General features: G+C 44.1%; 1 protein-coding gene across 1 annotated transcript; it reads right to left on the reverse strand.

Annotated features, from left to right (window-relative positions):
* Positions 1-26561: 26561 nt before the first annotated feature.
* On the reverse strand, positions 26562-57960 carry RBFA (ribosome binding factor A). The gene is made up of 7 exons (XM_077270020.1): positions 57727-57960; positions 57570-57609; positions 53167-53340; positions 39939-40051; positions 34696-34780; positions 32353-32426; positions 26562-28656 (listed from the first exon to the last, which is right to left on the reverse strand). Exons 1-7 carry the CDS (start codon positions 57897-57899, stop codon positions 28302-28304), a joined length of 1014 nt encoding a protein of 337 aa, XP_077126135.1. The 5' UTR covers positions 57900-57960; the 3' UTR covers positions 26562-28301.
* Positions 57961-69567: the final 11607 nt, after the last annotated feature.

Raw genomic sequence — 69567 nt, forward strand, 5'->3', positions numbered from 1 at the left:
CAAACATTTTAGGATTGCTTCAAATTGTGTCCTTGTCACGGCTATATGGAAATCTGGTTTGCTTTATAAAATATCAGTACACCAGCAATGCCAAATTTCAGGTTTTTTTCAACTATGCAAATATGCAGCACAATGCCCCAAAATTTCATAGTTTATGTTGCATTTACAGGGGTCCATCTTGCAAATGATGATGTGGGATTTTGGGTGAAAACTTAATGGGCATACAGCTCTGGCAAAAATTAAGAGACCACTGCAACATTTTCAGAATGTCTGATTTTTCTCTTTATAGGTATATTTTTGAGTGAAATGTAAATTGTTCTTTTATTCTGTAAATTTTTTATTTATTTTTGGAAAATGAGAAATGGTCAAAATAACAAAAAAATGCATTGCTTGCAGACCTCAAATAATGCAAAAAAACAAGTTCATAATAACTTAGAAACAACAATACTAATGTGTTAACTCAGGAAGAGTTCAGAAATCAATATTTTGTGGAATTACCAAGATTTTTAATCACAGCTTTCATGGGTCTTGGCATGCTTTCCACCAGTCTTTCACACTGCTTTTGGGTGACCTTATGCCACTCTGGTACAAAAAATTAAGCAGTTCTTCTTTGATGTCTTGTGACTGTCCATCTTCCTCTTGATTACATTCCAGAGGTTTTCAATGGGGTTCAGGTCTGGAGATTGGGCTGACAATGGCGCAATGCATGGCGCATTGTCCTGCTGGAAAAACCAGTCCTCAGAGTTGGGGAACATTGCCTGAGCAGAAGGAAACAACCTGCCCAATTCCAGCCTTGCTGAAGCATCCCCAGATCATCGCCGATCCTCCACCAAATTTCACAGTGGGTGCAAGACACTGAGGCTTGTATGCCTCTACAGGTCTCCATCTAATCATTAGATGACCAGGTGTCGGGCAAAGCTGAAAATTAGACTAATCAGAGAAGATTAGAATGTAAGTCCGCAAGGACAGGGTCCTCTCCCCTCTGTACCAGTCTGTCACTGTAAACTTGTTTACTGTAAACGATATCTATAACTCCGTATGTAACCCCTTTCTCATGTACAGCACCATGGAATTAATGGTGCTATATAAATAAATAATAATAATAATAATTACCTTACTCCAGTCCTCTATGGTCCAATCCTTATGGTCTTTGGCAAACTTCAGCCTGGCTCTCCTTTGCTTCTCATTGAAGCACTGAGAAAAACTGTTGATTTCTTCTGATCAGGCAATAATCCCCAACTCTGCGGACTGGTTATTCGAACAGGACAATGCACCATGCCACATAGCTAGGTCAATCAAAGTGTGGATGAAGGACCACCACATCAAATCCCTGTCATGGCCATCCCAATGTCCAGACCTGAACCCCACTGAAAACCCCTGGATTGTAATCAAGCGGAAGAAGGATAGTCACAAGCCATCAAACAAAGAAGAACTGCTTAAATTTTTGTACCAAGAGTGGCATAAAATCACACAAAGGCCGGTTTCACACGTCAGTGGCTCCGGTACGTGAGGTGACAGTTTCCTCACGTACCGGAGCCACTGACACACGTAGACACATTGAAATCAATGCATCTGTGTAGATGCCATTGATTTTTTGCCAAACACGGAGACATGTCAGTGTTCGTGGGAGCTCACGGATTACACGGACCCATTAAAGTCAATGGGTCCGTGTAAAACACGTACCGCACACGGACGTTGTCCGTGGGCAGTCCGTGTGCCGTGCAGGAGACAGCGCTACAGTAAGCGCTGTCCCCCCACATGGTGCTGAAGCCGACATTCATATCTTCTCTGCAGCAGCGTTTGCTGTAGAGAAGATATGAAAAATCCTTTTTTTTTTGTTTCTCGTGTTTAACATAAAGATCCATGTCCCCACCCCCCTCCCACCCCCTGTGCGCCCGCCCGCTGTTATTAAAATATTCACCCACCTCCCTCGCAGTGTCCTGTCCTGGCCGCAGCTTCTCCTGTATGCGGTCACGTGGGGCCGCCCATTACAGAAATGAATATGCGGCTCCACCCTTATGGGAGGTGGAGCCGCATATTCATGACTGTAATCGGCGGCCCCACGTGACCGCTCATACAGTAGAAGGTGCGGCCAGGAAAGGAAGCAGCGCCAGCGAGGGAGCCGGGTGAGTATTTTAATAACAGCGGGTGGGCGCACAGGGGGTGGGGACATGGATCTTTATGTTAAACACGAGAAACAAAAAAAAAAAAAAAGGATTATTCATATTTTCTCTACAGCAAACGCTGCTGCAGAGAATATACTATAGATCACTCCGGCACACCAAATATTTCCAACAGTTAGTATATTTTTATTATTAACGTTTCGGCACTTAATTGCCTTTCTCAGGGGGTATTAGTCTATTTGTAATGTGACCAGCAAGGTATGTGGCTCCCTCTTATAGTAGCAGTCTTGACGGCGTCCGGAACAGGGCTCCAGGTGAGGACAGGTTGCCGTGTGCAACAGAGAAGATATGAATGGCGGCTTCAGCACCACGTGGGGGGAACAGCGCTTATCTCTAGCGCTGTCTCCTGCACGGTGCGTGTGGCACCCAGTCGGCACACGTGTGCCGCACGTGTGCCACACTGATGTGCCACAGAAGCGCACGGGCACATGGACAGGGATAATTCCGGTACCGGAATTATCTGGACGTGTGGGACTGCCCAAAAGCAGTGTGAAAGACTGGTGGAAAGCATGCCAAGACACATGAAAGCTGTGATTAAAAATCATGGTAATTCCACAAAATATTATTTATTTATATAGCACCATTGATTCCATAGTGCTGTACATGAGAAGGGGTTACATCAAAATACAAATATCACTTACAGTAAAAAAAACTGACAATGACAGACTGGTACAGAGGGGGAGAGGACCCTGCCCTTGCGAGCTTACATTCTGCAGGATGGTGGGGAAGGAGACAATAGGTTGAGGGTTGCAGGAGCTCCGGTGTTGGTGAGGCGGTAGCTTCGGTAGTGGTGAGGAGGCAGCCGGGTCAGTGCAGGCTGTAGGCTTTCCTGAAGAGATGGGTTTTCAGGTTCCGTTTGAAGGATCCGAATGTGGTTGATAGTCGGACGTGTTGGGGCCAAGAATTCAAGAGGATGGGGGATATTCGGGAAAAGTCTTTGGAGGCGGTTGGGTGAGGAGCGAATAAGTGTGGATGAGAGAAGGAGGTCTTGGGAGGACAGGAGATTACGTGAGGGAAGATATATATGGAGGAGACAGGTTATGGATGGCTTTTTAGGTTAGTATAAGTAATTTGAACTGTATACGCTGATAGAATGGGAGCCAGTGAAGAGATTTGCAGAGGGAGAAGCGGAGGAGTAGCGAGGAGAGAGATGAATTAGTCGGGTAGCAGAGTTAAGGATGGACTGGAGAGGTGCAAGGATGTTAGCAGGTGTTAGCAATATTGATTTCGGATTAGTGTAGCGCACGCTCCGATGACCTTCGAGTATTTGTTAGTTTTCATCGCGGCAGCTGAATGATTTACAGCTATTAGCCTGCTTGATTACATGTGGGGATTAACTAGCAACCAGGCAACCCCCACATGTACTCAGGCTGGCTACTAGCTGTAAATGATTCAGCTGCCGCGATGAAAGCTAAATCTCCGAACACTAACAAATACTTGGAGGTCATCGGAGCACGCTCTGGAAATCCCGAGCAACGAGTACACTCGCTCATCACTATTTCTGATCTCTTCCAGAGTTAAAACATTAGTATTGTTGTTTCTAAATGATTATGAACTCTTTTTGCATTATTTGAGGTCTGCAAGCAATGCATTATTTTGTTATTTTGACAATTTCTCATTTTCTGAAAATAAATACAAAATTTATTGCATGGAACTTCGGAGACATGTTGTCAGTAGTTTACAGAATAAAAGAACAATTTACATTTTACTCAAAACTATACCTATAAAGAGAAAAATTAGGCAAACTGAACATTTTGCAGTGGTCTCTTAATTTTTGCCAGAGCTGTATAGTTTTGCCTGGACTAGCATAACATTTATTATATTCTCACTAAAGACTTTGAAAAAGTCAATTTCAGTGAGGCCTGCAGTGTCAAATTGGATTCCTGAGCTGCCCATGAAATCCGTATAATTTTTGGAGGGTGGAGTCCATATGGAATCAATTGAAGAGGTAGCTGCTGTCCTAGGGCACCTTTCCTGGATCCCTTCTAACTACATGAGGAGGAAGAAAAAAAAAAATGGGAAAGTAGGGAGCGGGAAATGGAAAGTCAGCTCACCACATTCAGATGCACCTTGTCTGATAGAAGTTCACCGCTCGCAGCCATCCTAGTCTGGGATGCAATCAGATGCAAACAGGGAGATTCCTCCAGCAATGAACACCTCATGTTTTTTACATTGGATAAATAAAAGTTAGAATTAAAAAAATGGAATGTTTGATCTTCCTGTCTGAATCTGTATCGGAGGCAAGGAAAGCATATGCCTTGGCTCTGGCTCTGGTGAATAGCGCCTTTATAACAACTGGGACATTTTTATTTTATTTTTCTAAACACTGGGGATTTGTGGGTAAGTGGTGCACTTACACATGTATTGTGTGGGGCGTGTATAAAAGGTACTATTTAACATGAAATTTACTATAAAGAAAGAGAAATTTTAGAAGAAACACTTAGAAAAAAAAAAAAGGAAAATCGGCACTTATAAATTATGTATATCAAAAATCAGTAACGTTTGCTACACTGTTGCCCTACCTATAAAGCTACTAGGTACTGTTACTTCATTTCTGAAAAAAAATCCAATGTCACTAATACTGCGATGTCCGCTCCCCTAATGTCCTACCTATAGATCTATAGATCTACTTGGTATTATTATTATTTTTTTTTTTTACTGCAAAAGAAAAACTGACACCATAGCTTCTGATTCACTAATGTTCCTTGACCAGCTGGTCGAGGGTGCATACTGCTGTGCGAGATGTGAGCACATTGTGCATTTGGAAACCCAGATACTGGATCTAAATGTGCAGCTGGCAACACTGAGATCCATAGACAATATGGAGAGGAGTCTTCTGCTCACAGAGCAGACGCTCAATGGGATAGATGAGGAGGGGGATGGTAGGATGGAGCTGCAGGACAGTGAGGCAGTTAGCTGGGTGACAGATAGAAGGCGGGGAAGAGGGAAGAGTGCCAGGGAGGCTAGTCCTGATCTGGCACACCCCAATAAGTTTGCTAAGTTGGCAGATGAGGGGGGTGCCAGTACAGGGGTAGCACTGCTGCAGCCAGGCATGTCCTCTGAAAGCCGGAGGAGTGACTGCTCCAGTAAGGAGGGAAATAGGAGAGCAGGGCAGGCCAGACAGGTGCTGGTAGTGGGGGACTCAATTATTAGGGGAACAGATAGGGCAATCTGTCACAAAGACAGGGATCGTCGGACGGTGTGCTGCCTACCTGGCGCTCGAGTCCGACACATCGCTGATCGGGTGGACAGATTACTGGGAGGGGCTGGTGAGGACCCAGCGGTCATGGTGCACATTGGCACAAATGACAAAGTTAGAGGTAGGTGGAAGGTCCTTAAAGATGATTTCAGGGAATTAGGCTGCAAGCTGAAAGCAAGGACCTCCAACGTGGTATTTTCCGAAATACTGCCTGTACCACGTGCCACGCCAGAGAGGCAACGGGAGATTAGGGAGGTTAATAAGTGGCTCAAGAATTGGTGTAGGAAGGAGGGGTTTGGGTTCCTGCAGAACTGGGCCGACTTCTCAGTTGGCTACAGGCTCTACGCTAGGGACGGGCTGCACCTCAATGGGGAAGGGGCAGCTGTGCTGGGGGAGAAAATGGTTAGAAGGTTGGAGGAGTGTTTAAACTAGGGATTGGGGGGGAGGGTATTCATTTTATAGGAGGGGAAGATAGTGCAGATAGAGACCTGGGCACAAATAAGGAAGTTGGGGGTGGCGGTGGCATGGGGGGTGGGGTTAGAACAGTTAGTAATTTAAGAAAGAATAGAGGTACAGAGAGTAACATCAAGTGCATGTATACTAATGCCAGAAGCCTCGCCAACAAAATGGATGAATTAGAACTAATGTTGTTGGAGCATAATTATGACATGGTGGGGATATCTGAGACGTGGCTGGATGAGAGCCATGACTGGGCTGTTAACTTGCAGGGCTATAGCCTGTTCAGAAATGACCGTACAGATAAGCGAGGGGGAGGGGTGTGTCTATATGTAAAATCTTCCTTAAAACCCATCCTGCGTGATAATATAGGTGAATTTAATGAAAATGTAGAGTCCCTGTGGGTGGAGATAAGGGGAGGGGGAAAAAATAATAAATTACTGATAGGGATTTGTTATAAATCTCCAAAAATAATGGAAGCAATGGAGAATATCCTCGTAAAGCAAATAGATGAAGCTGCGACTCAAGGAGAAGTCATTATTATGGGGGACTTCAACTACCCTGAAATAGATTGGGGAACAGAAACCTGCAGTTCCAGCAAAGGTAATCGGTTTTTGACAACTATGAGAGACAATTACCTTTCACAACTGGTTCAGGACCCAACAAGGAGGGGGGCACTGCTAGACCTAATATTAACCAACAGGCCAGACCACATATCAAATATAAGGGTTGGGGGTCACTTGGGGAATAGTGATCACAAAATAATAAGTTTTCATGTAACCTTTAATAAGATGGGTAGTAGGGGGGTGACAAGGACACTAAACTTCAGGAGGGCAAATTTCCAATATCCTGAGACACAAAAATACACAAAGCAAATGGGAGACGTTTATTAGCATCCTGGATAGGACCTGTGCACAGTATATACCGTATGGGAATAAGCATACTAGAAATAGGAGGAAACCAACATGGCTAAATAGAGCTGTAAGGGGCGCAATAAGGGACAAAAAGAAAGCATTTAGAGAATTAAAGGAAGTAGGTAGTGAGGAGGCATTAAATAAATACAGAAAATTAAATAAATTCTGTAAAAAGCAAATCAAGGCAGCAAAGATTGAGACAGAGAGACTCATTGCCAGAGAGAGTAAAAATAATCCCAAAATATTATTTAACTATATAAATAGTAAGAAACTAAAAAATGACAGTGTTGGCCCCCTTAAAAATAATCTGGGGGAAATGGTGGATGAGGATGAGGAAAAAGCCAATATGCTAAATGACTTTTTTTCATCAGTATTTACAAAAGAAAATCCCATGGCAGACAAAATGACTAGTGATAAAAATTCCCCATTAAATGTCACCTGCTTAACCCAGCAGGAAGTACAGCGGCGTCTAAAAATAACTAAAATTGACAAATCTCCGGGCCCGGATGGGATACACCCCCGAGTACTGCAGGAACTAAATACAGTCATTGATAGACCATTATTTTTAATCTTTAAAGACTCCATAATAACAGGGTCTGTACCACAGGACTGGCGTATAGCAAATGTGGTGCCAATATTCAAAAAAGGGGCAAAAACTGAACTCGGTAATTATAGGCCAGTAAGCTTAACCTCTACTGTGGGTAAAATCCTGGAGGGCATTCTAAGGGATACTATACTGGAGTATCTGAAGAGGAATAACCTTATGACCCAGTATCAGCACGGGTTTACTAGGGACCGTTCATGTCAGACTAATTTGATCAGCTTCTATGAAGAGGTAAGTTCCGGACTGGACCAAGGGAACCCAGTGGACGTAGTGTATATGGACTTTTCCAAAGCTTTTGATACGGTGCCACACAAAAGGTTGTTACATAAAATGAGAGTAATGGGGATAGGGGAAAATATGTGTAGGTGGGTTGAGAGCTGGCTCAGGGATAGGAAACAAAGGGTGGTTATTAATGGAGCACACTCGGACTGGGTTGCGGTTAGCAGTGGGGTACCACAGGGGTCAGTATTGGGCCCTCTTCTTTTTAACATATTTATTAATGACCTTGTAGGGGGCATTCAGAGTAGAATTTCAATATTTGCAGATGACACTAAACTCTGCAGGGTAATCAATACAGGGGAGGACAATTTTATATTACAGGATGATTTATGTAAACTAGAAGCTTGGGCTGATAAATGGCAAATGAGCTTTAATGGGGATAAATGTAAGGTCATGCACTTGGGTAGAAGTAATAAGATGTATAACTATGTGCTTAATTCTAAAACTCTGGGCAAAACCGTCAATGAAAAAGACCTGGGTATATGGGTGGATGACAAACTCATATTCAGTGGCCAGTGTCAGGCAGCTGCTACAAAGGCAAATAAAATAATGGGATGTATTAAAAGAGGCATAGATGCTCATGAGGAGAACATAATTTTACCTCTATACAAGTCACTAGTTCGACCACACTTAGAATACTGTGCACAGTTCTGTCTCCGGTGTATAAGAAAGACATAGCTGAACTGGAGCGGGTGCAGAGAAGAGCGACCAAGGTTATTAGAGGACTGGGGGGTCTGCAATACCAAGATAGGTTATTACACTTGGGGCTATTTAGTTTGGAAAAACGAAGGCTAAGGGGTGATCTTATTTTAATGTATAAATATATGAGGGGACAGTACAAAGACCTTTCTGATGATCTTTTTAATCATAGACCTGAGACAGGGACAAGGGGGCATCCTCTACGTCTGGAGGAAAGAAGGTTTAAGCATAATAACAGACGCGGATTCCTTACTGTAAGAGCAGTGAGACTATGGAACTCTCTGCCGTATGTTGTAATGAGTGATTCATTAATTAAATTTAAGAGGGGACTGGATACCTTTCTGGAAAAGTATAATGTTACAGGGTATATACACTAGATTCCTTGATAAGGCGTTGATCCAGGGAACTAGTCTGATTGCCGTATGTGGAGTCGGGAAGGAATTTTTTTCCCCAAGGTGGAGCTTACTCTTTGCCACATGGTTTTTTTTTGCCTTCCTCTGGATCAACATGTTAGGGCATGTTAGGTTAGGCTATGGGTTGAACTAGATGGACTTACAGTCTTCCTTCAACCTTAATAACTATGTAACTATGTAACTAATGCCCTACCTATAGAAAATCTACTGTGTATTATTATTTTTTTGCTGCAAAATAAAAATGGACGTCACTAACAAAGCGACGTCCGCTCCTGTAATGTCCTATCTATAAAGCTACTTGGTACTATTATTTTATTTCTGCAAAAGAAAAACAGACGTCATTAACAATGCGACGTCCGCTCCACTAATGCCCTGCGACTCTCGCTACTCTAATTATAGAAATAATAAAGAAAAAGTCCTTAGGCACAGACTCCGATCAGCAATACTGATCAGAGCACTGCGGCCGCGGTAATCATTATGTTCAATTAACTCTTTTGGTTCTGATTTGTCAATAACTATTGTTTAAGCCACCGGTGCCAAAAGGGTAAATAAACAGAGGTGATGCCATGATCACCCCATCCCTTTCAACTCCTATGATTGGTGCTCCCTCAGACACTAATCACCACTTGCCTTCAATTTTGTTTCTCTTAACTTTATTGCTCACACTGTGATTGCCTAGTCAGAATTGACCGGCCAATCACAGCGATCACTGATGCAGGGTGGGGGCGTATAGCCCCCTATGACGACATGCAGGGATGGTCTGCTGTCAGAGACAGTAGCCATCATCACCTACAGAGACGCACAAAGACAGTGGTTTTCGGGAACACATTTTCTGCTGCGCTGTTCGTGTATGGCAGATGTTAGTAAGGGGTTAATTAACTAAATTCTATAAACAGAGAAAGGGAAATTAACTAGGTTTGCTCTAACACAAATGTCAAATTCCACATATGCACAATGGCAAAGCTGGCATGCACGAGTGTATTTTCTCACTAGAACGGCTGGAGAATGATGTTACAGAGAATCCTCTTATCTCTAATTATTGTAAATATATAATTCCTGTAGTCAGAATTTCTCAGAGGTCTCGGCTACCGACGGTAGCTGAGACCCCAGAGAACATGATTCAGGTTGCTTTTTACCGAGCGCAAAAAAAAGTCCGATTTCCCATTTAATTTCTCTTTCCTCTGATGTGATCGCACATCAGAGGAGAGAGAAATGGCTCCTCCAAGCCCCCTCCGGTACCTCCGCTGGCGTGTTCTTCCGGGAAGAAAATGGCGGGCACATATGCAATGCTCCCACCAAAATCTGCCAACCGGCACCAATAGGAAATTTTTCCTATTGGTTCATTTTGATCACTGTGATAGACCCCATCACAGTGATCAAAATAAAAAAATAGTAAGTTAACCCCCCCTTTACTTAGGTAAAAATAATGAAATTAAAAAAAATATTTATTTCCATTAGGGTTAGAGTTGGGCTAAAGTGAGCTGGGCTAAAGCTAGGGTTAGAGTTGGGATAAAGCTAGGGTTAGAGTTGTGGCTAAAGTAAGGGTTGTGGTTATGGTTGGGATTATGGTTAGGCTGCTTTCCCACATCAGGTTTTTCGCCGTATTCCGGTCTCGGTGTCACGCCGCAGCGCCGGATCCGGCTTATTTTGTAAAAACCGGATGAGACGGATCCGTTTTTCAGCCGGATCAGGTGTCCGGATCCGGCGAGAAAACAGATCCGTCTCATCCGGTTGTCATCTGTTTCGTCCGGTTTTCCATCCGGTTTTTGACTGATCCGGTTTCTAGAAACGCACCCTGAAAGGCTAAGGGTACGTTCACACAGGACTTTTTTGCTGCTTTTTTTTGCTGCTTTTTTTATGCTAATTTAGGTGCGTTTTTTTGGTGCGTTTTTGGTGCGTTTTTTGGGTACGTTCACACAGGACTTTTTTGCTGCAGATTTTTGCTGCAGATTTTTGCTCCTTTTTTTATGCCAATTTTCAGCTGCTAGGACACCTCACAATGGCTCTTCACACCTTACTACCAGGAACTCCCTCACAATAGATCACAATCAGCACACCTCACAATGGCTCTTCACACCTCACAATGGCTCACAATGGCTCTTCACACCTCACTACCAGGAACTCCCTCACAATAGATCACAATCAGGACACCTCACAATGGCTCTTCACACCTCACTACCAGGAACTCCCTCACAATAGATCACAATCAGGACACCTCCCAATGGCTCTTCACACCTCACAATGGCTCTTCACACCTCACTAACCACACCCCTAAGCTCTTGGCTGTGAGATCCCTTCCTGCTGGCCATGATTTTCTGCACAAAAAACGCAGCAAATAATGCTACATGCGTTTTTTCAGTGTTTTTGCAGCGTTTTTTTCATCACCCATTCAAGTCAATGGGTGAAAAAATGCTGCAAAAACGCAGCAAAAACGCTGAAAGAAGTGACATGCCCTATGTCCAAAAAAAGCAGCAAAGCAGAAAAAACTGATCAAACAAAAAACCAACGTGTGTGCATGAGATTTCTGAAATCTCATAGGCTTTACTGGTACTGTAAAAAGCAGCTGAAAATTAGCATAAAAAAAAGCAGCAAAAAAAAGCAGCAAAAAAGTCCTGTGTGAACGTACCCTAAAAAGGTGATTGGCCCGCTGAAAACTATATATACAGTGTTCCTACAGCCCATCTGTGACAGGTTTGAGAGGAGCAAGATACAGAGCAAGATGGACGGCATTATTGCGAAGATTCTGCAGAACAACGTGGATTTCATCGTGGAGGCGAATCGATTGAAAGCAATTGTTATTGAGAAGGAGCGAGAGAGACCGCGTGTCATGCATCTGCGCCGTTTGTGGATCCACCCCATCACGGCACAGAGAATGACGCGGGGAGTCTTTTCTACTTTATACATGGAGCTATGAGGAGACCCTGACAAGTTTTTCAGCTATGTGCGGATGAAAGCTGAGAACTTTGATGTATTGGTGGAGCGGGTTGAACATCTAATAAGAAGGAGTGATACCTATTGCAGACTCTCCATTACACCAGCTGAGCGTCTGATGGTCACTCTTCGGTAAGCATTCTTTTTGGATCTACTCTTGTAGCGCACTTTCATTGAATGATATTTTGAATTTGCAGTAATTTCTGCCTTGCTTTTGTTCACAGATTCCTAGTAACTGGTGAATCCCTGTCTTCACTACATTTTCATTTCAGACTGGGCATTTCAACCATATCTGGAATAGTGAGGCACACTTGCCGTGCTGTGTGGGACTCTCTGCACAACGAATTCATTCCACATCCCACAATGCAGACATGGTTGGAAGTTGCTGACAGATTCCAGGAAGTGTGTCAGTTTCCCAATTCCTTGGGAGCGGTGGATGGGAAACACATCCGTATCGTGAAACCGGCTGGTTCTGGATCTCAGTTTTTCAACTATAAAAAGTACTTTTCCATCGTGCTGATGGCCATTACCGATGCGGATTACAAATTTGTAGCGGTGGATATTGGGGCATATGGCTGCTCTAATGATTCTCAAGTTTTCAAACTGTCCTCTATGGGACGGCATTTGTATGGACAAACCTTTCAATTCCCCCCCCCCCCCAGACCACTGCCTCAAACCTCTGAGCCACCAATGCCTTTTGTGTTGGAGATGAAGCTTTTCAGCTTTCAGAACATCTTTTGAAACCCTACTCCAGCTGTGGTTTAAACAATACTAAAAGAATTTTCAACTACCGACTCACACGTGCACGGGGAATGGTGGAGTGTGCGTTTGGGATCTTAGCCGCCAAATGGAGAGTTCTACTGACATCCATTAACTTGAAGACAGACACTGTGGATGAGGTAGTGAAAGCGTGTGTTGTCCTACACAATTATGTTATATCCAAGGAACAGCTTTCCATTGAGGACCACTCTGCAGAAACCACCTTGGCTGATTATAGCAACCAAACGTATAGAAGTTCTGCCACTGTTTCCAGAATACGGGATCACTTTGCAGAATATTTTTTCACCCGAAGGAAGAATACACTGGCAGGATGAGAGAGTTTAAACAATTTGTCTTGAACCTAGTAATTTTTTCACCTTTTACCCAAGATGTGTACCTGTTTGGTTTTACCCATTACCCAAGATGTGTACCTGTTTGGTTTTACCTTTTACCCAAGATGTGTTCCTGTTTGGGTTTGTACCCAAAGTATTTTACCTCTGACCAATAAACCTTGTTTAACAAAAGTGTGTTAATCTATACCTTATAAAGAATAAATACAAGATAGCTGTAAACAACAAAGTTATATTTAAAAATTTTTTTTACAATATCCAAACCCAACTTTTATTTGGAAACAAAAATAAATAAATTTTGCAGCATACAAAACAAACTACAGATTGGAATAAGTCGGGGTGGAGATAGTGCTGGAGAGGCTGTCGGATAGGGACACTTCGACAGTGGGAGTGTGGAGAGGGGAATGTGTTGGTGGTGGGGAAGGATCAATAGGTAGTGGTGAAGGAGTGGAGAAGGCAATTGACCGGGTGGGCAAGAAAGTGGGATTGGGGTTAGGAATTTGGTAGGATGGAGGGGTGTAGGTGATGTTTTGGGAGGATTGGGAGGCAGAAGCAGTGATGGGTGGAGAAGAGGGTTGGGAAGGAGGTGAAACAGGCTGGTGGTAGTGGCCAGGGAGAGGAGGCGTGGATGAAGTGGATGGGAAGTGGTATGGGTCAGGATCATCATATTGGTGGGAAGGGGCACGGGCGGGACGCTGGAAGTGTGGCTGGTGTGAAGGGGCACGGGAACGCTGGAAGTGTTGTGGCTGGTGGAACGGGGCACGGGCACGATGTGGGTGATGGTGAGGTTGGTGGGATGTGGCACGGACAGGTTGGTCGTAGGGGTCAGAAGAAGGATGGTAATGGCTGTAGTGATGAACAGTGGAGGAAGGGGGGGGGCAGCTGCAGCATGGGTGGCAAGAGTCTCTGCTCTTGAGGCAATGAGCGCTAGAGTAGACTGGCAGGATTCCATTACTTGCATCTGCTGAGAAGCAGATAGCATCTCCATTTGCTCAAGCACCGACTGGAAAAAAGTATTGTTCGGTGACTGTCTTGCCTCTGAACACATCGTTAACAGAAGTGTATGCATCTCGAGTATAGTTTTATTTATAAAATTAAAACCTGTAGCCATTTGCTCGGACAAAACTTTCAGACAGTTCTGGAATGATGCGTTCAGGTGTAAGAACTCAGGCGCATAACTCTGTACCTGACCCCTCTGCCGAAGTACAGGTGTACTAGAGGTGGCTGCAGCAGAGGGGTGGGGTACAAGAAACGATATATCCTCACCAGCAGATACATGCAATGGAACCGGCCAGGATGCTCCAGCGCTCGTGGATGGGACAGAGGGATCCGATGTGTGGGAAGGTGCATAGTGGGAAGGTGCAGAGGGTTCCTCACTGTCAAAGTGTCCCTCGGTGGCGGCCTCATGAGGGATCGCCGTAGAAGGGTTCAACTGTGCTGCAGGCTCCCGACGGTGCTGTGGAACAAAAGAGAAAAACAAACAATTAATATACTGTCATTGCATGGCCCTGGCTGAAAGAGCAAAAGAGGTTTAGACATTTGTTAGTGCATGTGGTGGGTAATATTTACCTTCGTGTCACCATCGTTGACCTGAGGAACGACAGGGCTCGGGCATACTTGTATTTGCTCCTGCGTCCTCCAGATCCACTCGGGGCCCGCATCTCTTTGTTGAACTCCTTCTTAAAGTGATCCCTGATCGACCGCCACCTTTTCACAATCCTCTCACCTGTTAAAAAAGGAGAAACACAACTTGGTTAGAAGCAATACTTAGAATGCATCAACAAAACTGAACTGTGGATACTTACGTTCTTGATTCTGGGCCTGAACATCAAAGTCCTCCCATCTCGATATAAGTTCTTGGCAGATTTGCTCCCAGACTCGACGGGTCACTGTGATATCAGCATGGCGGCGGTCAGCCATGTTCCACAGCGGCTCCCTGTCTCGGACAAGATCGATGAGGAGGTCAATATCAAGGCCGACCTCCTCACCGTCAGAATCAGGAGCACACTGTGAAACCTATTATCAAAAAGGGAAAAATAAATTAACACAAAATTGTAAACATAGAAAACCTACAAAAAGAAAAAAAATCTTACATGACGACGGCCGCCACGACTCTCACGCCGACGACCCTGGCAGCCAAGGAAGGACCTCTCGATGGAGCACCAGAATCCAAACTCTAGAAGAAAAATAACATAAAAATGTTGTGCTTGTAGGTAGCCTTTCTATGTGTTGTGTGCCATGTGATATCTATAATGATAAGTTTTTTATGTGTTGTGTGATGTCTGAATGTATCAGTTTGTATGTGTTGTGTCTGATTGCCGTATGTGGAGTCGGGAAGGAATTTTTTTCCCCAAGGTGGAGCTTACTCTTTGCCACATGGTTTTTTTTTGCCTTCCTCTGGATCAACATGTTAGGGCATGTTAGGTTAGGCTATGGGTTGAACTAGATGGACTTACAGTCTTCCTTCAACCTTAATAACTATGTAACTATGTAACTAATGCCCTACCTATAGAAAATCTACTGTGTATTATTATTTTTTTGCTGCAAAATAAAAATGGACGTCACTAACAAAGCGACGTCCGCTCCTGTAATGTCCTATCTATAAAGCTACTTGGTACTATTATTTTATTTCTGCAAAAGAAAAACAGACGTCATTAACAATGCGACGTCCGCTCCACTAATGCCCTGCGACTCTCGCTACTCTAATTATAGAAATAATAAAGAAAAAGTCCTTAGGCACAGACTCCGATCAGCAATACTGATCAGAGCACTGCGGCCGCGGTAATCATTATGTTCAATTAACTCTTTTGGTTCTGATTTGTCAATAACTATTGTTTAAGCCACCGGTGCCAAAAGGGTAAATAAACAGAGGTGATGCCATGATCACCCCATCCCTTTCAACTCCTATGATTGGTGCTCCCTCAGACACTAATCACCACTTGCCTTCAATTTTGTTTCTCTTAACTTTATTGCTCACACTGTGATTGCCTAGTCAGAATTGACCGGCCAATCACAGCGATCACTGATGCAGGGTGGGGGCGTATAGCCCCCTATGACGACATGCAGGGATGGTCTGCTGTCAGAGACAGTAGCCATCATCACCTACAGAGACGCACAAAGACAGTGGTTTTCGGGAACACATTTTCTGCTGCGCTGTTCGTGTATGGCAGATGTTAGTAAGGGGTTAATTAACTAAATTCTATAAACAGAGAAAGGGAAATTAACTAGGTTTGCTCTAACACAAATGTCAAATTCCACATATGCACAATGGCAAAGCTGGCATGCACGAGTGTATTTTCTCACTAGAACGGCTGGAGAATGATGTTACAGAGAATCCTCTTATCTCTAATTATTGTAAATATATAATTCCTGTAGTCAGAATTTCTCAGAGGTCTCGGCTACCGACGGTAGCTGAGACCCCAGAGAACATGATTCAGGTTGCTTTTTACCGAGCGCAAAAAAAAGTCCGATTTCCCATTTAATTTCTCTTTCCTCTGATGTGATCGCACATCAGAGGAGAGAGAAATGGCTCCTCCAATCCCCCTCCGGTACCTCCGCTGGCGTGTTCTTCCGGGAAGAAAATGGCGGGCACATATGCAATGCTCCCACCAAAATCTGCCAACCGGCACCAATAGGAAATTTTTCCTATTGGTTCATTTTGATCACTGTGATAGACCCCATCACAGTGATCAAAATAAAAAAATAGTAAGTTAACCCCCCCTTTACTTAGGTAAAAATAATGAAATTAAAAAAAATATTTATTTCCATTAGGGTTAGAGTTGGGCTAAAGTGAGCTGGGCTAAAGCTAGGGTTAGAGTTGGGATAAAGCTAGGGTTAGAGTTGTGGCTAAAGTAAGGGTTGTGGTTATGGTTGGGATTATGGTTAGGCTGCTTTCCCACATCAGGTTTTTCGCCGTATTCCGGTCTCGGTGTCACGCCGCAGCGCCGGATCCGGCTTATTTTGTAAAAACCGGATGAGACGGATCCGTTTTTCAGCCGGATCAGGTGTCCGGATCCGGCGAGAAAACAGATCCGTCTCATCCGGTTGTCATCTGTTTCGTCCGGTTTTCCATCCGGTTTTTGACTGATCCGGTTTCTAGAAACGCACCCTGAAAGGCTAAAAAGGTGATTGGCCCGCTGAAAACTATATATACAGTGTTCCTACAGCCCATCTGTGACAGGTTTGAGAGGAGCAAGATACAGAGCAAGATGGACAGCATTATTGCGAAGATTCTGCAGAACAACGTGGATTTCATCGTGGAGGCGAATCGATTGAAAGCAATTGTTATTGAGAAGGAGCGAGAGAGACCGCGTGTCATGCATCTGCGCCGTTTGTGGATCCACCCCATCACGGCACAGAGAATGACGCGGGGAGTCTTTTCTACTTTATACATGGAGCTATGAGGAGACCCTGACAAGTTTTTCAGCTATGTGCGGATGAAAGCTGAGAACTTTGATGTATTGGTGGAGCGGGTTGAACATCTAATAAGAAGGAGTGATACCTATTGCAGACTCTCCATTACACCAGCTGAGCGTCTGATGGTCACTCTTCGGTAAGCATTCTTTTTGGATCTACTCTTGTAGCGCACTTTCATTGAATGATATTTTGAATTTGCAGTAATTTCTGCCTTGCTTTTGTTCACAGATTCCTAGTAACTGGTGAATCCCTGTCTTCACTACATTTTCATTTCAGACTGGGCATTTCAACCATATCTGGAATAGTGAGGCACACTTGCCGTGCTGTGTGGGACTCTCTGCACAACGAATTCATTCCACATCCCACAATGCAGACATGGTTGGAAGTTGCTGACAGATTCCAGGAAGTGTGTCAGTTTCCCAATTCCTTGGGAGCGGTGGATGGGAAACACATCCGTATCGTGAAACCGGCTGGTTCTGGATCTCAGTTTTTCAACTATAAAAAGTACTTTTCCATCGTGCTGATGGCCATTACCGATGCGGATTACAAATTTGTAGCGGTGGATATTGGGGCATATGGCTGCTCTAATGATTCTCAAGTTTTCAAACTGTCCTCTATGGGACGGCATTTGTATGGACAAACCTTTCAATTCCCCCCCCCCCAGACCACTGCCTCAAACCTCTGAGCCACCAATGCCTTTTGTGTTGGAGATGAAGCTTTTCAGCTTTCAGAACATCTTTTGAAACCCTACTCCAGCTGTGGTTTAAACAATACTAAAAGAATTTTCAACTACCGACTCACACGTGCACGGGGAATGGTGGAGTGTGCGTTTGGGATCTTAGCCGCCAAATGGAGAGTTCTACTGACATCCATTAACTTGAAGACAGACACTGTGGATGAGGTAGTGAAAGCGTGTGTTGTCCTACACAATTATGTTATATCCAAGGAACAGCTTTCCATTGAGGACCACTCTGCAGAAACCACCTTGGCTGATTATAGCAACCAAACGTATAGAAGTTCTGCCACTGTTTCCAGAATACGGGATCACTTTGCAGAATATTTTTTCACCCGAAGGAAGAATACACTGGCAGGATGAGAGAGTTTAAACAATTTGTCTTGAACCTAGTAATTTTTTCACCTTTTACCCAAGATGTGTACCTGTTTGGTTTTACCCATTACCCAAGATGTGTACCTGTTTGGTTTTACCTTTTACCCAAGATGTGTTCCTGTTTGGGTTTGTACCCAAAGTATTTTACCTCTGACCAATAAACCTTGTTTAACAAAAGTGTGTTAATCTATACCTTATAAAGAATAAATACAAGATAGCTGTAAACAACAAAGTTATATTTAAAAAAATTTTTTACAATATCCAAACCCAACTTTTATTTGGAAACAAAAATAAATAAATTTTGCAGCATACAAAACAAACTACAGATTGGAATAAGTCGGGGTGGAGATAGTGCTGGAGAGGCTGTCGGATAGGGACACTTCGACAGTGGGAGTGTGGAGAGGGGAATGTGTTGGTGGTGGGGAAGGATCAATAGGTAGTGGTGAAGGAGTGGAGAAGGCAATTGACCGGGTGGGCAAGAAAGTGGGATTGGGGTTAGGAATTTGGTAGGATGGAGGGGTGTAGGTGATGTTTTGGGAGGATTGGGAGGCAGAAGCAGTGATGGGTGGAGAAGAGGGTTGGGAAGGAGGTGAAACAGGCTGGTGGTAGTGGCCAGGGAGAGGAGGCGTGGATGGGAAGTGGTATGGGTCAGGATCATCATATTGGTGGGAAGGGGCACGGGCGGGATGCTGGAAGTGTGGCTGGTGTGAAGGGGCACGGGAACGCTGGAAGTGTTGTGGCTGGTGGAACGGGGCACGGGCACGATGTGGGTGATGGTGAGGTTGGTGGGATGTGGCACGGACAGGTTGGTCGTAGGGGTCAGAAGAAGGATGGTAATGGCTGTAGTGATGAACAGTGGAGGAAGGGGGGGGGCAGCTGCAGCATGGGTGGCAAGAGTCTCTGCTCTTGAGGCAATGAGCGCTAGAGTAGACTGGCAGGATTCCATTACTTGCATCTGCTGAGAAGCAGATAGCATCTCCATTTGCTCAAGCACCGACTGGAAAAAAGTATTGTTCGGTGACTGTCTTGCCTCTGAACACATCGTTAACAGAAGTGTATGCATCTCGAGTATAGTTTTATTTATAAAATTAAAACCTGTAGCCATTTGCTCGGACAAAACTTTCAGACAGTTCTGGAATGATGCGTTCAGGTGTAAGAACTCAGGCGCATAACTCTGTACCTGACCCCTCTGCCGAAGTACAGGTGTACTAGAGGTGGCTGCAGCAGAGGGGTGGGGTACAGGAAACGATATATCCTCACCAGCAGATACATGCAATGGAACCGGCCAGGATGCTCCAGCGCTCGTGGATGGGACAGAGGGATCCGATGTGTGGGAAGGTGCATAGTGGGAAGGTGCAGAGGGTTCCTCACTGTCAAAGTGTCCCTCGGTGGCGGCCTCATGAGGAATCGCCGTAGAAGGGTTCAACTGTGCTGCAGGCTCCCGACGGTGCTGTGGAACAAAAGAGAAAAACAAACAATTAATATACTGTCATTGCATGGCCCTGGCTGAAAGAGCAAAAGAGGTTTAGACATTTGTTAGTGCATGTGGTGGGTAATATTTACCTTCGTGTCACCATCGTTGACCTGAGGAACGACAGGGCTCGGGCATACTTGTATTTGCTCCTGCGTCCTCCAGATCCACTCGGGGCCCGCATCTCTTTGTTGAACTCCTTCTTAAAGCGATCCCTGATCGACCGCCACCTTTTCACAATCCTCTCACCTGTTAAAAAAGGAGAAACACAACTTGGTTAGAAGCAATACTTAGAATGCATCAACAAAACTGAACTGTGGATACTTACGTTCTTGATTCTGGGCCTGAACATCAAAGTCCTCCCATCTCGATATAAGTTCTTGGCAGATTTGCTCCCAGACTCGACGGGTCACTGTGATATCAGCATGGCGGCGGTCACCCATGTTCCACAGCGGCTCCCTGTCTCGGACAAGATCGATGAGGAGGTCAATATCAAGGCCAACCTCCTCACCGTCAGAATCAGGAGCACACTGTGAAACCTATTATCAAAAAGGGAAAAATAAATTAACACAAAATTGTAAACATAGAAAACCTACAAAAAGAAAAAAAATCTTACATGACGACGGCCGCCACGACTCTCACGCCGACGACCCTGGCAGCCAAGGAAGGACCTCTCGATGGAGCACCAGAATCCAAACTCTAGAAGAAAAATAACATAAAAATGTTGTGCTTGTAGGTAGCCTTTCTATGTGTTGTGTGCCATGTGATATCTATAATGATAAGTTTTTTATGTGTTGTGTGATGTCTGAATGTATCAGTTTGTATGTGTTGTGTTCTATCTGTAAGTATCTAGTATTATGTGTTGTGTGTAGTGTTAGGTTGTGGTTCTGCAATACATGAAAGAAATATACCAATTGTGAACCCTCTCTATGTCTTTCTCCACCCCTTCCCTCTTCTTCGTGGAGCACCTCTTGGACTATGGCAGCAGCTTCAGCAGCTTCCTACAAAGATGCAAAATGACAAAATACATTAATATACACATACATACACAAATACACACACAGACATACATTCACACACACACACACACACACACACATACACAAACAGACACACATACACACACACACGACAGCGAGGGAGCAAGAGAGCAAAATCATGTTAAAAACATATTTACCTCAGTGCGCTGCCGACGGGGAGGAGGGCTCCCAGAAGAAGACATGTCTGCTTTGGTACGGCTTGGCTGGCTGGGCTCTGTGGCAGGTTATAGCTGGCAGACCTCTGGCAGGTAGCTGGCAGGCCTCTGTGGCAGGAGAGCTGGCTGGGCTCTGTGGCAGGTAGCTGGCAGGCCTCTGTGGCAGGTAGCTGGCAGGCCTCTGTGGCAGGAGAGCTGGCTGGGCTCTGTGGCAGGTTATAGCTGGCAGGCCTCTGTGGCAGGTTATAGCTGGCAGGCCTCTGTGACAGGAGAGCTGGCTGGGCTCTGTGGCAGGAGAGCTGGCAGGCCTCTGTGGCAGGTAGCTGGCAAGCCTCTGTGGCAGGAGAGCTGGCTGGACTCTGTGGCAGGTTATAGCTGGCAGGCCTTTGTGGCAGGTAGCTGGCAGACCTCTGTGGCAGGAGAGCTGGCAGGCCTCTGTGGCAGGAGAGCTGGCTGGGCTCTGTGGCAAGTTATAGCTGGCAGGCCTTTGTGGCAGGTAGCTGGCAGGCCTCTGTGGCAGGAGAGCTGGCTGGGCTCTGTGGCAGGTTATGGCTGGCAGGCCTATGTGGCAGGTTATAGCTGGCAGGCCTCTGTGGCAGGAGAGCTGGCTGGGCTCTGTGGCAGGTTATAGCTGGCAGGCCTATGTGGCAGGTTATAGCTGGCAGGCCTCTGTGGCAGGAGAGCTGGCTGGGCTCTGTGGCAGGTTATAGCTGGCAGGCCTTTGTGGCAGGAGCGCTGGCAGGCCTCTGTGGCAGGAGCGCTGGCAGGCCTCTGTGGCAGGAGAGCTGGCTGGGCTCTGTGGCAGGTTTGTAGCTGGCTCCGCTCTCTGGCTCCTTTGTTCTTCTGTCTTGACAGGGTGTGTCTCTTGTGGTCTCTCTGGCTGGCAGTATGGCTGGAAATGAGTGAAGGCCTCAATGGCATTGCTTTATATATAGTCCTGGGGCAGGCCCACAGTTTCTGAGCATGCTCAGTGTAAAAAGCCAGATCAGGCGGCCGGATCCGCCATTTTCCGGATCCGGCATCCATAGACATGCATTGCAGCGAAAAGCCGGAAAGGCCGGATCCGGCCCTTCCGGCTTTTTTGCCGCAGACAAAAAAACGCTACAGTTGACGTTTTTTCCAGACACCAGAATTGATTGTCCGCCAGATCCGGCATCAAACCGTAAGGAATGCTGGGCCATCCGGAACAATCCGGCGCTAATACAAGTCAATGGGGGAAAAGCCGGATCCGGTTTTACACTATTCCGATTCCGTTTTTTTCCGGAAGAGCTGGAATTAGCCTGAAACAAAAAAACCTGATGTGTGAAAGAAGCCTTAGGGTTGGGGTTAGGGTTGGAGTTAGAATTGGGGAGTTTCCACTGTCTAGGTACATCAGGGGGTCTCCAAACGCGACATAGCGCCCGCCATTGATTCCAGCCAATTTTGCGTTCAAAAAGCCCTGCCATGCACCCAAACAGTGGATTTTCCCCACATATGGGGTATCGGCGTACTCACGAGAAATTGCACAACAAATTTTGTTGTTCATTTACTCCTGATACCCTTGTGAAAATAAAAGTTTGATTCCAAAGCTAATTTTTTGTGAAAAAAGTAAAATGTTCATATTTTCCGTCCACATTGCTTTAGTTCTCGTGAAGCACTTGAAGGGTTAATAAACTTCTTGAATGTGGTTTTGCGCACCTTGAGGGGTGCAGTTTTTAGAATGGTGTCACTTTTGGGTATTTTCTGTTATATTGACCCCCCAAACTCACTTCAAAAGTGAGGTGATCCCTAAAAAAATGGTTTTGTAAATTATGTTGGAAAAATGAGAAATCACTGGTCAACTTTTAACCCTTATAACGTCCTGACAAAAAAATATATATTTCCAAAATTGTACTGATGTAAAGTAGACATGCGGGAAATGTCTAATGCGATATCACTATCTGATATTAGGGCACAAAAATTAAAAGTTTGAAACCTGCAAAATTTTCAACATTTTTGCCAAATTTCAATTTTTTTTCATAAATAAATGCAAGTTATATCAACATTTTTTACCACTAACATGAAGTACAATATGTCATGAAAAAAGAATCTCAGAATCAGTGGGATATGTTGAAGCATTTCAGAGCTATAACCTCATAAAGTGATAGTGGTAAGAATTGTAAAAATTGGCTTGGTCATTAAGTACCAAATTGGCTCTGTCACTAAGGGTATGTGCACACGTTCAGGATTTCTTGCAGAAATTTCCTGAAGAAAACCGGAAATTTTCTGCAAGAAATCCGCATTTTTTTTTTTGCTTTTTTTTCCGTTTTTTTCGCGTTTTTTTAGCATTCTGCAAGCGTAATTAGCTTGCAGAATGCTAAAGTTTTCCAAGCGATCTGTAGCATCGCTTGGAAAACTGACTGACAGGTTGGTCACACTTGTCAAACATAGCGTTTGACAAGTGTGACCAACTTTTTACTATAGATGCAGCTTATGCCGCATCTATAGTAAAAGATAGAATGTTTAAAAATAATAAAAAAAATAAAAAAATGCTTATACTCACCCAGACATCTCCTCACCGGCGTCCGGCTCCTCTTCCTATAGCTGGTCTGTGCGCACAGGACCTTCCGTGACGTCACGGTCACGTGAGCGGTCACATGACCGCTCACGACCAATCACAGGACAGTGACGTCATCGGCAGGTCTTTCGCCGCACACCAGCTACAGGAACCGAACGGCAGCGTGCAGTGGAGGCGGGAAGACATCGAGGGTGAGTATAGGACTGTTTTTTATTTTAATTCTTATTTTTTGACCACTTATATGGTGCCCAGTGCGTGGAGGAGAGTCTCCTCTCCTCCACCCTGGGTACCAACCGCACATAATCTGCTTACTTCCCGCATGGTGTGCACAGCCCCGTGCGGGAAGTAAGCAGATCAATGGACCCCTAGGTGTGCGGAATCCCCTGCAATTCCGCATTTTAATGAACATGTTGCTTTTTTTTCCGCGATGCGATTTTTTCGCGGAAAAAAAGGCTACATTTGCACAAAAAATGCGGAATACACTTAAAATAATAGGAGGCATATGTAAGCGTTTTTTTCGCGTTTTTATCACGTTTTTATAGCGAAAAAACGCTAAAAAAACGCTAAAAATCCTGAACGTGTGCACATGGCCTAAGGGCTTAATAAGGCATGCGTCATGGACTGGAGTAACATTTCTGGTGTAAACAATGTCACAGCTTTCCATTAATTTGTTGGGTGGGCTTTGTCACACCCCATCTCAGACCGACTCCACTAACTTTGTGGGCGGTTCACTTGTTGTCCCCATACTTCAAGTAGATCCTGAGAACAGTTGTGTGTATGACAGTCATATAGCCTCCTGTTTTACTAACGCAGGAGCGGCATATTTTTTCTATCCCTGTTGCATCTTTTATTATAGGTTCCACTGATAAGGAAAAGCACGCAGGGTGTTTTTGCTTTATGTTTTTTTCTGCAGCAAAACCTGATCATCTTGGCAGGAAAGAAGCTGTGCCAAAAACTCTGGTTTAGGTGTGGTTTTTTTTGGTGCGTTTTTCTCATGCTTTTTTTTTCTCTTCGTGCATGCCAATAAAGTTGAGTGCACAAAGAGAAAAAAAACAACTTCCTGTAGATAGAATGAATAGTTGTCAAAAATGAGGGGGGACCCCACGCCGTTTTTTAAATTATTTAATTTAAAAAAAAAAAAAAGCTTGAGAACCCCTCTATTCTTCATAACTAGCCTTGCTGACAGCTTCACCTCTTCTTCCTCAACACCCATTGTCCCCCTGACCATACTAATTAACTCTCGTATGTCTTCATAGGAAAAATAATATTTTTCATTATCCTCTTTGGGGGTAGAAGTGGAGCCCTCATTCTCCCACATATCCTCGGAGTCAGAAGAACGTAATTCACCAGAGTCTGAGTCAGACTCTACCGTCGATAATTTCCTCTTTTTTGGAGGAGGCGGCTGCGGTAATAGGGTATGGGAAAGGGCCGATACCAAGGACTGGACCTCCTGTTCAATAAGGAATTTAATGCGTTCGAACAGACACGCTTGTTCGGTGCGCAACACCTCATCAGTGCAGGGTTGGCAAAGCTTCTTCTTGTATGAGGAAGGAAGCTTTGATGCACACACACCACACTTGCGATCTTCCGCTTTCCTGGAAGTTTTGTCCTTAGGGGCAGGAGCCTTGTCTCCCTAAAAAAGAGAGAGAAGGGGACTGAGTCTAATTGACACCTAGAAGTAAAGGACCTTCGTCCGCTACTCACGGTAGGGCTCGGCAGATGCAGAGAGAGGTCTGTCACCATTCATGGTCTGTCAATCCGTCACAGTCACACACAGACAGACAGTGGGCCTTAATTGGAGGTGAACCCTGACCAGGGTTAAATAACTGACGTCACAGGCGTCCGGAATAGCGTTCTCCTCCTCTCCCAGGTCTGCAGGTGCAGGGGGGGAGGGGGGAACCCAGGCGGGAACGCCCCACGTGGCAGCCGGCTCCACTGTACCAGCAGCGGTGCTGGGCGCGCGTGTGCTCCACGGTGGAACGCACAGGAAGTGAACCAGAAGTTTGGGCGCGTCACTTCCGGTGCGCGCATACTCTGAATCCAGAGCCAAGGAGAGGAAGCCGGGGAGCTGTGGGGGACCCCGGCCGCACGTCACTGCCCCACTTTACCACCGAAGGGGGCGCGGGAGGATCGGGAATGAGGGTCCCGAGTCCATGAGCAAAGATGGAGACGGGAACAACTATGAAGGGAAAAGAGCGTCGCACCCGACCCCAGCTGCCCGGCTAATCGTGAGTTAAACTGGGTGCTCCGATCGCCGGACATGGCAGCACCACAGCAGGACCTCTTCATGCCCCATAGGGGACAGGAAAAACACTGGAGGCTGCAGGAAGAGGAGGATATTTAACCTCTTTTGTGTTTCCTGTCCCCCATTAGGGCGGGGAGACATCCTCCTGTACCGCTGTCATGGAAGGTGACTGGAGAAAGCTGTGATTAAAAATCATGGTTATTCCACAAAATATTGATTTCTGAACTCTTCCAGAGTTAAAACATTAGTATTGTTGTTTCTAAATGATTATGAACTTGTTTTCTTAGCATTATTTGAGGTCTGCCAGCACTGCATTGTTTGCTACTTTGACCATTTCTCATTTTCCGAAAATAAATACAAAATTTAGTGCTTGGAAATTCGAAAACATGTTGTCAGTAGTTTATAGAATAAAAGATCAATTTACATTTTACTCAAAAATATACCTGTAAGGCCAGGGTCACACTTGCAAGAAACTCACGAGTCTCGCATCTCAATACCCGGCACTGCCGCCGGCACTCGGGTCCGGAGTGTGTGGCTGCATGTATTTCTATGCAGCCGCACGCTCCAGTCTGAATGCCGGCGGCAGTGCCGGGTAGTGAGATGCGAGACTCGTGTGAGTTTCTTGCAAGTGTGATACCGGCATAAAGAGAAAAATCAGACAAACTGAAAATTTTGCAGTGATCTCGTAATTTTTGCCAGAGCTGTATATGAACCTCCTACATACCCAGATCTTCAAACACTTGTCTTGGGGAAAGAATTATGCACTTTCATTTCTGAAGTTGGCTTTCAGCAAGACTGATCTCAAATTCTACAATAATTAACAAGTGCTTTATTACTGTACATCAGAAAAATGGACATTGTAAAGACATACAGTTATATGAAAAAGTTTGGGCACTTCTATTAATCTTAAGCTTAATGTTTTATAAAAATTGTTTTTTTTGCAACAGCTATTTCAGTTTCATATATCTAATAACTGTTGGGCACAGTAATGTTTCTGCCTTGAAATGAGGTTTATTGTACTAACAGAAAATGTGCAATCTGCATTCAAACAAAATTTGACAGGTGCATAAGTATGGGCACCCTTATCATTTTCTTGTTTTAAATACTCCTACCTACTTTTTACTGACTTACTAAAGCACTTTTTTGGTTTTGTAACCTCATTGAGCTTTGAACTTTATAGCCAGGTGTATGCAATCATGAGAAAAGCTACTTAAAGTGGCCACTTGCAAGTTGTTCTCCTGTTTGAATCTCCTCTGAAGAGTGGCATCATGGACTCCTCAAAACAACTGTCAAATTATCTGAAAACAAAGATTATTCAACATAGTTGTTCAGGGGAAGGATACAAAAAGCTGTCTCAGAGATTTAACCTGTCAATTTCCACTGTGAGGAACATAGTAAGGAAATGGAAGAACACAGGTACAGTTCTTGTTAAGGCCAGAAGTGGCAGGCCAAGAAAAACATCAGAAAGGCAGAGAAGAAGAATGGTGAGATCAGTCAAGGACAATACTCAGACCACCTCCAGAGAGCTGCAGCATCAACTTGCTGCAGATGGTGTCACTGTGCATCGGTCAACTATACAACGCACTTTGCACAAGGAGAAGCTGTATGGGAGAGTGATGCGAAAGAAGCCGTTTCTGCAAGCACGCCACAAACAGAGTCAGCTGAGGTATGCAAAAGCACATTTGGAGAAGCCAATTTCTTTTTGGAAGAAGGTCCTGTGGACTGATGAAACCAAGATTGAGTTGTTTGGTCATACAAAAAGGCGTTATGCATGGCGGCAAAAAACACAGCATTCCAAGAAAAACACTTGCTACCCACAGTAAAATTTGGTGGAGGTTCCATCACGCTTTGGGGCTGTGTGGCCAATGCCGGCACCGGGAATATTGTTAAAGTTGAGGGACGCATGGATTCCTCTCAGTATCAGCAGATTCTTGACAATAATGTTCATGAATCAGTGACAAAGTTGAAGTTACGCAGGGGATGGATCTTTCAGCAAGACAATGATCCAAAACACCGCTCCAAATCTACTCAGGCATTCATGCAGAGGAACAATTACACTGTTCTGGAATGGCCATCCCAGTCCCCAGACCTGAATATCATTGAACATCTGTGGGATCATTGTGGCTGTCCATGCTCGGCGACCATCAAACTTAACTGAACTGGAATTGTTTTGTAAAGAGGAATGGTCAAAAATACCTTCATCCAGGATCCAGGAACTCATTAAAAGCTACAGGAAGCGACTAGAGGCTGTTATTTTTGCAAAAGGAGGATCTACTAAATATTAATGTCACTTTTCTGGTGAGGTGTCCATACTTATGCACCTGTCAAATTTTGTTTGAATGCAGATTTGCACATTTTCTGTTAGTACAATAAACCTAATTTCAAGGCAGAAACATTACTGTGTCCAACAGTTATTAGATATATGAAACTGAAATAGCTGTTGCAAAAAAAAACAATTTTTATAAAACATTAAGCTTAAGATTAATAGGGGTGCCCAAACTTTTTCATATAACTGTATATATATACACATAGAAATAACATGCTTAATTAATCTTGCTCCCACCATCTTCTTCCTCCTCCAGTTCTGCATCATATTCCACTTGATTGTCAGAGTACAAGTCATGGTCTAACGCCAATAAATAGGTTTGTGGGTCCATGCGACTATGTTCTGCACACCTTTGCCTTTTCATTTTTTTCTTTAGCAGTTTTTGCTTCTTAATCTCAGCCAGCTGTTCCTGTTGTTGCTGTGAGAATTCAGTAGTGACCATTTCTACTTGCTTCTCTTTCATTCTTTTCTTGTACTCTGTAATCTTCTTGTTAAATTCTACATGGTCAATTCCATACACACTACGAGGTGGGGTTGCCAACACTTCAACAACGGATAAAGAATCCAGTTTACTGAAACAAATGAAATATATATCAAATGCAAAAAAAAAAAAAGGAACTTATTTTGTTATTGTCAGCCACTGTACCACAGATCTATTCCACATTGATTTAAGGATCAATTCTCATAATAAGTTAGGGCAACAGCAGGGAATGTATATTCCACATAGATGCACACTCTGTATGATGCTCTCGGTAAGAGACGGACTTAAATAATATGTTCAAATTGATGATAAAGTAATTATATATTTTAACCCCTTAATGAAAAGGTGGCTTTTAATTTGTGTACTTTTATTTTCTTCCTCTTCTAAGAGTCATTACTTAGAAGAATATAGTTTGTAGATACAGCTCACCCCATCCAATATATGCACGAAAAAAGGCCTTTTAATTTTGCAGAATCACAATTTATTTGTGCAATAAGCAACCATCTGGCTAAACGTATAATGTAAAGTACATTTACAATATAAGATTACAGTATTAATTCAGTCTGGAATTACCAAAGTTAAGTTGAAAGCTTTGTGACTTGCAATTACAAGTTTATGGAAAACTAATATTTGTCTCAAAGGTGAACCGAAAAAAATATAGAAATTAAAAATAAGTTAATATGCAGGGACAGAGATTTATAGATATAGCAACTCCTCTCAAAGCCAGAAACAGTCCACTCTGACATAGGTACAGAAAGAAGCACAGAGCATGTACTACTTCACTGACTTGTGACAATGCACCATTAGACTAGTTAATGGTCAGTGGTTGGGTCCTACAACCAACTGCACAATCAGCAATGCCCCAGGGCAGTTGTATGTTGTTTCAAGATACAATGGCCCAGGAATAACCAAAGTATGCTGAAAATATAGTAAGCTGAGAATACTAAAGCTTAAAGGGAACCTGTCAGCTGATACATGCTGCCCAAACCGTGGGCAGCAAGTAACAACCACTGGATGTGCGATCACAGCCATATGAGTTTTACTCTGAAGTGCTGTGGCGTTCTCAGAGAAAACATACTTTTAAATCACCGCTAGGGACCGAGCCGCGCTATTAACTACACTGTGTGCAGAATTATTAGGCAAGTTGTATTTTGACCACATGATACTTTTTATACATATTGTCCTACTCCAAGCTGTTCAGGCTTGAGAGCGAACTACCAATTAAGTAAATCAGGTGATGTGCATCTCTGTAATGATGAGGGGTGTTGTCTAATGACATCAACACCCTATATAAGGTGTGCTTAATTATTAGGCAACTTCCTTTCCTTTGGCAAAATGGGTCAGAAGAGAGATTTGACGGGCTCTGAAAAGTCCAAAATTGTGAGATGTCTTACAGAGGGATGCAGCAGTCTTGAAATTGCCAAACTTTTGAAGCGTGATCACCTAACAATCAAGCGTTTCATGGCAAATAGCCAACAGGGTCTCAAGAAGCGCGTTGGGCAAAAAAGGCGCAAAATAACTGCCCACCAATTGAGGAAAATCAAGCGTGAAGCTGCCAATATGCCATTTGCCATATTTCAGAGCTGCAATGTTACTGGAGTAACAAAAAGCACAAGGCGTGCAATACTCAGGGACATGGCCAAGGTAAGGAAAGCTGAAAATCGACCACCTTTGAACAAGAAACATAAGATAAAATGTCAAGACTGGGCCAAGAAATATCTTAAGACTGACTTTTCAAAGGTTTTATGGACTGATGAAATGAGAGTGACTCTTGATGGGCCAGATGGATGGGCCAGAGGCTAGATCAGTAAAGGGCAATGAGCTCCACTCCGACTCAGACGCCAGCAAGGTGGAGGTGGGGTACTGGTATGGGCCGGTATCATCAAAGATTAACTTATGGGACTTTTTCGGGTTGGGGATGGAGTGAAGGTCAACTCCCAGATCTACTGCCAGTTTCTGGAAGACAACTTCTTCAAGTTGTGGTACAGGAAGAAGTCGGTATCGTTCAAGAAAAACATGATGTTCATGCAGGACAATGCTCCATCACATGCCTACAACTACTCCACAGGGTGGCTGGTCAGTAAAGGTCTCAAAGAAAAAAAAAATAATGACATGGCCCCCTTGTTCACCTGATCTGAACCCCATAGAGAACCTGTGGTCCCTCATAAAATGTGAGATCTAAAGGGAGGGAAAACAGTGCACCTCTCGGAACAGTGTCTGGGAGGCTGCACGCAAAGTTGATCGTAAACAGATCAAGCAACTGACAGAATCTATGGATGGAAGGCTGTTGAGTGTCATCATAAAGAAAGGTGGGTATATTGGTCACTAATTTTTTTTGGTTTTGTTTTTGCATGTCAGAAATGTTTATTTCTAAATTTTGTGCAGTGATATTGGTTTACCTGGTGAAAATAAACAAGTGAGATGGGAATATATTTGGTTTTTATTAAGTTGCCTAATAATTCTACACAGTAATAGTTACCTGCACAAACAGATATCCTCCTAAGATAGCCAAATAAAAAAAAAAAACCACTCCAACTTCCAAAAATATTAAGCTTTGATATTTATGAGTCTTTTGGGTTGATTGAGAACATAGTTGTTGATCAATAATAAAAATAGTCCTCTAAAATACAACTTGCCTAATAATTCTGCACGCAGTGTAGTAGTACAGGCGGTCCCGCAGCAGCTTCTCCCTGGCTGCTGACAATGACTGGCAAGCCACTGCCTATATGCATATGCAAGCAGAGGATTGCCAGATACTGTCAGCAGGTAGGTAGAAGCCGCCAGGGACTCCTGTTTATGACTAGTCAATAGTGCGGCTCAGTCCCCGGTGATTAAAAGTATGTTTTTCTTTGAAACGCCACAGCTTTTCAGATGAAAATATACATGGCTACGGTTGCACAGCCAGGGGCTGATGCATGCTGCCCACGACTCAAGCAGAAAGTGTCAGCCAACAGGTTCCCTTTTAAAGGGTTATTCCTAAAATGAAGTTATCCCCTTTACATAGAATTACTGGGTGTCACACTGGAACCCCTGGAAACCCAACAACAGAGCTCTGCAACGCTGTCTTGAGTGTAGCAAAGGTGCTCGACCCAAGTTCCAATCATTGAGAGTACTCTGCTTTGTCCAGCAGTGTCAAACAATCAAAAGAGCAGAGGTTGAGTATGGGCACCTCCGCTTCATTCAAGATGGTAGTTCTTGGATTCACTGATTGACTTGGTGGTGGGACCCTAAAAGATCAGCAAATTATCTAAAAACGTGCTGACAATCCCTTATCATTCCCCATATTTGGCCGCGTTGAAGTAAAAAACAAAACTTATTCTCATCTCCCATGCCGTTCCAGTGGTGTCGGCACACTCTCTCTAGCAGCTCACAAGAGGTTGTTACGTCAGGCAAGCCCTGCACCAGCTTCACTGTCCGCAGTTTCGGACGTATAAGTAATAAGCAGGAAGAGAGAGTTGCGGCTGGCTGCTCGCTTCCTGTTAATCACTTATACGTCTGCAGACGAGGACAGTGAAGCCGGCTTGCAACACTTAACAACATCACATGTGAGTTGAGGGAGAGCAAGTGCTGGAACAGCGCAGGCACAGGGGGAAAGTAGATTTATTTCATAATTTTTTTTTTTAATGGGGTTAAACATGAGACGTCAGAAGGGGTTGTCCAAGTAGTGGAGAACTCCTTTAAGGGACCATTGTAATTCTTATAAAATAATTTATGAAATAAATCTAAAGACACACGATACAGTTATGACTGAATAAACATTAAAATAATAACGCATTAAAAGTAGTACCTGGGGGTATCATCGCTTTTGCATGTAGAGGCATCATTTTCTCCAAAATCTAGAGTTGACAATAAGTCCTCAATCTACATAAAAAAATAAAAATCAGTATTTCAAATCTGCACTTATGACAGAATGCACATTATAAAATAATATAAAGTATTAGTATGATTATTCGATGAACATTTCATTGAAAAATAGAAAAGTGAATACTGGAGTTTTGGCAGGAAAAATGCTGAGTAAAATGCTGAGTTTTTGACATTTTTTGATGCATGTTCCCCTATTCTTTTAAATGGATGAAAAGCGCTGCAAAAATGCTGAAAGAATTTACAGGTTGCAGTTTTGAAACTGCTTGAAATCTGCAAGGAAAAAATAAGCAGCGTGTGCGTGAGATTTCAGAAATATCATTAATTTTTCTGGTACAGTATAACGCCTTGGACATAAAGTGGAAAGATTCCACGAGTAACATACAGTTGTGTCGTAGAAAAGGCCAGAATTGCATTTTTGTAGTTGCTACACCTCCACAGAAAAAAATCTAAATAAAGTGATCATAACATAATGTAAACCCCAAAGGATACACTCGTTTTTCCATGGTCAAAGCAAATTTTCACACCACTTGGACGGAAAATGGAAAGAAATTAAAGGTCCCAGAAAATCTGATTTTTTTCACAACTAAAATTAAAAAATAAAATAACTAAAAATACAATCTTTGCCGTAATTGTTCTAACCTGGAAAGTCATGCAGCCAGGTACATTTTTACACAATAAATGCTGTAAAAATAAAACAGAGAGAAAAAAAAACAAAATGAAAAAATTAATTAATTAACGGCGCTGTGGAAAACGTGTATAGCGTCTCCTAGAGTCGGATTTTCTCCAGGGTCTCGGCTGCCGGGGGTAGCCGAGACCCCAGAGAACATGATTCGGGTCGGTTTTTACTGACCCCGGTTTTGCGATCACCGTTATTCACCGTATAACGGCGACTGCAAAAAAAAAAAAAAAAGTCTGATGTGCCATTTAATTTCTCTCAACTCTGATGTGATCGCACATCAGAGAAGAGAGAAATACGGTCCCTGATGCCCCCCTGGTTCCTCCCGGTGCTCCTCGGCCCTCCTGCTTTCCCCCATGGGCAAAGCCATCTTTTTCCAGGAAGACAATAGCGGGCGCATGCGCAGTGCGCCCGCCGAGATCTGCCGGCACCCGGCAACAATAGGAAGATTTTTGCTATTGGTTCATTTTGGTCACTGTGATGGGGTCTATCACAGTGATCAAAATAAAAGAAAATAGTAAATAAACCCCCCCATTTATCACCCCTAGTTAGGGAAAAATAGTAAAATAAAAAAATGTATTTATTTCCATTCTCCCATTAGGGTTACAGTTGGGCTAAAGTTAGGGTTAGTTACAGTTGGGATTAGGGTTAGGTTTGGGATTAGGGTTATGGTTAGGGTTGGGATTAGAGGTGTGTTGGGGTTAGGGTTTTGATTAGGGTTATGGTTAGGGTTGGGATTAGGGTTATGATTGAGATTAGGGTTAGGGGTGTGTTGGGGTTAGGGTTGTGATTAGGATTATGATTAGGGTTAGGGGTGTGTTGGTGTTAGGGTTGGAGTTAGAATTGGGGGGTTTCCACTGTTTAGGTACATCAGGGGGTCTCCAAACGCGACATGGCTCCACCATTGATTCCAGACAATTTTGCGTTCAAAAAGACAAATGGTGCTCCCTCCATTCTGAGCTCTGCCGTGCGCCCAAACAGTGGTTTACTCCCACATATGGTACATCAGCGTACTCAGGACAAATTGTACAACAACCTTTGGGGTCCAATTTCTCCTGTTACCCTTGGGTGAATAAAAAATTGGGGGCTAAAAAAATCATTTTTTATTTTCACAGCTCTGCATTATAAACGTCTGTATAGCACTTGGGCATTCAAAGTGCTCACCACATATCTAGATAAGCTCCTTGGGGGGAGGTCTAGTTTCCAAAATGGGGTCACTTGTGGGGGGTTTCTACTGTTTAGGCACCTCAAGGGCTCTGCAAACGCAATATGACGCCCGCAGACCATTCCATCAAAGTCTGCATTCCAAAACATCACTACTTCCCTTCCGAGCTCTGCCGTGCGCCCAAACAGTGGTTCACTCCCACATATGGGGTATCGGCGTACTCAGGAGAAATTGCACAACATCTTTGGTGTTCTAATTTCTCCTGATACAAGATACAACTCGTCCTGCAAAAAATCTAGTCATCATACCATGGAAGAATAGGAAAAGTTCTGGCTCTTGGAGGAAAAAAATGTCCAAAAACTAAAATTTCCTGTGTCCCGAAGTGGTTAAAATTGTTAATCTCCTATACTTAATACATATGGTACCTCTTGTCTTCTAGCACATTCTTGGTCCTTTAAAAACACAATTGTTGGAACATTTCCGAGAACTTGATGAGTTATAAGAAGATGCCTGAAAAACAAAATAAACGTTTTACTTCAGATGCAGAACAGCTTCATTATTAAACTACAACTAAACAGGCCACGGTGGAAATTCACAAAACGAAATGTTTCTAAGGCTACGTTCACATTTGCGTTGTGCGCCGCAGCGTCGGCGCCGCAACGCACAACGCAAACAAAAACGTAGCAAAACGCATGCACAACGCTGCGTTTTGCGCCGCATGCGTCCTTTTTTTCATTGATTTTGGACGCAGCAAAAATGCAACTTGCTGCGTCCTCTGCGCCCGGACGCGGGCGCCGCAGGGATGCATGCGGCGCAAAACGCAAGTGCGACGCATGTCCATGCGCCCCCATGTTAAATATAGGGGCGCATGACGCATGCGGCGACGCTGCGGCGCCCGACCGCAAATGTGAACGTAGCCTAAGGGAATTATGCTCTTCAGAAACTAAAGCAGCTCTGTGATTAGATACTATGTGCAACAAAGTTTCTTTTTGAAGCATTTTCATAAATTTGCCCTCTATGTGTTAGCACAGTTTCATGACCTTGAGACAATAAAGTACAGTACATACAGGTCCATCCTTAAAAGCTTCACCAGATACAGTGGGGAAAATAAGTATTTGATACACTGTTGATTTTGCTAGTTTTTCCACATACAAACAATGGAGAGGTCTGTAATTTGTATTGTAGGTACAATTCAACTGTGAGAGACAGAATCTAAAAATGAAAACCATAAAATCACATTGTATGATTTTTAAATACCGGTAATTAAATTGCATTTTATTGTATGAAATAAGTATTTGATCATCTACCAAGCAGCAAGAATTTTGGCTCTCACAGACTTGTTAGTTTTTCTGTAAGAAGCCCTCATACAGGTAATGAGTGCAGAGTATTTATTGAACCTGTTTGAACTCGTTACTTTATAAAAGACACCTGTCAACTCACTCAATCAATCACACTCCAACCTCTCCACCATGGCCAAGACCAAAGAGCCGTCTAAGGACACCAGGGACAAAATTGTAGATGTGCACAAGGCTGGGATGGGCTACGGGACAATCTGCAAGCAGCTTGGTGAGAAGGCAACAACTGTTGGCACAATTATTAGAAAATGGAAGTAACACAAGATGACTGTCAATCTTCCTCGGTCTGGTGCTCCAGGCAAGATCTTACCTTGTGGTGTAAGGATGATTCAGAGAAAGGTCAGGAATCAGCCCAGAACTTCATATGAGAATCTAGTCAATGAACTGAAGAGAGCTGGGACTACGGTCTCAAACATTACCTTTAGCAACACACACTCCTGTCATGGATTATAATATTGCAGGGCACTCAAGGTCCCACTGCTCACACCAGCACATGTCCAGGCCCATTTGAAGTTCCCCAATGACCATCTGGATGATCCAGAGGAGGCATGGAAGAAAGTCTTGTGGTTAGAGGAGACCAAAAATAGAACTTTTGTTTGAAGGAAGAAAAGGGAGTACAACCCCAAGAACACTGTCCCAACCGTGAAACATGGTGGGGGAAACAGTATACTTTGGGGTGCTTTTCTGCAAAGGGGACAGGACAACTGCAATTTATTGAAGTGAGGATGGATGGGATCATGCATCGTGTGATTTTGGCTAACAACCTCCTTCCTTCAGTAAGAACATTGAAGATTGGTCATGGCTGGGTCTTCCAGCATAACAATGACGCAAAACACACTGCCAGGGCAACTAAGCAGTGGCTCCATAAGAAGCATTTCAAGGTGCTGGAGTGTCCTAGCGAGTCTCCAGACCTGATCCCAATAGAAAATCTTTGGAGGAAGCTGAAACTCAATGTTGCCCATTGACAGGCCCATAACCTGAAAGATCAAGAGAAGATCTGTATGGAGGAGTGGGCCAAAATTCCTGCTGCAGTTTGTGCAAACTTGGTCAAGAACTACAGGAAACGTCTGAGCTCTGTAATTGCAAACAAAGGTTTCAGCACCAAATATTAAAGGGAACCGGTCACCCCCAAAATCGAAGATGAGCTAAGCCCACCGGCATCAGGGGCTTATCTACAGCATTCTGTAATGCTGTAGATAAGCCCCCGATGTATCCTAAATGATGAGAAAGAGAGGTTAGATTATACTCACCCAGGGGTGGTCCTGCTGAGGTCTGGTGGGCGTCGCGGTCCGGGGCCTCCCATCTTCTTAGGATGACGTCCTCTTCTTGTCTTCACGCTGCGGCTCCAGCACAGGCGTACTTTGCCCTGTTAAGGGCAGAGCACAGTACTGAAGTGCGCAGGCGCCGGGAAAGGTCAGAGAGGCCCGGCGCCTGCGCACTGCAGTACTTTGCTCTGCCATCAACAGGGCACACAAAGTACGCCTGCACCGGAGCGTGACGACAAGAAGAGGACGTCATCGTAAGAAGATGGGAGGCCCCGGAAAGGACCGCGACGCCCACCGCAGCGGAACCGCCCCTGGGTGAGTATAATCTAACCTCTTTTTCTCATCTTTCAGGTTAATACACAATGCATTACAGAATGCTGTAGCTAAGCCCCTGATGTCGGTGGACTTAGCTCATCTTCGATTTTGGGGGTGACAGGTTCCCTATAAGCTCTGTTTTTCTATTGTATTAAATACTTATTTTGTGCAAAAAATGCCAATTATGTAAAATTCATACAATGTGATTTTTTTTATGATTCTGTCTCTCACAGGTGAAGTGCACCTATGATAAAAATTACAGACCTCTACATTCTTTGTAGATGGGAAAACTTTTCCTCTCTCTACATGCTGCACAATTCCAACTATGGACCCTGGCCAGATCTTCAAAGTATATTTTCTCTGAAATGCTTCAGAAAAAAAAAATATACTAGGCCAAGACTGTGGAGCCAGGCTCTGAATAACGGTGCCCATGGTTTGAGCAGTTTGAAAGAGCATGACATGTTCCCTTTAAAATGATTTTCCGGGACAAATTTAAAGGGGTTGCCTGGGACTTTAACAGGATAGGTCATCAATATTTGATTGGTGCCACAACCAGCACTTCCCACCAATCAGCTGCTCTCAATGCTGGAAATGACCAGAAGTGCTCAGCCATGGAGCTACACAGCTCCATCTATGGTATTAGTGGTCGCGGACGGCTATTGCACATCTGCCCCTTATAACAATCAATAGGGGGTGGTAGTAAATTACCTGGCTGTGGCCACTATATGGTTGATGGAGCAGTGCAGCTCCACAATTGAGCACTTCTGACCTCCAGTGACACAGAACAGCTTATCGGTGGGGGTCCCAGGTGTTCCACTGATCAGATTGTCATGAGATAATGAATGTTATGTAGGTCATCTGCAAGTGGTGTTAACGTTACGACTGGTTGTGTATATATACAGCTCTGGCAAAAATGAAGAGACCACTGCAAAATGTTCAGTTTGTCTGATTTTTTTCTTTATAAGTATGTTTTTGAGTGAAATGTAAATTGTTCTTTTATTCTATATACTACTGACAACATGTCTCCGAAGTTCCAGGCAATAAATTTTGTATTTATTTTCAGAAAATTAGAAATGGTCAAAATAAAAAAAAATCATTGCGTGCAGACCACAAATAATGCAAAAGAAAAACAAGTTCATAATCATTTAGAAACAACAATACTAATGTTTTAACTCAGGAAGAGTTCAGAAATCAATAATATTTTGTGGCATAACCACGATTTTTAAATCACAGCTTTCATGCGTCTTGGCATGATTTTCACCAGTCTTTCACACTGCTTCTGGTAAAAAAAAATGTAAGCAGTTCTTCTTTCTTTGATGGTTTGTGACTATCCATCTTCCGCTTGATTACATTCCAGAGGCTTTCCATGGGGTTCAGGTCTGGAGATTGGGCTGCCCATGACAGGGATTTGATGTGGTGGTTCTTCATCCACACCTTGATTGACCTAGATGTGTGGCATGGCGTATAATCCTACTGGAAAAAAACAGTCCTCAGAGTTGGGGAACATTGCCTGAGCAGAGGGAATCAACTGTTTTCCCAGGATAACCTTGTATGCGGCTTGATTCATACGTCCTTTGCAAAGATTAACCTGCCCAATTCCAGCATTGCTGAAGCATCCCCAGATCATCACCGATCTTCCACCATATTTCACAGTGGGTGCAAGACATTGTGGCTTGTACGCCTCTCCAGGTCTCCATCTCACCATTAGACGACCAGGTGTTGGGCAAACCTGAAAATTAGACTCATCAGAGAAGATTACCTAACTCCAGTCCTCTATGGTCCAATCCTTAGGGTCTTTGTCAAACTTCAGCCTGGCTTTCCTTTGCTTCTCATTGATGAAAAGTTTTTTTCTAGCTTTACATGACTTGAATCCCTCCTCTAGGAGCCTGTTACGAACTCTTCTTGCCGTGCACTTCACCCCAGCTGCCATTTGCCATTCCTTTTGTAGGTCACTTGATGTGATCCTGCGGTTGCTAAGTGACATTCGATTAAGATGATGGTCATCCTGGTCAGTGGAGAGTCAGTTTCGCCCTCTGCCGGTCTGTAGCTTTGTTGTCCCTAATATCGGCTGCTTGACCTTGTTGTAATTGACTGCCATATTAGAAATTTTAAGGAAGGAGGCAACATGACGCTCACTGTGTCCCTCTGCTAGTAAAGCCAGAATTGAACCCTTCTTTTCCTCACTCAAGACTTTTCTTTTCAACTCCTTTGGCATGGTTAAAAGTTATTTTTTCATTCCTATTACTTTTGGGATATTACTAGCACTTGTTTTGCCATCCAGCTTGTCCTATTGCAAGAGGATTGTGAACACCCCAGCAGGGTTTTTCATACTGTCCTTCGTTAAATAAGATTTGGTTCAGGTGATCACCTAATCAAAAGCATATTAAGTAGAATGAGGTGTACGCTGGTTGGAGTTCAACTGACACTGGAATGGAATGGCTGTCAGATATGTACAGAAGCTGATTTTTATAAAACTGTGCAGCGGTCTCTTAATTTTTGCCAGAGCTGTATCTACATAATCACTGGTATCACTGGTGATGTGCAATACAAATAAACCTGTACCATCTTCATAGATTGCGACAAATAGCAAATAAATGTGAAAGATACAGCTGTACTAGAGCCATGCAGTAAGTACAAAATTGCCCTACATAAGCATGTATATTAAGAATAAAATAAGTTCTTAAAGGCATATAAATCAATATCTATACATGATAGAAAACTAATATGAAATACCGAAAACGAGGAGCATAGTTCTGAAGAAGCGTTTCAATCTGAACATCGGTTTCCTTATTTCCGCTAGTTACCCAATAAGCACGACAGACTGAAAAGTCCACTGTTACAGACACCTACAAGGATCAAGAAGTAAAATATGAAACTGTATAATGATCACTGAAACAGGTTATGTAATTTATAGTGTTCAGAAGTACAACTGTGTTATGCAGTGTTCAGAAGTAGGACTGTGTTATCCAGTGTTCAGAAGTACCTACCAAAGTGTATACTATAACTTATTTGGCTTATTTGTAGCCCAAAGTGCTTCAGATTAGATTTTTTTCCTACTGTTTTTAAAAGAAAATATGTTAAAGTTCTTATTTTATGGGTTGTTACAATTGGAGCAGTTCTAAATGTGTAGATAGAGTAAATATGGTGTAAAGAGTGAGGACACAAAAGGTAAGAAGTGTTTGGCATGTATGGTCCAGCCATCATTATAATAAATAGGAGTTTTCATTAACACTGCATGAACCAGCCAATATCTAAGTACAGATACAAAATGTTAATGGTCCGTGCTCTAAACATGAAAGAAGGCCGAGGTGCACCAAAGCAAAGAATATATGGTAAAACAGTAAATCTTTATTGAAAATAGTCTGACAATAGACAAGCATACAAGATTTGCAGCAAACAAAAATATATATATCAGAGATGTGCGCGTATCAAGAAATGTGCTACAAGTGAAAATGAATAAGAATCATATCTATCAATCAAATATGTATATAAGAGACCAAATTTGTATATTGCGGATGGGTATAATCCACAAACTATATTATAATATTTCCCTTAAGGAGTGCAAATACCGAACAGGGTACAAAAAAAATAAATAAATTATAATATATATAATATATTACATAATATAATGTGTGTGTGTGTATACACACACACGTATATACACATAATGAAAAATTAATAATAAGTGATTAAAAAGTGTACAAAATTGCTGCATTAGATGAAAAATAGAAACTTAGAAAAATTTGATCACACATACAGTATATCAGTGGATAGCATCAGAAACTAAAAGTAAAATAAGGTGCATACGTTTGGAAGTGTACAAAAAGTTACATAATGTATATTTCAAAGTGCCATGTGCACAAAATGCCATATAGTATATATTTTAAAGTGCCATGTGCATGTGCACAAAAAAATGGAAGAAAATATTAGGGGGATATACCGTACCTTTAAATGCCGCCAAGGTCTTGATACCGCACACCCCGACGCACGATTCGGAATGTAATTCCTTCGTCTATTGTCAGACTATTTTCAATAAAGATTTACTGTTTTACCATGTATTCTTTGCTTGGGTGGATCTCGGCCTTCTTTCATGTTTAGAGCACGGACCATTGTCTCCTCCTTTAGTGGTTTCCACTAAAATTTCTGCACATATGGTGATCTCAGGGTATCTAATTAATGATTTGTTTAACCCCTTCCCGACCCATGACGCCACGTAGGCGTCATGAAAACCCGTGCCAATCCGACCCATGACGCCTATGTGGCGTCATGGAATGATCGCGTCCCTGCAGATCGGGTGAAGGGGTTAACTCCGATTTCACCCGATCTGCAGAGACAGGGGGAGTGGTGCTTCAGCCCAGGGGGGGTGGCTTCACCCCCCCGTGGCTACGATCGCTCTGATTGGCAGTTTCACTTTCAACAGCCAATCAGAGCGATTTGTAATATTTCACCTGAAAAACTGGTGAAATATTACAATCCAGCCATGGCCGATGCTGCAATATCATCGGCCATGGCTGGAAACACTAATGTGACCCCCCCCCCACCGATCGCCCCCCCAAGCGACCGATCTGTGCTCCGCTCCCCTCGGTCCTGTGCTCCGCTGCCCCGTGCTCCTGCCCGCTCCCCCCGTGCTGCTATGCCACCCCCCTGTGCTCCGACGCCCCCCCCCCCCGGGCCCCGATCTCCCCTCCCTTATACTCACCGAGGCTCCCGGTGTCCGTCCGCCTCCTCGCTGGGCGCCGCCATCTTCCAAAATGGCGGGCGCATGCTCAGTGCGCCCGCCGAATCTGCCAGTCGGCAGATTCGTTAAAAGTACATTTTGATCGCTGTGATAGGTTCTATCACAGCGATCAAAATAAAAAAATAATAAATTAACCCCCCCTTTATCACCCCCATAGGTAGGGACAATAATAAAATAAAGAAAATATTTTTTTTTTCTTTTTCCACCAGGGTTAGGGTTAGAACTAGGGTTAGGGTTAGAACTAGGGGTAGGGTTAGGGGTAGGGTTACGGGTAGGGTTACGGGTAGGGTTATGGCGGATTGGCCGCGGATCCGCAGCGGATTGGCCGCGGATCCGCAGCGGATTGGCCGCGGATCCGCAGCGGATTGGCCGCGGATCCGCAGCGGATTGGCCGCTGCGAATTCGTAGCAGTTTTCCATCAGGTTTACAGTACCATGTACACCTATGGAAAACCAAATCCGCTGTGCCCATGGTGCGGAAAATTCCGTGCAGAAACGCTGCGTTGTATTTTCCGCAGCATGTCAATTCTTTGTGAAAGCGTTTTACACCTGTTCCTCAATAGGAATCCGCAGGTGAAATCCGCACAAAAAAACACTGGAAATCTGCTGTAAATCCGCAGGTAAAACGCAGTGCCTTTTACCTGCAGATTTTTCAAAAATCGTGCGGAAAAATCTCACACGAATCCGCAACGTGGGCACATAGCCTTAGGGTTAGGGTTGGAATTAGAGTTAGGGTTGGAATTAGGGCTAGGGTTGGAAATAGGGTTAAGATTAGGCTTGTGGTTAGGGTTACGGATAGGGTTAGGGGTGCGTTGGGGTTACAGTTGTGGTTAGGGTTGGGATTAGGGTTAGGGTTGGGATTAGGGTTGGAATTAGGGTTACGGGTGTGTTGCGGTTAGGGTTGTGGTTAGGGGTGTGTTGGGGTTAGGGTTGTGATTAGGGTTATGGCTACAGCTGGGATTAGGATTAGGGGTGTGTTGGGGTTAGTGTTGAAGTTAGAATTGAGGGGTTTCCACTGTTTAGGCACATCAGGGGTCTCCAAACGCAACATGGTGCCACCATTGGTTCCAGCCAATCTTGCGTTCAAAAAGTCAAATGGTGCTCCCTCCCTTCCAAGCCCCGACGTGCGCCCAAACAGTGGTTTACCCCCACATTTGGGGTACCAGCGTACTCAGGACAAACTGGGCAACAACTTTTGGGGTCCAATTTCTCCTGTTACCCTTGCAAAAATAAAAAATTACTTGCTAAAACATAATTTTTGAGGAAAGAACAATTATTTTTTATTTTCACGGCTCTGCGTTATAAACTTCTGTGAAGCACTTGGGGGTTGAAAGTGGTCACCACACATCTAGATAAGTTCCTTCGGGGGTCTAGTTTCCAAAATGGGGTCACTTGTGGGGTGTTTCTACTGTTTAGGCACATCAGGGGCTCTGCAAATGCAACGTGATGCCCGCAGACCATTCCATCAAAGTCTGCATTTCAAATGTCACTACTTCCCTTCCGAGCCCTGACGTGTGCCCAAACAGTGGTTTACCCCCACATATGGGGTACCAGCACACTCACAACAAACTGGGCAACAAATATTGGGGCCCAATTTCTCCTGTTACCCTTGTGAAAATAAAAAATTGCTTGCTAAAACATCTTTTTTGAGGAAAGAAAAATGATTTTTTATTTTCACGGCTCTGCGTTGTAAACTTCTGTGAAGCACTTGGGGGTTGAACGTGCTCACCACACATCTAGATAAGTTCCTTGGGGGGGTCTAGTTTCCAAAATGGGGTCACTTATGGGGGGTTTCTACTGTTTAGGCATATCAGGGGCTCTGCAAACGTAACATGATGCCCGCAGACCATTCCATCAAAGTCTGCATTCCAAAACGTCACTACTTCCCTTCCGAGCCCCGGCATGTGCCCAAACAGTGGTTTACCCCCACATATGGGGTATCAGCATACTCAGGAGAAACTGGACAACTACTTTGGGGTCAAATTTCTCCTGTTACCCTTGCAAAAATAAAAAATTCTGGGCTAAAAAAATATTTTTGAGGAAATGAAACACATTTATTATTTTCACGGCTCTGCGTTATAAACTTCTGTGAAGCACTTGGGGGTTCAAAGTGCTCACCACACATCTAGATAAGTTCCCTTGGGGGTCTAGTTTCCAAAATGGAGTCACTTGTGGGGAGTTCCTACTGTTTAGGCACATCAGGGGCTCTGCAAACGCAACCTGACACCCGCAGAGCATTCCATCAAAGTCTGCATTTCAAAACATCACTACTTCCCTTCCTAACCCCGACGTGTGCCAAAACAGTGGTTTACCCCCACATATGGGGTATCAGCGTACTCAGGAGAAACTGGACAACAACTTTTGGGGTCCAATTTCTCCTGTTACCCTTGGGAAAATAAAAAATTGTGGGCTAAAAAATCATTTTTGAGAAAAGAAAAATTATTTTTTATTTTCATGGCTCTGCGTTATAAACTTCTGTGAAGCACTTGGGGGTTCAAAGTGCTCACCACACATCTAGATAAGTTCCTTGGGAGGTCTAGTTTCCAAAATGGGGTCACTTGTGCGGGAGCTCCAATGTTTAGGCACACAGGGGCTCTCCAAACGCGACATGGTGTCCGCTAATGATTGGAGCTAATTTTCCATTCAAAAAGCCAAATGGCGTGCCTTCCCTTCCGAGCCCTGCCGTGCGCCCAAACAGTGGTTTACCCCCACATATGGGGTATCATCGTACTCAGGACAAACTGGACAACAACATTTGGGGTCCAATTTCTCCTATTACCCTTGGGAAAATAAAAAATTCTGGGCTAAAAATCATTTTTGAGGAAAGAAAAATTATTTTTTATTTTCACGGCTCTGCGTTATAAACTTCTGTGAAGCACCTGGGGGTTATAAGTGCTCACTATAATTCTAGATAAGTTCCTTGGGGGGTCTAGTTTCCAAAATGGGCTCACTTGTAGGGGAGCTCCAATGTTTAGGCACACAGGGGCTCTCCAAACGCGACATGGTGTCCGCTAACGATTGGAGCTAACTTTCCATTCAAAAAGTCAAATGGCGCTCCGTCCCTTCCGAGCCTTACCATGTGCCCAAACAGTGGTTTACCCCCACATGTAAGGTATCGGTGTACTCAGGAGAAATTGTCCAACAAATTTTAGGATCCATTTTATCCTGTTGCCCATGTGAAAATGAAAAAATTGAGGCTAAAAGAAATTTTGTGTGATAAAAAAAAGTACTTTTTCATTTTTACGGATCAATTTGTGAAGCACCTGAGGTTTTAAAGTGCTCACTATGCTTCTAGATAAGTTCCTTGGGGGGTCTAGTTTCCAAAATGGGGTCACTTGTGGGGGAGCTCCAATGTTTAGGCACACGGGGGCTCTCCAAACGCGACATGGTGTCCGCTAAAGATTGGAGCCAATTTTTCATTGAAAAAGTCAAATGGCGCTCCTTCCCTTCCGAGCCCTGCCGTGCGCCCAAACAGTGGTTTACCCCCACATATGAGGTATCAGCGTACTCAGGACAAATTGGACAACAACGTTCGTGGTCCAGTTTCTCCTTTTACCCTTGGGAAAATTAAAAAAAATTCGCTAAAAGATCATTTTTGTGACTAAAAAGTTAAATGTTAATTTTTCCCCTCCATGTTGCTTCTGCTGCTGTGAAACACCTGAAGGGTTAATAAACTTCTTGAATGTGGTTTTGAGCACCTTGAGGGGTGCAGTTTTTAGAATGGTGTCACTTTTGGGTATTTTCAGCCATATAGAACCCTCAAACTGACTTCAAATGTGAAGTGGTCCCTAAAAAAAATGGTTTTGTAAATTTTGTTGTAAAAATGAGAAATCACTGGTCAAATTTTAACCCGTATAACTTCCTAGCAAAAAAAAACATTTGTTTCCAAAATTGTGCTGATGTAAAGTAGACATGTGGAAAAAGTTATTTATTAACTATTTTGTGTCACATAACTCTCTGGTTTAACAGAATAAAAATTCAAAATTGCGAAATTTTAAAAATTTTCGCCAAATTTCCGTTTTTTTCACAAATAAACTAAAAAATTATCGACCTAAATTTACCACTAACATGAAGCCCAATATGTCACGAAAAAACATTCTCAGAATCGCTAGGATCCGTTGAAGCGTTCCTGAGTTATTACCTCATAAAGGGACACTGGTCAGAATTTCAAAAAACGGGAAGGTCATTAAGGCCAAAATAGGCTGGGTCATGAAGGGGTTAATATTCTTGTTCAAAGAGTGAATTGGGTATTTTTATATAATACCATTGGGTACCACTGTTGTGTTTATCAGATACAAAATGTTAAAGAGTGCTGATGGAGGGTGGAGGGTGATGGAACAGATGACATGAGGGACCAAATTTTGATGAAAGGTTAGGAAGAGAGAACAGGAAATAGTTATATTAATTGGAGCATTACAAAAGACATCTTTTGTGGCATTATTGTAAGGTTCGGATTGTAGACTGTTAGTCTTAGGTCATTAGCAGAATGGAGAATACTGATAGGATGGTAGACAAAAATGAGGCAGGGGATATAGGGCAGTGCTAAACTGTGGAGAGCTTTGTGGACGAGATAAGTTTATATTGAACTCTGTAGTTGAAGGGGAACCAGTGCAATGACTGACAGAATAGAGGTATTACTGTAGTGGCTGGACAAAAACATAACCCTGGCTGCAGCATTCAAGATTCATTGGAGACTGGAAAGTTTAGTACTAGGGGGTGAGCTTAACAAGAGGGATAACAATTAGAAGAGAGTTGCAGTAGTCCAGACAAGAATGATTCACATCAAAAGTAAGGAAAAGGTCACATTTTTTAGATGTTTATGAGGTGCAGGTGACATGAGCGAGTGATTGAATATAGGGAGTGAAGGAAAGATGCGAGTCAAATCTAACCCCACAACAGAGATTGTGTTGTTTGAGAATTATGGTAGAACTTCCAAAAGAAATGGTAATATTGAATGTAGGTAGGTTATTAGAGAGAGGAAACCCAAGAAGTTAGGTTTTGGAAAGATCCCGTTTCAGATAAGCTGAAGACATGTTGTTAGATAAAATGAAAAGACAATCAATGATATTTTGTAGCAATGCAGGGATGTTTTCAGGAGAAGCAGTGCATAATTGGGTGTTAGCATAGAGATGGCACTGAAAACTGAACCAGCTGATGATTTGTCCAATAGGGGTGGTATATCGAGAAAAGAAGAGGAGGGGGCCCAAGACTAAACCCTGAGGAACCCCAGCAGTAAGGGGAAGAGGAGGGGAAGAAACAAAAGATACAGTGAAGGAATGGTCAGAGAGGTAGGAGGAGAACCAAGAGAGGTGGTATCCTTGAGACTGATAGAGCAAGGTATAGAGAGGTGGAGCTAGTGTCAAATGTTGCAGAAAGATCCAGGAGAACCAAAGGGAGTAGCGACCATTAGATTTGGCAGTTAACAGATCAATAGAGACTTTAAGGGCAGTCTCTGTGGCGTGCAAAGTGTGGGAACCAGATTGTAAAGTATCAAGAAGAAAATTATCTGAAAGATAGAAAATTACACAAACTCATAAAGAAGTTTAGTAATGAAGAGAAAATTAGAGACAGGTCTGTAGTTAGCAGAGCAGTTCTAGTTTAGGGATGATTTAACTAAAGGGTATATATCTGCGTATTTGAAGGTGCTTAGAAAAATACCAGATAAAGGAGAGAGGTTAAATATTTTAGTATGTATATTTAAAATTTCTGCATTTACTTAATTGTGAGTCTCTTCTTTTTGTCAAACACCTTAGACCACGCAATTACCATTTACCATAGCATCTAAGCAGTTAAAAAAATTCTACTGCTCTCTGTTTAGTGCCTGATGCCTAAGAGTAAGTGCACATGATCTCTGCCTGAAAAAGAGCTTAAAAAAGAAAATAAAAGACACCAAAAGGAAACAACATATGCACTGCAATGTCAAAATGGCTTGATTGAGATACAAGTGCTTCTCAATAAATTAGAATATCATCAAAAAGTTAATTTCAGTTGTTCAATACAAAAAGTGAAACTCATATTATATAGAGTCCTTACAAACAGAGTGATCTATTTCAAGTGTTTATTTCTGTTAATGTTGATGAATATAGCTTACAGTCAATGAAAACCCAAAAGTCATTATCTCAGTAAATTAGAATAATTAAAAATCACCTGCAATGGCTTCCTAAGCGTTTAAAAAGGTCCCTTAGTTTCAGTAGGCTTCACAATCATGGAGAAGACTGTTGACTTGACAGATGTCCAGAAGGCAGTCATTGACACACTCCACCAGGAGAGGAAGCTAAAGAAGCTGGCTGTTCACAGAGTGCTGTGTCTAAGCATATTAATGGAAAGTTGAGTGGAAGGAAAACGTGTGGTAGAAAAAGGTGCATAAGCAACCGGGATAACCGCAGCCTTGAAAAGATTGTTAAGAAAAGGCCATTCAAAAATTTGGACGGGAGTCACAAGGAGTGGACTGCTGCTGGAGTTATTGCTTCAAGAGCCACCACACAGACGTATCCAGGACATCAGCAACAAGTGTCTCATTCCTTGTGTCAAGCCACTCATGACCAATAGACAACGCCAGAAGCGTCTTACCTGGGCCAAGGAGAAAAATAACTGGACTATTGCTCAGTGGTCCAATGTGCTGTTTTCAGATGAAAGTAAATTTTGCATTTTATTTGGAAATCAAGGTCTGGAGGAAGAGTGGAGAGGCACACAATCCAAGCTGCTTGAGGTCTAATGTGAAGTTTCCACAATCAGTGATGGTTTGGGGAGCCATGTCATCTGCTGGTGTCGGTCCACTGTGTTTTATCAAGACCAAAGTCAGTCCAGCCGTCTACCAGGAAGTTTTAGAGCACTTTATGCTTCCCTCTGCCGACAAGCTTTTTGGAGATGGAAATTTCATTCTCCAGCAGGACTTGGCACCTCTCCACACTGCCAAAAGTACCAATACCTGGTTTAAAAACAACATTATCACTGTTCTTGATTGGCCAGCAAACTCGCCTGACCTTAATCCCATAGAGAATCTATGGGGTATTGTCAAGAGAAGATGAGAGACACCAGACCCAACAATGCAGACGAGCTGAAGGCTGCTATCAAAGCAACCTGGGCTTCCATAATTCCTCAGCAGTGCCACAGCCTGATCGCCTCCATGCCACGCCGCATTGATGCAGTAATTATTATTATTATTTATATAGCACCATTGAATCCATGGTGCTGTACATGAGAAGGGGTTACATACAAATTACAGATATCACTTACAGTAAGCAAACTAACAATTACAGACTGATACAGAGGGGTGACGACCCTGCCCTTGGGGGCTTACATTCTACAGGATTGTGGGGATGGAGACAGGCTGAGGGTTGTAGGAGCTCTGGTGTTGGTGAGGCGGTAGCTTCGGTAGTGGTGAGGAGGCAGCAGGGTCAGTGCAGGCTGTAGGCTTTCCTGAATACGTGGGTTTTCAGGTTCCATCTGAAGGATCCGAAAGTGGTTGATAGTCGGATGTGTTGTGGCAAAGAATTCCAGAGGATGGGGGATATTATGGAGAAGTCTTGGAGGCGGTTGGGTGAGGAGTGGATAAGTGTGGAGGAGAGAAGGAGGTCTTGGGAGGACCGGAGATTACGTGAGGGAAGATATCAGGAGATTAGTTCAGAGATATATGGAGGAGACAGATTATGGATGGCTTTGTAGGTCAGTATTAGTAATTTGAACTGGATACGCTGATGGAATGGGAGCCAGTGAAGAGATTTGCAGAGGGGGGAAGCGGAGGAGTAGCAAGGAGAGAGATGAATTAGTCGGGCAGCAGAGTTAAGGATGGACTGGAGAGGTGTAAGGGTGTTAGCAGGGAGGCCACAGAAAAGGATGTTGCAGTAGTCAAGGTGAGAGATGATGAGGGCATGCACGAGCATTTTAGTAGATTGACGGTTGATGAAAGGAAGGATTCTGGAGATATTTTTGAGCTGGAGGCGACAGGAGGTGGAAAGAGCTTGGATGTGCGGTTTGAAGGACAGGGCAGAGTCAAGGGTTACTCCGAGGCAGCGGACTTCCGGTACAGGGGAAAGCGTGATGTCGTTAATTGCGATAGATAGGTCAGGTATGGAAGATCTATGAGATGGAGGAAAGATGATGAGTTCAGATTTGTCCACATTGAGTTTGAGGAAGTGAGAGGAGAAGAAGGAGGATATGGCTGATAGACGCTCTGGGATTCTGGACAGCAGAGAGGTGACGTCTGGGCCAGAAAGGTAGATCTGAGTGTCATCAGCATAAAGGTGGTACTGGAATCCATGGGACTTTATGAGTTGTCCCAGGCCAAGTGTATAGATTGAGAAGAGTAGGGGTCCTTGAACAGAGCCTTGGGGGACTCCAACAGAGAGAGGGTGGGATGAGGAGGTAGTGTGGGAGTGTGAGACGCTGAATGGGCGGTTGGAAAGGTATGAGGAGATCCAGGATAGGGCGAGGTCTTTGATGCCAAAAGAGTCCCGACCAAGTATTGAGTGCATCTACTAAACATACTTTTCAGTAGGTCAACATTTTGGATTTGAAAATCATTTTTCAAGCTGGTGTTATAAAGTAAACTAATTTACTGAGATAATGACTTTGGGGTTTTCATTGGCTGTAAGTCATAATCATCAACATTAACACTTGAAATAAATCACTCTGTTTGTAATGACTCTATATAATATATGAGTTTAATTTTTTGCATTTAAAGGGAACCTGTCACCTGAATTTGGCGGGACCAGTTTTGGGTCATATGGGCGGGGTTTTCGGGTGTTTGATTCACCCTTTCCTTACCCGCTGGCTGCATGCTGGCCGCAATATTGGATTGAAGTTCATTCTCTGTCCTCCAAAGTACACGCCTGCGCAAGGCAATATAGTCTTGTGCAGGCGTGTACTCCGGAGGAGTCTTATTCTGTAGACTACTATATGGAGGGGAAAAAAACCCACCACATTATTATTATACATTTTTATAGCGCCATTTTTTCCATGGTGCTTTACATGTGAATACAGGGCAAATATAGACAAATACATTAAACATGAGCAAAAAACAAGGCACACAGGTACATAAGGAGGAAGGACCCTGCCCGCGAGGGCTCACAGTCTGCAGGGGATGGGTGAGGATACACTAGGAGAGGGTAGAGCTGGTTGTGCGGCGGTTCAGTAGGTTGAGGATCACTGCAGGCTGTAGGCTTGTAGGAAGAGGTGAGTCTTCAGGTTCTTTTTGAAGGTTTCTATGGTAGGCGAGAGTCTGATGTGTTGGGGTAGAGAGTTCTAGAGTAAGGGGGAAGCACGGGAGAAGTCTTGGATGCGGTTGTGGGAAGAAGAGATGAGAGGGGAGTAGAGAAGGAGGTCTTGAGAGGATCGGAGGTTGCGTGTAGGTAGGTACCGGAAGACTATGTCACAGATGTATGGAGGAGATAGGTTGTGGATGGCTTTGTATGTCATTGTGAGGGTTTTGAACTGGAGTCTTTGGGCGATAGGAAGCCAGTGAAGGGCTTGGCATAGGGGAGAGGCTGGGGAATAGCGGGGAGACAGGTAGATTAGTCGGGCAACAGAGTGTAGGATGGATTGGAGTGGTGCCAGAGTGCTAGAGGGGAGTCCAGAGAGTAGGAGGTTGCAGTAGTCAAGGTGGGAGATGATAAGTGCATGCACTAGTGTTCTTGTGGTGTCACGGTCAAGGAATGCACGGATCCGGGAAATATTTTTGAGTTTGAGACGGCAGGAGGAGGCAATGGCTTGGATATGTGGCTTGAGGGTAAAGTCGAGGATCACCCCGAGGCACCGGGCGTGTGGGACTGGGGAAAGTGAGCAGCCATTGATTGATAGGTCTGGTGGAGCGGTAGAGTGAGATGGGGGAAAGATGATGAATTCTGTTTTGTCCATGTTCAGTTGTAGAAAGCGAGCAGAAAAGGAGGCTGAAATAGCAGACAGACTGTGCGGGATTTTGGTAAGCAAGGAGGTGAGGTCAGGTCTGGATAGGTAGATCTGCGTGTCATCGGAGTAGAGATGGTACTGCATACCGTGGGATTCTATGAGCTGTCCAAGGCCGAAGGTGTAGATGGAGAAGAGTAGGAGTCCTAGAACAGAGCCTTGAGGAACACCGACTGACAAGGGGCGAATTGAGGAGGTGGTGTGGGGGAGGGAGACACTGAATGTTCGGTCTCTCAGATATGATGAGATCCAGGATAGGGCCAAGTCTGTAATTACAAGAGATGAGAGGATCTGTAGCAGAAGGGAGTGGTCCACGGTGTCGAAGGCAGAAGACAGGTCCAGGAGAAGGAGGACAGTAGTGTCGCTTGCTCCTGGCAGTTAGTAGGTCATTGGTGACTTTAGTTAGGGCAGTTTCAGTTGAGTGATGGGGACGGAAGCCAGATTGTAACCGATCAAAGAGGGAGCAGGAGGAGAGGTGGGAGGACAGTTCAAGATGGACTTGTTGCTCCAGTAATTTGGAGGCAAAAGGGAGAAGAGATATCTGGCGATAGCTAGACACAGAGGATGGGTCAAGGGAGGGCTTTTGAGGATGGGTGTGATCTTGGCGGATGCTTTAATCCAAGACTGAGAGGAGATCCCTCAGGAGACCATCCGCCGCCTCATCAGCACCATGACCAGACATTGAAGGGAGGTCATACAGACACATTGAGGCCACACAGATTACTGAGCATTATTTTCCTTGTACTGAGGCATTTCCACTGAAGGTGGATCAGCCTGTAATTGGATTTTCCGCTGTGATTTTGAGTATCATTCCAAATCCAGACCTCCATTGTGATTTACATTTATCATTTTTATGTTTTATTATTCTTAATGCGTTCCACTATGTAATGAATAAATATTTGCAACTGGAATATTTCAGTGATATCTAGGATGTGGGATTTTAGTGTTCCCTTCACTTTTCCCTTTTTGAGCAGTGTATTTATGAGCTACCCTAATGGATATGTTTATCAATGTCAAGCGGTGGGGGATCAGCAGCCGTCAGAGCTCTATATACAATATGGGGGTCGTTTCCAGATATTGCATCCCAGCTCCTATTTAACTGAATAGGAGCTGAACCGCAGTACCAAAGCTGTACTCTATGGGGTCTGTACACTGTGTACACCCTGTCGCAACGGGAGCTGAAAACTGTTTATCGAGTGGTGGACCCAGTGAAATACTGATCACATATTCTAAAGATGGTCATGAATTCATAAGCTTTGGATAACCCCTTTAAGAAGTTATGAACAGGTTAAGCCTATCTTATGACACAGCCACACATTACCTTTGATAGTTCAATTTGAAGATCAAAAACTTGCTCACAGACTTCTGCCGTGCTCAGGAGGCCGGTCAATGCTTTGTATAGGATCGAATTCAGAATCTTAATCCGAGCATTAGGTCCTCGATTTTCTTTCTGTTGTACCTTCATCAAACTCATTAAACCATGTGGTTTATAATTCTGGAAGGCAACACAATAAGAACAAATTGTAATACACTTCAGTAGGAGATTGTACTTCAAAGAATTTTAGGTTGCTCGGAGAAAATGAAAAAAAAATATATCTATTTTTCCCACAAAAATGTTTTAGCCATCAAATGTTTTCACTTTCACAAGGATAGCAGGAGAAAACAGACCCCAAAATGTGTTATGCAATTTCTATTGATTACACCAATACCCCTTATGTGGTCGAAAACTAATTTTGAAACACAGTACAAAGCTCAGACGGGAAGGAGAGCCATATTGTAGTGCAGATTTTACGGTTATGGTTTGCAGGTGCCATGTAAAATTGGCAGAGCGCCTGAGGTGCCAGAACAGCAGAACCCCCCAAAATATGACCTCATTTTACAAACTACACCCCCCCAATAAATTCATCTAGAGGTGCAGTGATCATAATGACACTACAGCTGTGTCACAGAATTGTATACATTGGGCAGTGAAGAAAAAATAACTATAATTTTACCACTAAAATTTTGTTTTAGCCCCAGATTTTACATTTTCACACGGAGAAGTGGGTAAAAATGGAACCAAAATTTGACCCACACATTTCTGCTGAACGACGTGGCAATACCCCTGTACAGTACTGCTTAGCCGTACGGTGTGACTCTGTAGGGATGAAGCGCTATTTGCCTCCTCGAGTGCAGATTTTCTTAGAATAGTTTACGGACTCCATATACAGAGCCCCTAAGTGCTAGAATAGCGGAATTCCCCTTCAAGTGACCCCATTTTGGAAATTATACCCCTTTGGGAATTTATCTATAGGTGTGGTGACTATTTTGACTCCATGGGTTTTTTCCCAAAAAAAAAGCAGCAGTGAATGTTACAGAGTGAAAACTGCAAACTGCCGTTGTAGTGACCAGTACATTGTAGTGACCAGCACAAATATCAAAACACTGACCGTCACTTCCAAACAGAAATCAGGTGTGAACAGGTGCTAACTAAGAATAGCTATCTCCATATAAAACCAACAAATAAAGTAGCACTCTGTAGCGCTATAGAATGCAACGAGAATTGCCTTATCGAGTCTGCCGGGTACACATGAATTGGCCAACTGATGCACTAAGTATTCACAATTTTTCACATTTTCTAGTACAGTAAAGCAATTCAAATTTTATATTTCATGTTTGCATGCTATAGCGCTACAGAGTGTTACTTTATTTGTTGGTAGTGACCAGTGCATTGTGTCCAGCTCATGCTTCTGGAGACACTCACCCGTAAATTAGGTGGCCTCTCATAGCTACAAAACTGCCAAACATGTGGACATTAAATCTGGTTTATGCACACAGGGGGTCAGAAGGGAGAGGGGCATTTGGATTTGGGAAAGCAGAATTTGTTGGATTTCTTTTGGGGGGCAAGGAGCCATAGCGTGTTTTCAGAGCCTGTGTACTACCTGTAAATTGAAAGCCCTATATATTTCCATAAAGTTGAAGCTTTTATTGTGAACATTTTACATAACATTTTGGATCACATTTATCCGGCGCTCTACGCTGAGCACTTACATCAGAGTTTCCATCTAAGGGCTCATACTCACTTGCGAGAAACTCGGATGAGTCTCGCATGTTAATACCCGGAGCTGCTGACGGCACTCAGATCGGAGCGTGCGGCTGCATAGGGATACATGCAGCCACACGCTCCGCTCCTGAGTGCAGGGTGCAGCACCGGGCATTGCCGTGCGAGACTCATCTGAGCTTCTCGCAAGTGTGTATGAGCCCTAAATCTCCAAGTGACGTGATTAAGATGAAACCCCTGAGGGATCCATTCACTATAATGAGGCAGCAGAGTTACTCTGGACTCCGTCTGGCCTCTGTTCAGCATTGTCCTTTTCAGAGGTGCACAAAACAGTGCCCAATCGCGCTTTTATGCACGCCTAAAATGATGGACACTGCCCCAAATCACAGGCCAGACAACATCCACAGTGCCGAGCCTTATTGTGATCTTTGGGAGGTAGAATGAAAACAAATCAACAGCAGGTGAAGAATTGGTATAAATGATTAGGCGACTTTATTCTTCGGGTGGGGGCGATTACATTGACAACAGATTTATATAGGTTTTTTTTGCATAGTCATGTTTGAGAGCTATCAATTTTCCATATTTTGGGCCACAGAGTCACGTGAGGGCTTATTTTTTGTGGTACAAGATGACGTCTTAGAACCATTTTCGGGCACATGACATTTTTTGATAAGCCTTCAATTCCAATGTTTCTGAGGCAGAATGAACAAAAACAGCAATTCATGAAATTTTTTTTGGACTTTTTTTTTAATGCTGTTCTGCGTGTGTTAAAATTGATAAGGAAGCTTTATTCTTTGGGTCAGTACAATTACAACTATACCACATTTATATAGTTTTTGCGCTTTCACACAACAAAAACTATTGTATAGAAAAAAGAATTATGTTTACATTTGTCTTTTTGATTGCATTTTATTCGGTGGTATGATGATAAAGCATAGTTTTTTGTCTTTTTTTTTCTGGTGTTCATTGACGTATAATGTCAAGAAGTGGTTAAAATGCTTGATTCCCTCCATTAAGTAATAAAGGAAAGCATTATACTCTTTAAAGGGAAACAGTCATGTTTTTATACCCCAAGCTAATGTCATGTATGTATGTTCCTTTAAATCCATACCTTTTATTTTAGAGACATCCACTGTTGAAGTCTTATGCACATGGGTTGCACGTGCAGCGAGGTTGGACACTGCACTTGCGGCTCTGCCTCTCTCTATTCCCCACTCGCTGCCTACCTCCTGTCAGTGACAGGCAGGTCATTCTTTTCTCAGTGACCTGTGTTCCCAAGTGGGATTTCTTGCCAGTGCCATCATTGCCTTGGGCTGCAGACTGATAGTCCGGCTCTCTATTACATCACTGCGCACTATACCGCCCCGCCGCACTCACTTATTCATTTGCCTAAGATTTTAAAGAGAGATTTCTCTAAAATGGAAACAAAAATATCTAACATAAAGATATGGGCTTCATCTACACTAAAGGGAACCTGTCAGCAAGATTTCACACCCCAAACTATTTATATGTGTTTAAAAAAAAAAAAAAAAGTACTGCAATGCGCAGGCGCCGGGAAAGGTCAGAGAGGCCCGGCGCCTGCGCACTGCAGTACTTTGCTCTGTCCACAACAGGGCAAAGTACACCTGCGCCGGAGCCGCGGCAGGAAGACAAGAAGAGGACGTCATCGTATGAAGATAGGAGGCTCCGGACCGGACCTGAGACACCCATCGGACCCAGACCGCAGCGGGACCGCCCCTGGGTGAGTATAATATAACCTCTTTTTCTCCTCTTTCAGGTTACATCGGGGGCTTATCTACAGAATTACAGAATGCTGTAGATAAGCCCCTGATGCCGGTGAGCTTACTTCACCATCGATTTTGGGAGTGACAGGTTCCCTTTAAGGGGAATCTGTCACCAGCTTTTTTTGCAACCTATCTGAATGCAGCATTACGTAGGGGTAGAGACCCTGATTGCAGCGATGTGCCCCTTACTGGGCTGCTTGATGCAGTTTTGAGAAAATCACCAGGAGATTATCACAGGAGGACTAGTAAACCTGCCATGTAATCCTCCATATTAATGAGCTCTTTATAACCCCAGCCCCTCCACTGATTTGCAGCGTTCTGCCTATGCACAGCATGTACACAGAAAGCTGCCAATCAGTGGTGTGAGCGGGGTTGCACAGAGAATTGGTAGATGTGCAGCAGATAAACAGTGATTTTGCTAGAACTTTGATAACCAGCCCAGTAAGCAATACATAGATAGAATCAGGGTCTCTGCCCCTACATCACGCTGGTAGAAAAATCCTGGTGTCAAATTCCCTTTAAGTGGAATAACTTATCTGCATTCTGTTCACCTTGATTGCATTTTGATTACATAAGATGGATAAATTACCAACAGGGATGGATTTTTTATTGCATTCTCGAGACTTGCACCTAGGAAGCTCCCACACCTGAGGGTCATGGTCAGGTTATAGTTTGGGAAACTTTCTTCATCCATTAGTTCTATACATGTGACGTCGCTATATAATGGCATGGAGAAATGTGTTGCTGAATCTGTCACCTGTAAGGAATGTTTGCCCCCGGGGCCCACGACAGAGGCTGGGGAGCACAGGTGACGACTGAGGCAGCAGCCACCATGGGGCCAGGCTCAGAGCACTGGGCTTATTCTGGGGGAATCTATGGCAGCCTTGGTTCAATACTTACAGGCCTACTGAAGGATGGACTGTCATACCAGGGCTTCTTCCTGCGGATACGAAAAGAACAAAAATCAGCAAATTGCAATAATGACCGCTCTGCATTAGGCAAATAATAATGCCACCCGTAGTAACTCTCTGTCACCAGTAGGTGGCGCTCCGCTTACTTAGATTTGGCTGAGAATTTATGGAGCAGTGACTTGGCGGAGAGTGCTGGGGACACATGAACACATCTGTGCTGGTCCGGACTGGCGACTAAGCGGGGGCATAGTGACCTGGCAACATTCGGATACGTGGTGGCACGGAAGAGCATAGATAAACCTGCTGCGGGCGTCCTCATGTCGCTGGCTGCAGCCTCCCTGGAGATTGGTAATCGGCTGCTATGACTGTTCCCAGACCTAACTAGTAGATACAAGATAATATCATTTGTGTTGTGTCCAGCAGATGGCGCAGTGGAGCGATCATACGTGCTTGAGCAGTGGCGCCATGTGGCCGCCGGCAGCGGGTCACATTGCAGAAGACCCCCAGGATCTGTGCCTGATTTGGGAGCAGATATCAGGGGGAAATGTCCTCTGTATTACTCACATTACACACTTTTTTTTTTGCCATTTTTGGTCAAAAGGTTGGACGCCTCTTAAAACCAAACCGATCCATGAACACGATATTAGGGCACCAGTTCATTGAGTACATTTTATTCATTTTTTGGTGAAGAAATAAAATATACTGCAATTCAGCCATTGTTTTCGTTGTGTTTAATTTCTTTCACTGTTTTCTGTGTGGTAAAAACAAGACGTTACATTTATTCTCATATTACGCTACGTTCACATTTGCGTTGTGCGCCGCGTCGGGCGCTGCAGCGGCGACGCATGCGTCATGCGCCCTTATATTTAACATGGGGGCGCATGGATATGCGTTGTCTTGCGTTTTGTTTCATGCGTCATTTTTGGCGCAAGCATCAGGGCGCAGAGGACGCAGCATGATGCATTTTTTTGGCGTCCAAAAATTGAACGCATGCGTCACAAAACGCAGTGTTATGCATGTGTGTTGCATGCGTTGTTCCAGCGTTGTGCGTTGAGTCGCCGACGCGGCGCACAACGCAAATGTGAACAAAGCATTATACAGTTCTATTAACTGCATAGTGACCACAGCCAGTTACTGCATGTCCAGCCCATTCTTCCAGTCAATATGGGGCGGATGTGCAGTACATGGCCACTGTTCCGTTTAGGGGCGGATTAAGAGTAGCCAGGGCCCCGAGCAGTTTACAATGCGTGGCCTCCCCAGGTACCTGATGTATTATTTGACATGTCACATGATCCCCTTGATCCCCGTGATAGATCATGTGAGAAACACACGTGCTCTGGTGCACGGAAAACGGCAGAGCACACAGCGCAAATTTCTCCATTATGTACAGATCTATAAATAACAGCGCTAAACAAAATAGAGCTTTCCCACCCGGACAGATCTTTGCACTTCACTGTAGGGGGCATGTTGGGTAAAAAAGGGGCAGTGCGCGGAAAGCGGGACACTTGGTGGAAAGACAGAGCGCCCAGCAGGAGAAGGTTGACTCTCTGCGGGGCTACACGACAGCTCAGGCCCGTGCTGCAGTACCCCAGACCCTGTCCAGACTGATCGTGAGAGACTTGAGGTGGTGCGCCCGTCCACTCTCACTACCGGAGCTCTGACCCACATCGCTCCGCTACCGGCTGTGAGTGTGCGGCCTGGAGCTGACTAGGCAGATTGTCGAGAACCCGGGATCTACTTCCTTGGCACAAGCTCTGTACTGCGACATCTTGCAGTGGAGGTAGTGACTGCGAAACTTAATGGACTTTGTCCCGGCAACCCGAGACATCGTCTGCGAGAGCCAGGATATGCCGCTTTCTTCAGTAGACAGTGCTTCACCTTCCTCCAGGAACAGGCCAGAGACTCACGCGTTGCCCATGGCGCCACAGTGGGATTTCAAGCTTCCACCGCCCGGAAACCATAGGACTGATAAGTTTACCAGTTTCCTAACCGTTTGTTCCTACCCTGACACCAAATCCAAGTTTATTCCCCCCTTAACCCTTCCTCTCCCTGTGTGGAGTACTCCTTGTAATAAACCGATTAACTCTTGCTCTGCCTCCTGCTCCTCACTGCATCCCGTGTTCCTGCGATTCTTACATTTGGTGTAGTCGGCAGGATGCAGTCTAACAGCACAGAGGCTGCAGAACAAGCAGTTGGGGTGGGCCCTACGTCCAGTATATCTCTGGGGGCCATGTTGAATAATCTCCCTAAGATTGCGGGGAATAATACTATGTTATGGAGCTGGACTCAGCGCATGAGAGGGATGATGCGGATGCATCCCATGATTCCTGCATTAGAGGCCGAGATAGCCATGATGGCTTTGGATGGAGAAGCCTGAGACTCAGTCATGTTACCACCCAAGAGGGAATGAGACACCTTTAACAGAGTGTTAGAAATTTTGGAGAAGACTCATGAGGACCCCACGGATGTAGGGGAGTTAAGAATGCGCCTATTTAGCCGTGTGCAAAGGGAGGGGGAGACAGTGACACAGTACATGAACGTTCTCCAGGAAATTCACACTGCTATTGTTAGAAATAACGACCAAGGCATAGGACCGACTGATGTGATGTTGCGGGACCAGTTGGTGACAGGCTTGCTGGACGTGCTGAGAAAGCAGACTTTGAGGGAGCGTTTGCGGTTAGATCCACGTATGACATTCTCCGAAGTAGGAAGTGAAGCACGCACACGTGAGCAAGAGCAGGGGGTGACAGTCCCTGAAGGGAAGGTCCGGAGCAGGGAGGTATCTGTGAACGTGATCGCCAAAACCAAGTGGGTGGAGTAATTGCAGAAGGAGATCCAGGATATTTGAGGGGAGCTGGCTGATACAAAGAAGAAATCAGCAGGAACCTTAACCTCGCCAGGGGGCACAGATGGCCCCGAACCTCGCTACAAATCCAGGATGTTCCGGCCAGAGAGATCCCTCGCCTGTTACAATTGTGGAGAAATTGGACATTTAGCTAGGAAGTGCCAGCGTCTTGGTAGGTCCCTTCAACATTGTAACAACCCTGCCGGCATCAGAGCATGTCCTTCCATCCCCCACCTGCCTGATACATCAACTCACTCACCCTGTGCCATGCTGTGAGATCTGTCTGCTCCATTCCGTGTGCTTCATGGCCGCTTGCTCTGTGTACACTTCCTGGCTGTGTGCATAGGGGGGCTGCGCTGGCAAATCCGGATTCTTATTGAGACTGTGTGCACTTCCCTAAGGTGTCCCTGGCCAATGGCCTAGAGGCCTCTGGTTCTTAAGGCATCCTCACCCATTGGAGGATGCCTGAGCAAACTATTTCCCTCAGTTAGTATTTGCTACTGAGCTGCCAGGTCATGTCCTGTCTCTGAGGGCTGCAATACGCAGGCCTTTATCCGTGTTCTGTTTGTGTTTCCATGTCCATTCCTGTCTGAACTCTGGTCTATGTTCGTTCTTGTTCCTTCTTTGTTTGTTCGCCATTCCCACTCTGCTGTGTGTACCTCTGCCTTATCTCTCTGCTCTGTTTGCCACTACCTGTGGCTCTGCACTTCTCTGCTCTGCTCGCCACAATCAGTGACTCTGCATCTCTCTTCTCTGCTTGCCACAATCAGTGGTTCTGCACCTCTTGGCTCTGCTCACCACAACACGTGGCTTTGCGCCGTCTGGCTCTAGGCTTTGCCTCCTGCAGTTCTGGCTCTTGGCATTGCCTCCTGCGGTTTTGCTCTTGACTCCGCCCTCAGTGTCTGCTCTTGGCTCCGCCCTCAGTGTCTGCTCTTGGCTCCGTCTTCAGTGTCTCTGCTCTTGGCTCCGCCCTCAGTGTCTTTGCTCTTGACTCCGCCCTTAGCATCTCTGCTCTTGGCTCCACTTCCAGCATCTCCGCTCTTGGCTCCGCCTCCAGTGTCTCCGCTCTTGGCTCTGCCTCCAGCGTCTCTGCTCTTGGCTCTGCCTCCAGTGTCTCCGCTCCGCTGCCGCTCTGCGGCTATGTCCTTAGCTCTGCCATCTCATTCTCTGCCTTCTCTGCTCTTAGCTCTGCCTTCCTCTTCTCTGCTCTTAGCTCTGTCTCCTCCTCTGCTCTTAGCTGCGTTTCTGCTCTTGGCTTTGCCTCCTGCTCTTGGCTCCGCCTCCTGCTCTTAACTCCGCCTCCTGTGGTTCTGCTTTGCATCCGCTCTTGCGGTCTTGCTCTATCTCTGTTCTGTAACTTGCCGCACAGGTCTCTACCTGTTCCCATATACCCTCCAGTCTGAACAGGTTCTTACCTGTTTCCATACACCCGCCTGTATACCAGTTCCTACCAGAGTATCAGCCCTATTCGTCTGACCTGTCAGAGTGCCAGCCGTGCCCGCCTGCCTGTGTCTCCGTCAAGCCCGTCCGCCAGCCAGTGTCAGAGCCGTGCCTGCCTGTCCCCCGGTGGGATCAGCATCCATAGCCAGGCACCAACCTGGAGTGGTACCTGGTAGCTACCTGCTGCATGAGTCTGACCTCACCATCAGAGGCTCCAGCGAACACCTAGGAAGCTACTTAGTTACGCCCCTTCTAGGGTAGTCTGGTCAGTGGTCCAGTGGGGCCACACCCCCGGACGCCCGCGCCAACCAGTATGGGTGCAAGCGTTACAAACGTCGTCCGTTAAACTAGAGGGCTCTGAGCCAGGGGGATGCCGCCTGGAGCCTGAACAGTCACGAAAGAGTAACACAAGTCCCACCAATCTAGTCTCTATGTGCCCCCTCATCTGGGCCAAACTGGACGATCGAGCACTATGTTGCCTGGTAGATACTGGCTCACAAGTGACTACGATGCCTGAAACTTACTTTTGGCGACACTTCCCCGAGACTATGCAAATAAATTGATTAAAGTGATTAAATTGATAGCTGCCAATTGCTTGCCAATCCCGGTCGCAGGAGGGGTCTGGATGCAAATAACCATATGTGGTAAAGACCTGTGAAGAAAGGGAGTAGTGTTGACCAGGGGGAAGCAGGATATGGACATGCCATCACCCTGGGGATGAATGTGTTGAAGGAGTTCGGGGGTCTTCTCGTCAACGAGCCCTCAAATATAACTCTGAAACAATGGAGTCCCCATACTCCCCAAGGAAAAGTGTTCCAACAGTTAATCTGCATGGCGCAAGCTCAAGAAACCTCCAGTGGTGGAGGAACTTTGGGAAAAATGATTGTCCCAGCCACTGCAAAGCTCGTACTGCCGCCAGGACAGACTGTGCTTACCCTGCCTGTACGGGCGTGTACCCCACTTGAAGGAGTTGAGATCCAAATCGAGCCAGCTGCTACAGAGCAATTACCCCCTGGACTTCTTGTGGCGCGAACACTAGCCATTGTACGTGACGGGACTGTTTCAGTGCACTGTGTTAATTTGGGAGAAGGCAACATCACACTTACCCCTAGAATGGAAGTGGCTCGAATAACAAGCCTGCTGGAGGAAATCATACCACCCCAGGCCGTGCAGTTGACGGTGAAGCAGGGGGACCCTTGGACCATGACTGTGGATATTATTCTGAACCCAGAACTTCAGCATATACGGGAGTGACATGGTATATTGGAGCAAATGCTGGAGCTGTCAGACCTTACCTTACTTTGCTACAGATCCAACATGTGGAAGCTCTACTGGGACGTTATCAACATGTGTTCGCACGCCACGAGGATTATTTCGGCTGTACCACAGCAATTGCCCATGAGATCCCAACGGAAAATGCCGCTTCCATAAGAGAGTGGTACCAACAAATTCTGCCACAATTGTACCAAGAGGTGAAAAGTATGTTAACCCAGATACTGCAGAAGGGCGTCATAAGAGAAAGCCAAAGTCCGTGGGCTGCCCCCATCGTGCTAGTGTGAAAGAAGGATGGTACTCTGTTTTTGTGTCGACATCGTAAACTCAATGTCTGCACCGTGTGGGATTCCTATCCGTTACTCAGGATTGAAGAATCCTTGTCGGCACTAGGAAAAGCCAAATTATTTTCTTTGTTGATTTGACCAGTGGTTACTGGAAAGCACCGATGTCAGAGCAGGACCACCTGAAAACCGCCTTTATCATTCCAGTGGGACTGTACAAGTTTAATCGGCTCCCATTCAGATTGGCCAATGCCCCTGGAACGTTTCAGCGACTGATGGAGCGTTGGTTAGGGGATTTGAATTTTGAAGCCATGCTCATCTAGCTAGATGACATCATAGTCTATGCTGCTACGTTTGAGGATCATTTACAAAGGCTGGAACAGGTGTTGAGTCGCCTGCAAAGACACGGTCTAAAAGTAAAGCCTCAAAAGTGTCATCTGTTTTGCACTCAAATAGAGTACTTAGGCCACGTTGTCTCGGCAGAAGGAGTGAAACCGTCTCAAGAGAAAATTGCCGTGATACAGGATTGGCCCACTCCCACGATGGTTAAAGATGTCTGGGCGTTCTTAGGGCTGACCGGGTATTACTGACGCTTCGTGAAGAATTTCACCCGCATAGTGAATCCACTACTGGAGTTGCTAGAGGGGGTACCCTCAGGCGCCAAAAACCAGACTATTCGGTGGGGAGAACGGCAAGAAAAAGCGTTCCAAAACTTCAAAAAAGCATTGACAGAAGCACCTATGTTGGCCTATGAGGACTTCTCGCAACGGTTCATTCTCCACACCGACGGAAGCTTGCACGAACTTGAGGCAGTGTTGTCTCAGATTCAGGATGGGAGAGAGAAGGTGATTGCCTGTGCTAGTCGGTCCCTTCACGATTCCGAGCGGAATCCTGTCAATTACAGTTCCTTCAAGCTAGACCAGGCAGATCATCGAGAACTCGGGACCTACTTCCCCGACACCAGCTCTGTTCAGCGACATCTTCCAATGGAGGCAGAGACTGCGACACTTAGTGGAGTTTGTCCCGGCAACCCGCTACCTCGTCTGCGAGAGCCAGGATATGCTGTTTCCATCAGGCGACAGTGCTTCACCTTCCAGGAACAAGGCAGAGACTTCACGCAATGCCTATGGCGCCACCGTGGGATTTCAACCTTCCACAGCCCGGAAACCATCGAACTGATAAGTTTACTAGTTTCCTAACCGTTTGTTCCTACTCTGATACCAAACCCAAGTTTATCCCCCCTTAACCCTTCCTCTCCCTGCGTGGAGTGATCCTTGTAATAAACCCATTAATTCTTGTTCTGCCTCCTGCTCTTCCCTGCATCCCGCGTTCCTCCCATTCTTACAAGTGCAGGGCCTTTCAGTTTAGGGGTAGTTGTGGACTGCCCTTGTCAGGGCGGGAGTACTTGGATTAGTTTACAACTAGCCCCATAGGGACTGACAGGGTTATTATCTTTCACCTCTATCTTCTGGAGGATCCAACCAGGAAGAAAGATATCCTCCACTGTGAAAGTATACCAATAGATTGGTGAGAATGTTCCAAACTTTATACTGTCACACCTGACTATGATGTTATGTGTTTGTCACCTATTTTTCTTGGGGTCGACACACTTTTTTTGTCTCTAGAGGCAGGTATGGATTCTAGCTCCATTGCGCGAACAGAACAAAAGGAATGATTTTTCATTTACAATCCATCCATTATTACATATTAGTATCTCTCATGACCTAAAGGATCTAACATTTTTGTTACCTCAATTTTGTTACGTACCCCCCCGGAACTCAATACAGGTATGGCGCGCAATTTATAAAAGTGAATATTTCAGCGTTATTAGGGAGCAAAAACATAAGAGCCACCTTCACAGAATGCAGCCTTAGTGCTGCATAAGATGGCTCTTTTACCTTAATAGGCCCTGGGGGGGGGGGGGGGTGACAGGTTCCCTTTAATGGTTGGTGAGATTTTATTTTTCTGAAATTCTGTTCCGTTTTTTCTCCATACATACATTTGATCATTGTGGCCAAAGAGTTCTATTTTTACCTCATCGGTTCACAGGACTTGTTTCCAAAGTGCTTCAGACTTGTTTAGATGCACTTTTGCATACTTGTGATGCTGAATTTTATTGTGAGGACACAGGAAAGGTTTTCTTCTGATGTCTCTTCATGAAGGCCATATTTGTGCAGGTGTCTCTAAATAGTAGAACAATGTACCACAACTCCAGAGTCTGCTAAATCTTTTTGAAGGTCTTTTGCAGTCAAGCGGGGGTTCTGATTTTCCTTTCTAGCAATCCTTCGAGTAGCTCTCACTGGAATTTTGCTTGGTCTTCCAGGACTTATCTTGCCATCCACTATTTCTGTTAACTTCCATTTCTTAATTATATTTTGAACTGAGGAAAGGGAACTTGAAAACACTTTGCTATCTTCTTATAACCTTCTCTTGCTTTGTGGATCTTCACCATTTTTATTTTCAGAGTGCTAGGCAGCTGCTTAGGAGACCCCATGGCTGCTGTTTTTTGCCACAAGATTAGAGAAGACTGGGTTTTTATAAAGCTGGGAAATTTGCATCACCTGGCCTTTCCTAACAATAATAGTGAACAAGCCATAACCCTAATTATCAAAAAATTATGGTGTGCTCACACTTTATATATTCGGTGCTCAGGAGAAAAATAGTATAATGTATAGATGAACTCCGGCACTCATTAAGAATCCAAACAGTAAAGTAGATTTTTCAAGTTAAAAAATAATTTTTTCAGATTTATTTTAAGGTTCCAAAGAAAATCAGAGTAGAACGGTAATTACAGACATCCAAAAAATGTTTTTACAATGTTTCGGCTAACATGCCTTTCTCAAGTTAGGTCTGTTTCTGCAAAACAAAATGTAACATTTACCATAATGTCACAAACTTTTATATAGAGAATGCAAAGGATAAATAAATACAGAAATAAAGAAATTAAGTCAGACCACCTGGTCGATATTAAGTACCGGTAATCTGTGATATAAGTAACTAAAATACATACATATAATACCTATATTATCAGGGGATAACATCCAAAAAGATAGAGGGTCAGAACCCAGCAAGAGAAACACCAAGATATGGTAAAGCAAGTGAGAGCTTAGGAAAAAGCATGCACATATACTGTATATGCACACACCCATATATGTGTGTCCATCCATATACATATGTATACTCATGCATAGGTACAAGTACAAAAAAACGGAAAAAAAGAAAGAAAAAAAATAGAAAAAAGAAGTAGAAAAAAATAAAAAATGGTACTTTACTATATGATGTACTCGGTCCTAGAATAACTGGTCCCACTGAAAATAAAACTCTGTATGATTAAACACAAAATAAATATAAAGTGCAAAAAGAGGTGTGGGACTAACAGCAGAAACCACAATGCGCCCAATGGAGGTAACTTATTACCTATTAATAGTCCCGACAAAAAGTGATCCGGCAAAGGGCCTCCGGGCGGTAGTGAATTAGGCAGGATCCGGATGGTGTTGCAGGTCGGTGCTCATATGTGACAGGAACCCAGCGTACGTGCTCTCAAGTGCCTTACTGCCGTTCTTAAATACAGCGCTTCCGGGTGAAAGTCCAATGAAAAAAGGAGGAAGTGCGCCTGCGTGTGCCGACCGAAGCCGAATGTCGCCGAAGAGAGCCGACTGACTGCGGGAGAAATGCGCATGCGTGAATGCTTTTTAGAGATAGAAAAGATTCTATCTCAATTCCGCACTTGTGGGCTGCTGAAAATAGAAAGAAAGAGAAGGACTAAATTAATAAAATGGTAATTTGAAAAGAAAATACTTGGTAAGAGTATAATATATGAAGCAGCAACTACGGTATATAATATATCGAAGTATACATCAAAATTAATCCGCCATACAATGAACATCTATAGGAGGAACCCAAAGAAAGGGAAAATAACCTTATAATTATACAATGATAATACGAGGAATACTCATATGTCACTTTAATATGAAACCTCATAATCCCTGTTAAGACCCAAAGGAGTAAGGGTCTGGAGGGTATGAATCCAAAAGGATTCACGTTCTTTTAACCTCTTGATACGATCTCCCCCTCTTCTCATGACTGGTACATAATCAATAACTTGATACTTTAATTGAGCTATATTGTGATTATTCTGTAAGAAATGTGCTGGAATAGGTAAAAGGGTCCGTCCACACCTAATGGTAGATTTGTGTTGAGAGATGCGGTCCCGGATATGTTGGGTGGTCTCACCCACATATCCAAGACCGCACGGACACTTTATTAAATAAACAACGTAGGAGGAGTCACATGTATAATGACCCTTGATGAAATACCTACGTTTTGACCGCAGATGTGTGAATGAATCACCCTTGGAAATGTTTGAACACTGTAAGCAATTCAAACAAGGGAAAGTCCCATTACGGGGACCGGACAGGAACTTTTGTTTTAATTCCTTCTTAGTTGAGCCTATATCCACTCTCACCAAATAATTTCTGATATTCTTACATCTTTTATTACACAAGATGGGCATACTTTGAAATTCCGGGACCAAGGGATATGCCTTCTGTAATATGTGCCAATTTCTCAAAATACTTTGATTAATTTGAGGGTTAAAAGGGTGGAATGTATTGACAAACGCTAATCTTGGACCTTTTTGCCCAAATGAACCCTGTATTCGGCTACGGGGATGTAAAACTCTGTTGGGATATGCTCTGTTGCGGAATTTAATGTCCATCTCAGTATGTCTTTTATGGTGGGTATTGGCATCAGAAACGATTCTATTTATTCTATCATGTTGTGATTTCGGAAGTCCTTTTTTTATATGCTGAGGATGACAGCTAGTATATAGCAACAAACTGTTTCTGTCCGTGGGTTTGGTGTATAAGTCGGACTCAATGTTACCATCTTTAATCAAAATGGTAGTATCTAAAAAATTAATAGAGTGATGGTCATGCTGAATAGAAAAAGATAGTCTGGGTATGTAAGAATTTAAGTAATTAAAGAAGAGTCGGAGATTCTCGTCTTTACCTGTCCAGATAAAAAAGACATCGTCAATATATCGCCTCCAATAAATGACATGTGACATGAACAGAGGGTGAGGGTACACATACGAGTTTTAAAAGTGATCCATATAAATATTGGCATATGGGGGTGCCACATTCGACCCTATGGCTGTACCTTTGATCTGCAAAAAGAATTGATCCTCAAGCAGAAATTTTTTTTTTGTCAATATCATTGTGAGTAGGTCTTTAAAAAAGTTTAACTGGTCATTAGAAAAACTTGTAAGTATGGAAAGAAAAGTGATTACTGACTCGAGTCTTTCCTGGTGTCCTATACTCGTATAAAGACTATTCACATCGATAGTCACTAGTTTACATCCATCTGGAAGGACCCCAAGATCCCTCAGGGTAGTCAAAAAATGGGTAGTGTCCTTAAGATAAAACTTGGTACGGGGAACCAATGGTGACAACATTTTTTCTAATGTGATTGCTAACGGGGATAAAATTGAATTGGTGGATGCCACAATTGGGCGACCCGGAGGCTTCTGTAAATTTTTGTGTATTTTTGGGAGCGTGTAAAACACTGGAATGACAGGATGTTTTTTTATTTAAAATTCCCCCAATTTCTCATCAATGGTTCCTAATTGTTGGTAATGTGTTACCAGTTTTCTAATATCCTTTTCAATATTAAAGGTTGGATTATTCGGTATTGGTAAGTACGTACTGGTATCACTTAACTGTGTATTTCCTCCGTATAATAGGCCTTATCTAGGATCACTATTGAGCCCCCCTTATCTGCGGGTTTAATCACAAGTTCTTTTTTAGATTGAAGCAAATGTAAGGACCTATATTCCTCATTAGAAAGATTATGCTTTATTCGTAATTGTCCCCTTTCGATAGATTCCAATATAGTTTTGACATCTTTTAGTACAAAGTCAATATATGTTTCTACAGGATGGTATATTTTAGGTGGTTGAAACGAACTAGGTATACGAAGGTTCAACCCTTTTAGAGCAAAAGATGTTGGTGATAATTGCTCTGTTGTGAAATTCACTGGTTGATTGAAAAAATGTGCTTTCAATCTCAAGGACCTATAAAAACGATGCATATCTTGGTCAAGCTGAAAGGTGTTGAAGCGTGGTACTGGACAAAAAGTTAATCCTT

This window comes from Ranitomeya variabilis, chromosome 6 (assembly GCF_051348905.1).
Source record: "Ranitomeya variabilis isolate aRanVar5 chromosome 6, aRanVar5.hap1, whole genome shotgun sequence".
Lineage (NCBI taxonomy): Eukaryota > Metazoa > Chordata > Amphibia > Anura > Dendrobatidae > Ranitomeya > Ranitomeya variabilis.

Excerpts from the sequence above, each read along its gene's own strand:
- RBFA (XM_077270020.1), bottom strand. The coding sequence starts at position 57,899 with ATGAGGACGCCCGCAGCAGGTTTATCTATGCTCTTCCGTGCCACCACG. Across the intron at positions 57,610-57,726 it reads AAATTCTCAGCCAAATCTAA|GAAGAAGCCCTGGTATGACA; the intron begins GTAAGCGGAGCG and ends TCGTATCCGCAG. Across the intron at positions 40,052-53,166 it reads TTCAAATTGAACTATCAAAG|GTGTCTGTAACAGTGGACTT; the intron begins GTAATGTGTGGC and ends TGATCCTTGTAG.